We start from the raw sequence: 72,089 nt of genomic DNA, 5'->3' as shown, positions 1-72,089 counted from the left end.
GGCAATGGCTAGAGTAATCCAAGTTGCTTCCCTCTATCATACTTGGTCTTTTGGCATACTACACATTTTGAAGCATACTCTTGTATGTCCACTTTCATGGTAGGCCAATAGAAGTACATTTCTATTCCTTGGAGAGTAGGTTGAATGCCTCTATGCCCCGCATAGGGAGGTGCATGGGAATCATACATGATTTTCTCCTCACAAAGGGAGTGGGTAACACATAGCCTATTTCCGTGGAGAAGATAACCATCCTACGAGGTGAATGGTTCCTCTTTCTTCCTCAAAGCAAGGGCTGACATATGTCTCTAAAAGCAGGGTCAGTAGTATACTCATCTATCATAAAAGATAGATCATTGTGAGTTTCTATAGACACTGCATTAGCTTTTGGTCGTTGTGAAAGTGCATCGGCCACTTGATTGTGCTTACGAGCAATGTGAGCAATATGAAAATTAAATTGAAAAAGAAAATTTTCCCACCTCATTTGGTTTTCAAAAAGCTTGGTTTGTGTCATGAAGTACTTAAGACTTGGGTGGTCGGTTCGTAGAATAAATAGAGTTCCCAATAAGTAGTGCTTCCATGTGTCTAGGGCATGTAGAACAGCTAAAAGCTCTTTCTCATAAATTCCCAAGACTCATTCATCCATATTGAGCCTTCGGCTCTCATATGCTATGGCATGCCCTTCTTGAAGCAAGACTGCTCCAAGGCAATCACCACAAGCATCACATTGGAGCTCAAATGGCTTTGAGAGATTCGGAAGCATGAGAATTGGTTGGGAGGTAAGATTCTATTTGAGTATGTTAAAAGAATTTTGCTCCTTAGCAGTCCATGAATACTTAACATTCTTCTTTGTTAAGTCATGTAATGGTCTTGTTATTTAAGAAAATTTAGCTATGAAGCGTTTATAGTATGCACACATACAAATAAAACTTCTTAGCTCATGTAGATTCCTTGGATTAGGCCATGCTTTTATTACCTCTAACTTTGATGGATCCATACGGATACCATCTTGAGAGATAATATGACCTAAGCATTGAATCTCTTGAAGGAAAAATTCGCTTTTCTTTTGGTTGACAAAAAGCTTGTTCTCCCCAATGCTTGAAAAAACACTTAGAGATGTTGCTTATGTTCCTCCAAAGACTTGGAGTAGATGATGATATCATCAAAGAACAATGAATTTACGATAGGATCTAAATATTTTCTCCATTAGACGATTGAACGTAGCTGGTGCATTAGTCAAGCCAAAAGATATTCATAAAGGCCAAATGTTGTACGAAACATGGTCTTTAGGATATCTTCATCCACTATCCTGATTTGATGATAGCCACTTTTAATGTCAATCCTACTGAAGTAGGTGGAGCCTTGGAGATTATCAAACAGACCTTTACCCGAGGGACGAAAAAATTGTTTTTGAAAATGATATGGTTTAGTGCTCGATAGTCCATATACATACGGTATTTACCATCTTTCTTTTGCACTAAAAGGACAGGAGAAAAAAAGGGAGAGGATCTAAGCCTCACCATCCCTTTGTCAACCAATTCTTTTACTTGCCTCAGGATCTCCTCTTGTTGAGCTTGAGAAACTCGATAAGGAGGCTTGTTAGGCAGTGAGCTTCTTGGTAGGAGCTCAATTCGATGGTCATCATACCCCTAGTTTTGGAGGTAAGTCCATAGGGATATCATCGATGAACACATCTTAGGATCCTTTTAGAAAATTAGACAAGTCTAACTCTTCTTGATTCCTACCATTTATATTTGAGGAAACATTAGGATCTTTTAGGGACTCTTTGACAAAAATCATGGCGCAAAAACTGAGCTCTTCATTGATTTATCAAAAGCAGGAGGATTTACAAGTGTTATAGTACGACCAAACTCACTAGCATCTATACATGTTCTTTCCCCTATAGGCAAAGTAGATTCTCCTTTCAGAGAACTCCATGTTGGGAGCCATGCAGTTGAACCATGGTGCCCCTAGGATAGCATCCTCGTGTTGGAGAGGAGAGATGAAAAAGTCTTCTTTGTTGACATAGCTTTGGACATGGAGCCTCAACTTCCCAATCAAGGGAGTAATGGAGGCTCGTTGTCCCTTGAAAGCAGTGTCGGCCGTTACAACGTCTCCCATATCTCGTGTGTGAAACCTTAGCACAATTGTGCTTTGGAGGTGCCGCCAAGCTACTCCCAAAACTTGCTAAATTTAGGTTATTTATAACAAGTTAGAAATTTACCCTAAGGCTTCCCAAACTTCATAATTGGAGTCTAAAGATTTATTTTAATGACTTGAACTTAGCACAACTATTTTGTATTTTTAGACTCATACATTTTCTCTAGGTCATCTCCTTTGTCATGTACCTTTGATCAAGGCTTCTCAGGATATTGACTTATACGTATGACTAAGATAGCTACCTTGGTCTTCCATGGAATTCTCCTCTTTTGGTCCCAAGCCTTTGATCGAGTTGGTCCATAAGCACTTAAATCAACTTCACTTGTTCTCTTTTATTTGCCCCAAACTCAAATGGCCAATTTAAGATGGAAAATACTTTTAGAAGGTTAGAAATTAATTTTCATGACAATGGACTTCAAAGAACTTTGCTTTGCAAATCAGGAGATCTTTCCAAATTAAGTTTCTAAACACCAAAAACCAAGAAGAACTTGGAATTGTCTAACCTTGTCGCCCATATGTGGCTAGTTGTCTTGAAATCCAAAAACAAAGGCTTGCTTCACAGTGAATTTCAGAGTGCGTTTTTGTAGTCTTGTCTAGATCCGACTCACAACCATGGATCCTGATCTATTTAGAGTGTCCTATGTATTGTGTAAGCCCCATGGCTTAGTCCATGCCTACACCGATTGGATAACCGATCCCTGATACCCTGGCAAAGCCCTCTCGAGTTTGTATGCTAATAGCATATCTCAAACATTGGAAGCTACTATCCAAGATCCCAATACTAATAAGCTTTGCTTGCGACAACAGATAGTGGCATCTTAATTGGAATCGTTTAGGATACTTACTTAGGGCCTTGTCCCCCAATAACATTTGAAAACCTTAAAATCGTAAGCTTTGCTTGAGATAGTGACATTTCAATTGGAATCATCTAGGATTCTTACTTAGGGCCTTGCCCCCAAATAACATCCAACGACTACATAATAAAAGATAAAAATGAAGAAACTATGCGTACATATATGGTGACACCTTGTGGACATCGTCTCGTAGACATCATCATATAGATCAATCGAATCAATGTTGGAGCCATGCCATTGGCCCGAATTTGTTAAAAACCTTGGCATGGTCCATCCTCGCATGGTTCGTATGCCCTTGACAAGCCATACTTGCACCATAATGTGTTGGCAACATTGCTTGCACAAATCTTGCTTGATCGACTTAAAAAATCATGCTCTTTGTTGAGTGATTTGTTTGAAATTTGTTGCTTATCATGATTTTCACAAGCCTTGCTTGTGCCTTGATGCAGCATAGCTTGAATTGCATGGCTTGAGTTTTACAAGCATAAAAAAACTTTGATGGCATCGTGCATGGCCATCAAAACCAAAATCAAGTTTTATTGTGTACCTCATTAATTAGCTACCTTGCCAACCACATGGACAGTGTGTTTGAGCTTCTCATGTGGTCCTAATGTACTTCAAAATGAGCAACAAATGCAATTGATTTTGTGCTCCACCGTTATTATGCGTTCATGTTAGCTCATAGCCTTTGCATGATACAACTTAGAATAAGCTCCAAGTTTAAGCTTGAGGTTTCTGCCTGCTTAAATGGGACAAGATGTTGCTCAAATGCTTAACTGCACCGTGTGATTGTCAAGCTTTGAAAGCCTATGTGATGCATAAGCTTTTACATGGATTTCATATTGTTAGACATAATGTAACTTGAGTACCATCTTGCATATCAAACTTGTTGGGACTCTGCTTGAATACTTTGAGTTGGGTCAAATCTGGCAAGTTGAAAGCTCTTTTAAAAGGGGATGACCCCCTTGAAACCCTTATGTACTTCTTTCCTTGCGAGTCCCATGAGAAGGCACCCTGTGGTGCCCTAAGAGCACCTTTGGGCGCCCAAAAAAATAAAATACAATGTGAAAGAAAACCTGTATATGGCACAAGCAGTGTGAGAGGAGATTTGAGGAAGCAGATGAGCTTGCCTTGAGCTATAGAGTCCATTCCAGGCTTGAGCTTAGGAAACAAAAATTGATGCAAAGGAAGGGGCACTCTCATATAGAACAAGATAGTTGGATTCATGCGGGTTAAAATCATGATTTTGACTTACTTCATATGTGACTCTAGGAAGTCGATAAAAGGGATACTTTGTGTCTTAAGCATGTACTCCACAACCCTTTGCATGCCCAAGACCTCAATGGGAAGCGATCCGGACTCAAGAAGTAAGAGCATGTAGGGTGTTTGTGTCTTGACTTGCAGAAAGTTGGTGAAAAAACGCTTTTGGACATTCTCAAACTCTTTCCAAGTAGACTTCCCGATGCTTGCACCACACACCTCCACTCCATAAAGAAGCACCGATGTCACCAATGTGGCAAAGAGGTACTTTTTGAGATCCCAACACTTGATCTCTCCAACATTGCACATGTTCTCAAATGCATAATAAGCCCTCTTTCCGGCTTCCAAGCGACGCATTGCGCAATCCTTCCGTTTATGATTAGATGGAACCTCAAGTCCAAGGTACTTGAAGCGATCTACCACTTCAAGTTGCTGATTGTTGTATACAATGCATGGATTTTTGTCATTGAGGATCTTTACGAGAATAACCCTAGTTTTAGATCCATTCACGATCAGCCCGCTATGTAGGGAAAAGCATTTCAAGACACTCATAAGCTTTTGTGCATCTTCTAAGGTATGTGCCAAGAGCACTACATCATCGGCATAAAGCAAAAGCATGATCACCGCATTTCCGATCTTAACCTCTTCTATGCCTTCTTGCTGCATAAAATCAAGAACCGTGCATTCCAATTCATCAATGAGTAGCCCAAAGAGGGTTGGGGAAAGTGGGCATCCTTGTTTGACACCAATGGTGCTTGCAAAAAATTTTGAAATTCCATCTCCCATACGTAGTCGGCATATCACTTTTTGGTAGATGCGAAAGACTGCATGCATAAATCCTCTTGGCACTTGAAGGCTTTGCACACGTCTCCAAATATTTCCTCGCGGTACCATGTCAAAAGCTTTCTTGAAATCCACAAAGCAACAATCCAACTTTTTTCCTTTCAATTGAGACGCTTCCATAAGAACTCAAAGAGTGACAAGGTGATCGATAGTGCTATGATGCTTTCAAAAACCTACTTGGCCAAGCCCACATTTGCCATTCTTTTCAGCCCATTCATTTATGTTTATCTCCATGATATGCAGAAGTGCAAGGTTAAACACATCGCATATCCAATATCATGTTTTCTTGCTTGTCCATTTAATCATTTTAGCCTTGATAGCTTGAAGGTCCCCTGCCTTGTGAGTAGCAAGTTTCTCAAGCACGCGGCATACATCTTCAATGGTAAAGAAGGGAGGCATAAACGGAAGGGAGCTACAACACTCCATCTTATCAACATTGGGTTGCTCATAGAGGTTCTTAATGCATATAGCATAATGCATCGTGGAACTATGCAGCTCATTACGAGATACATGCAAGATATAAATGCACATTCTAGGGGAGATACACACTTGCGCACATCACTAGAGCCTATAAAATGGAATGCATGTAGTTTGAGAGAGCCAATTAGTGTAGGTTGATACAGTCTCCCACCTACCATTATATATTCTACTAAGTCCTATAGTGGATCCACTTATCAGCACACTCGCTTTTAAGTGGGAGATTGTGGGGGTAAAGGCAATGTGCTTTACTCCGACTTGAATTAGTGTTCGACCTTCCACTTACCTTCCTCTTATTTTTTGATCATATACAAAAATAAGGACTTCTCTTGATCTGCTGCTTGAGAGGTTAGCTCCACCCACGCATAGCCTCTATCTTCTTCTTCTTCTCTCTTGCATGTACCATCTGCACATGCTGTTGTGCCGCTTTGCAGGCATAGGGTGAAATACAAGGATTTGCCTGCATTTTCATGGTTTTTCCAAAATGATGATTTAGACCAGATTCTGTTATGACATCAGGAGATGATTGGAATATATGCGAATTGTGGTTTGAGGCCATCAAATGAGGTTGATGCCTTGCAGACTGGGAAGCAGTGATGATTGTCAAAAAGTGGTCTCATAGGCCAATATTGTGGTGCTTGAAGTGATTTACAAGTTGGTCCAAATGGCTCATCAAACAGAGCCCATGAGAAATTTATTGCAGTTTAAAGTTGGAAGTGGTTGCAAATCTTAGACGGATAGGGCAAATGGGGACAGATGGTCAAAGGCGGTTTGAAGTGACGGATGCATATGGCTCAAATTATGGAGCATGTCGGTATTTTCAGATCAACAGTCACAGTCTCAGAGGACAAGTTACAGAGCTATGAAGTTTTGATAGGGGCCCGTTATGAGCCGGTTTGATCTCTTTGAAAATGTGCCATCATGTTTTTGGAGCTTGACAAGGTTGTGGACAAAGTATACACTGTAGGAATTTAACAGGTAGTGGCAGTTCATGATTCGGATTCTCGATGGCCGACATATGTTAGCCTGAAGTCGGATGCAATTGTGGCGGTGGATTGAGGACAAATGCTTTTCTCTATTTTATTTGTAGCTTTGGTTTGTGGGTTTCGGAGTCTTGGAGAGTGGCAAAGAGCGGGGAATTCCAAGTCAAAGATGAAAGCTTTCATCGAGTTTTACGGCTCTAGGATCTGACCTATGAGCAGTAAATGGCAACCATGTGGAGTTGGTGGGGAAAAAGGGTGGTTTTTTTTGCCAATTGGGTAAAGTTTTTAGGGAGTTCAAATGATGGGCTGCTCTGAGAATGCCAACTGGTGATAACTGTCCCACATGTGAAAAAATGAGCCGGAGTTAAACCCTATATGGCCAGGAGCATGCCCTTTGGAGTATGAGAAGAGGGAAAGAGTGAGCTCCATGCTTTGACTGGCTATGGTATCCACGTGCTCGGGCGCTGTGCGGGTGCTCACGGTAGTGATAACGGGCAATTTTGGCCGCGCATTGTTGTAGTGTGGTGGCGCCCACAGCGGCGCTGAGCGCTGGTGGCGCCTGTGTGGTGGCTAGTGGGCAGGAAAACGCTGGTGTGGCAGCTCGAGTAGCGACCGTTCCCACACGCCCTAAAGGCCCAACTTTTTTGAATACAAATCCCCCCCCCCCCCCCCCAAACACTGAACTCGCTAGTGCTCGGGGCAAGGGAAGGGTCATGTAGCAGAGAGAGAGAGAGAGAGAGAGAGAGAGAGAGAGAGAGAGAGAGAGAGAGAGAGAGAGAGAGAGAGAGAGAGAGAGAGAGAGAGAGAGAGAGAGAGAGAGAGAGAGAGAGTTCAAAGGCCGGGGAAATTCCAATAGAGCAAATCTAAGGGGGATTCCCATGCAAAGAGGCGAGAGAAACTCGCCGAGGTGGCAAGGCATGCAAATTTTACTTGACAAATGTGAGAAGGGCATGGGAAATACTAAAAGGAGCTCAAAGTGAATGGCATGGCAGGAGGAAGCCATTTTCTTTCTTTTTTGGGGGTTAATACCTCCTATAAGAGGAGTTTTTTATGAGTTGAAAGGGTTCTTTTTTTGGGCCAATTTTGAGGGTTATTAAGAGGCCTTTTTGAGAACCGACAGCAGCAGCAGAAGGCAATTCTTGTTCTTGAGAGCAGTTGGAGAAGACAAGGGAAGGTGTGGAAGAGCATCAAGAGCACAAAAAGACTTGATAGTGGTTCAATTGTGGGGAGTTTTTTGGTTGAAGGGTTGAAATTGAGAAGTCGTACGGATGCGGTGTATGCAACCGGATTGTAAAAAGGGCAAACATAAAAGTTGAATTTGTATCACCTAACAGTTGAATAGATCTCTTGAGTCTCAAATCTATGTTCTTATCGTCGTATCAATTAATAATGTTTTTACTTGCAGTCTTCTCTCTTAAACTCTCTTTCACTATGGGTATTACATGTATTAAACCCTATATAAGTCTATCTCCACTCATTTATCTGAGTTTGAACATCTGCTCAGCTCCTCCTATCTACAGCCAGAGGCTTGGTGCTTCCTTGATTGACCCTAGAGAATCTCACACTCAGAAAAATTTAGTGAACCAGATGAAGGAGTACGAGCGGAAGTGTGACGCGAGAGAGAGTGCGAGAAGAAGAGCACGACGATATGGTGAACTCGCTCTACTGTAATGTGTAGAGCATAGTGAGTTCTTATTAGGTTTTTACAAAAGAATATGTGTATATACCTGGCGGCCCGCCCACTTACCTGGGCGACCACATTGGGCTTTATACCCCAACAACCTCCCACTTAAAGTCCAATGTGGTACTTTAAGTGTGAGAGAAGCTACTATACAAGCTAATATACAAGAGATGTAGAGAAGTGATGTACTACCCTACACCTAACTGCTTGCGAAAATGCGCAAACCTCTCTGAGGGAAGTCCTTTTGTAAGTAGATCAGCAGGATTTTCTGTGGTGTGAACTTTGACAAGCTGAAGTTGCTTATCCTCGAGCATTTCCCTGATGAAATGATACTTCACATCCACATGCTTTGTCTTTGAGTGATAAACAGGATTGCGAGCCAATTGTATAGCACTTTGACTATCACAATATAACACAGGCATCTCTTCTTTGATTCCCAAATCTGTTACTAGTCGATTAAGCCAAATTGATTCTTTGCATGCCTCTGATGCTGCAACATATTCAGCCTCTGTAGTAGACTGAGTAACACAATCTTGTAATCTAGAACGCCATGATACTGCTCCACCAGCCAATGTAAAGACATACCCTGACGTAGACCTTCGGTTGTCTAAGTCACTTGCATAATCTGAGTCTGTAAAACCCTTTACACTTAGCTCCTAACTCCCATAGCATATACGCATACTCTTTGTAGCTTTCAGGTATCTCAATATTCCTTTCACTGCCTCCCAATGTTTCTTGCCTGGGTTTGACATGTATTGACTTACTACTCCCACTGCAAATGCAATGTCTGGGCGAGTAGCAATCATTGCATACATTAAACTACCCACTGCAGACGCATATGGAATCTTATCCATTTCAGCCTGTTCTTCCTCAAACACAGGACAATCTTGTTTGCTAAGTTTCACATATGGTGGCAATGGAACACTCAATGCCTTTCCCTTCTCCATATTGAAACGTTGCAAAACCTTGTCAATATACTCTGTTTGAGATAACCAAATCAACTTCTTTGATCTGTCTCTCTCAATGCGCATACCAAGTATATGACTTGCCTCACCCATGTCTTTCATGTCAAACGATTTTGCCATCTTTGACTTCAAAGCTAAAATTTCTTCCAAGTGCTTGCCAGCAATCAACATGTCATCCACATACAAAATAAGGATCAGCCAACTGCCATCCTTAGACTTCTTTGTATATAGACAGTGATCAAACTCACTACGTTTGTAGCCTTGAGAAAGCATAAACTTGTGGAACTTATGGTACCATGCCCTCGGTGATTGTTTTAAGCCATAAAGACTCTTTAACAACTGGCATACCAAATCTTCCTTGCCTTTCTCAACAAACCCTTCTGGCTGCTGCATGTAAATTTCCACCTCTAAATCACCATGCAAGAACGTTGTCTTTGTTATGTAGGTCATGAGGGCAACAACTTCCCGGGAGGTCACCCATCCCAGTATTGTTCCCGCGCATATGCGCTTAACTGTGACGTTCCACAAATTGGTCTAGCCATCCAGACCCCAAAACCTTAAGGTGTTAGGGACCTCCGGTCTAACTAATTTATGCAAGCCTCATAGATAGACACCACTTTGTCACCACAAGTTGGCTTACCCCAACAATCGCCCCTTTAAGCCAAACTTGGGACTTTCTCGTCCCCTTGAGTACCAACGTGTTCCGCCTTTTTCTAGGCTCAGAGGTTGAGAGCTTCAACATGGCCGGGAGCTAGCTCAGAGGTTGAAGTCAACATCAACATGTCCTGTTCCACGGACTCAGAGGTTGGACTTTGAACCATGGCTCTGATACCAGTTGTAGGTCATGAGGGCAACAACTTCCCGGGAGGTCACCCATCCCAGTACTGTTCCCGCGCATATGCGCTTAGCTGTGACGTTCCACAAATTGGTCTAGCCATAGTTGTAGGTCATGAGGGCAACAACTTCCCGAGAGGTCACCCATCCCAGTACTGTTCCCGCGCATATGCGCTTAACTGTGACGTTCCACAAATTGGTCTAGCCATCCAGACCCCAAAACCTTAAGGTGTTAGGGACCTCCGGTCTAACCAATTTATGCAAGCCTCATAGATAGACACCACTTTGTCACCACAAGTTGGGCTTACCCCTTGTTGATGCATTTTGTGGCACAGTTTGCCTAGGCCGGTTGAGTTACAGGTGTCACGGGTTTATGCATTTGTTTGTGGATTTCTACGTACGTTTTTTGACCATATTATGGGCTGATTTATACTCTATGCGTTTGCTCTTTGATTGAGCAGCAGGTGTTGTCAGATTTGCAACACTACTTTGTTGTGGCAGTTTGTTGGTTGGTTACAGGTTTCTCATTGTTGCATTCTTGTTGTAATGGGCACTAAAGAGGACACGGTTTTCAATATTGAGAAGTTGGATGGTGCTAACTTCTCATATTGGAAAGATCAGATTTGGGATGTCTTGGTGCAGAAGAAACAGATTCGACCTCTAAAGTTGCAGGGAGTTAAGCCAGAGAACATGGAGAGGGATGATTGGGAGGAGTTGGATGAGATGTGCAGGTCTACCATTAGGCTTTCCCTTTCAAAGTCTGTTTATTACAATGTGAAAGATGCACAGGGTGGAGCTTATGAGCTATGGCAGCGGATTTGCGATATGTATGATAAGCATTCGGCTGCTTCTATGGTGTATTGGATTAAAAAGCTTATTGATTTGCGAATGGAGGAAGGTGCTTCCATGAATGCGCATTTGAATGAGTTCAATACAATTTTCAGCCAACTTGCTACGCAGGAAATTACGTTTGAGGAAAATGTAAAAGCTATGTTTTTACTTGTCACGTTGCCTGAGTCATGGGACACATTTAGGACAGCCATAAGTAACTCGGTTCCTGCGAATGAGTTGACAAGTACTAATGTGGAGTCTAGTCTTCTCACGGAAGAGATTAATCGAAAGAATAATGCAGGTAGTAAGTCTTCTAGTGCAATGGTTGTCAGAGGCAGGACTATGGACAAGTATAAGTCCAACAGGGGTAAATCTAGAAGCAAGTCCCGTGCAGGCACAAGTAAAAAGGATGTGGAATGTTTTCATTGTGGTAGAAAAGGCCATTTCAAAAAGGATTGTTACAAGTGGAAAAGGGAAAATGGAGATGGTAAGAAGAAAGACCATGATGCTAAGGACAAGCCTAAATCCAATGTCAAGATTGAGGAGTTAAATGCAACACAGGGAGAGTGTAGCTCTCAAGATGACCATGTATGTGCTCCGACTAGTGCTACTAGTGAAGAGCTTGGTGATGTGTTGCTTGCATCCTATTTTGATGACGCTTTTCTTCTCACTCATGAGCGTAGTATGCCTATGGATTGGGTCATTGACAGTGGTGCTTCTTTTCACGTTACGCCTCATAGGTCGTGGTTTCATGACTATGATGCTTCGAGCACGGGTACTGTCAGGATTGCCGATGGGCGTTCTATGCAGATTCATGGCATTGGGGATATTCATTTGGCTATGCCAAACTCTACTACGTTTGTCTTGCAGCGTGTGCGTCATGTGCCGGCTCTTGCAAAAAGCTTGATTAGTGTGGGTCAGTTGGATTCACTTGGTTTCAATGTATCTTTTGGTGATGGAGGTTGGAAGATCACTAAGGGCAGCCTTGTTTTGGTTAAAGGTGCTAAGAGGAATACGTTGTATTCCCTTTGTGTAGCTAGTGTGGCTGATCACATTGTGGGGATCACTGAGCAACCTCCTACTTCTTTATGGCATCAGCGTTTGGGGCATATGTCACTAAAAGGTATGAAGTTGTTGGCACGTGCGGATTACATTCCCGTTTCAGATTTTGGTGGTTTTGAGTTTTGTGAGCATTGCCTTTATGGTCGACATGCTCGGTCTTCTCATAAGAAAAGTGTTCCACACAGATCTTTGGAAAAGCTAGCTTTGGTGCATAGTGATGTATGTGGGCCGATGCCCAATGCTTCTCTTGGAGGTGCTATGTACTTTGTTACGTTCATTGATGATGCTAGCAGGAAGGTATGGGCATACCCCATTCGTAAGAAGGATATGGTGTTTGATATATTTAAGCAATGGTTGGCTCTTGTTGAGAACCAATCAGGTTGTAAGTTGAAGTGCTTACGTACGGACAATGGGGGTGAATTTATGTCTCATGCTTTCACAACATTATGTGTTGAGAAGGGTATACGGCGCGAGCTTAGTGCTCCCTATACACCTCCTCAAAATGGTGTGGCAGAGCGCATGAACAGGACTATACAGGAAAAAGTCCGTAGTATGCTTTCTATGGCTGGTTTGTCAAATGGATTTTGGGCTGAAGCTGTTGCCACTTCTGTGCATTTGATAAATCGTTCACCTAGTGTTCCTTTGGGCTTCAAAGTGCCTGAAGAGGTATGGACAGGTTTGACACCTTCGTATGGTCACCTTCGTGTTTTTGGCTGTGAAGCTTATGTACATGTACCTAAGGCAAAACGCAGCAAATTGGATCCAAAGAGCAAGAGATGTATCTTCTTGGGTTATGGTAGCTCTGGTGAGATGGGTTATCGATTGTGGGATCCTATTGACAGGAAGATTGTGCGCAGCCATGATGTTGTTTTTCATGAGGACTCTATGTATAGAGCATCACCGCGAACGGTTGAGGTTCGGCGTGTGATATTTGAGGAGGATGGACATCGGTATGATGGTCCCATGGCTGCTCGTGGGCAGCCCATTGACCCTCAAGTGGAAGATCAGCCCTTGTTGGGAGATCATGTAGATGTGGGACAGCCAGATCAGCCCTTGTTGGGAGATCATGTAGATGTGGGACAGCCAGATGCACCTCCTGCACAGTCTTTGAGGCGTTCAGAGCGGCGTGCAAGACAGCCTCAGCGTTTTGTGCCTTCTATGGATTATGTATTGTTGACTGATTGCGGGGAGCCATCATGTTATGATGAGGCCATGTCTAGTGTTGACAAGCTCAAGTGGGAGCAGGCTATGCAGTCAGAGATGGATTCGTTGATCCAAAATGAAACGTGGGAGCTTACTCCTTTGCCAAAGGGTAAGAAGGCACTACCATGCAAGTGGGTTTACAAGATAAAACTGTGTTCAATGGATGCAAAGCCTAGGTACAAAGCAAGGCTTGTGGCTAAAGGATTCAAGCAACAGAAGGGCATTGATTTTAACGAGATCTTCTCCCCAGTGGTGAAGATGTCTACTTTGCGTATGTTGTTTGCTTTGGTAGCTACAGAAGACATGGAGTTGAAGCAAATGGATGTAAAAACAGCTTTCTTACATCCGGACTTGCACGAGGATTTGTACATGGAGCAACCAAGTGGGTTTGTTATTCATGGTTCAAAGAAGATGGTATGCCGGCTTCTTAAGACCTTGTATGGGCTGAAGCAATCATCTCGTGAATGGTATCGTAAGTTTGATGCATTCATGAGTTCATTGGGCTATGTACGCAGTTATGAGGACCCATGCCTCTATACTAGCAAGGCTGCAGATGGTAGTCTTATTGTTTTGGTTTTGTATGTGGATGACATGCTGATCGCAGGGAAGTGTATTTCTGATGTGGATGCCTTGAAACATAGGCTACATGAGACCTTTTCTATGAAGGATCTTGGGGATGCCAGTCATATTTTGGGTATGCGGATCACTCGTGATCGTTCTCGCAAGATGCTTTTTCTTAGTCAGAAAGAGTACATTGACAGGGTGCTTGAGCGTTTTCATATGGAAGGGGGGAAGGCCATTAGTACCCCGTTGCCTCCATATGTAAAACTCAGCCATGATGACTGCCCTCAGACAGATTTGGAGACTACAGAGATGTCTCAGATTCCCTATGCGTCAGCTGTTGGTTCCTTGATGTATGCCATGGTGGCTACGCGTCCAGATCTTGCTCATGCAGTTGGTGTGGTTAGCAGGTACATGTCTAACCCGGGCAAGCGTCATTGGGATGCAGTGAGAGGTATTCTTAGATACTTGAGAGGGACTTCAGAGTTGTCCCTATGTTATGGTGAGAAGGATATGTCTGTTTGCGGATATACAGATTCAGACTATGCAGGGTCAGTGGACTCGAGGAAGTCTACTAGCGGCTATGTGTTCACAGTTGCAGGTGGACCGGTTTCGTGGGCATCACGTTTACAGCCATGCGTTGCTTTGAGCACTACAGAGGCTGAATATATGGCTGCCACTGAGGCTGCCAAGGAGGCCGTATGGCTCTCACGACTAGTGGGAGATCTTGGTATGGCTTGTGATGCTCCGATTCTACATTGTGATAGCCAGAGTGCCATAGCGTTGGCACGGAATCCTGTCTTCCATGCGAAGACAAAGCACATTGAGGTGAGGTATCACTTCATACGAGAGGTGCTAGAGGATAAGCGCATAGAGCTTGTCAAGGTACACACTGACGATAACCCTGCTGATCTACTCACGAAGTCGTTAGCCTCACAGCGGTTTGCACACTGTAGATCGCTGATGGGTATGGCTTGACTTCTTTTGCTGTACTTTGGCCACTTTAAAGGCACACTGCCTTTAAGTGGGAGATTGTTGGGTTAAAGGCCCGTGTGCCCGGCTGCCCGTTGTTCAGCCGCCCATGTACAGCCATTCATTTACTCATTCATAATAACTATACTCATATCTACACATTGTAGTGTGAGTACCGCCCCGCCACACACTGTGTCTATCTCCTTCTTCGTGCTGGCTCTCTGTGTGTGTGCTCTCCGATCCCAACATGTTAAGTATGGAGCCTGATTTACCCTTGTAATTTTTTGTGGTAAAAGTGCACATTTGTAAGGCCCCCATTATGAGGAGAAGCCATCATGCGTGAAGGAAAATCACTCACCGGAAACCAAAATTTTCATGGACAAGAATCAGGGGCAACTTTAGGGGCCCCGTCCCCGAGACTTTTTTTCTCTCGCCGGAATATTATGGCCGGACGACGGCCGGAAAGTGGTTGGAAAACAACCGATCAGTTGGCCGGTGGCCGGTAGTCAATGGCCGGTGGCCGGTGGTCGGAAGTCAATGGCCAGTGGCCGGTGGCCGAATTCAAAAGCGGATTTGTCTACACAAGGACGGCCACACATGGGCGGATTGGAGGGTTCGATTTGGACTTATTCACACAAGGGCGGCTACACATGGCTGCCTCTCATAAGAGAGGGCAGCCCTTTTGGCCTATAAAAGGAGGCCATTTCTACACACATTTCATAGTGTGAAGTTGATGCAACAAGGTGAGTGTGAGGTGGTGAGAGTGAAGCAAGGCGGGAGCTCTATTAAGGGTTTAATCCCTTTGTAAACTACTTCTTCTTTTGAAGTTCCAAAGCCATTGAGTGGCTGCTTTCCCGTGGACGTAGCCCACATTGGGTGAACCACGTATATCGTGTGTACTCTCTCTCTCTCTCTCTCTCTCTCTCTCTACTCTATAATCTCTTGTGTGTGAAATCTATCTCTCTCCATTAAGTAATCTACTCAAATATCTATTTAGCTACGTCTTATTTCCTAACAACTGGTATCAGAGCAAGGTTTGCTCGTAGCTAAATTATCTCAAGGAAAGGATTCCTTGAATTGAGTGGGAGTTATGGCAGAGGAAGGGAAGCTCAAGATTGAGAAGTTCAACGGTAAAAACTACCAACATTGGAAGATGCAGATTGAAGACTATCTCTACCAGAAGGACCTCTATTTGCCACTAGGCGGTCTTGCAAAGAAGCCCGCAACGATGGCAGATGAAGCATGGATTGTCCTTGATCGAAAGGCACTGGGAACAATCCGGTTAAGCTTGGCGTCAACGGTGGCCTTCAATGTTTCGGAGATGAAGAGCACGGAGGACTTGATGAAGTCACTTGACGACTTCTACGAGAAACCATCGGCATCCAATAAGGTATTTCTTATGAAGCGCTTGTTCAATCTAAATGTGGCAGAGAATGGTTCAGTTGCAGAACACCTAAATGACTTTAACACAAACATAAGTCAACTTCGATCGGTGAAAATCAATTTCGATGACGAAGTGCGAGCTCTCCTTATACTATCATCTCTACCGGATAGTTGGGATAGCCTTGTGATGGCTGTAAGTAATTCTATCTCTGGTACAAATACTCTTAAGTTTGATGATGTTGTGGGTGTTCTCCTAAGCGAGGAAATACGAAGGAGAAGCACAGGAGAATCATCAAGTGCTGCATTGTCACTGGAAACAAGAGGAAGGCCTAAGGAGAGGTTCAAAAGCCAAAAGGGTCGTGATCACTCAAGACGGAGCAAGTCACGCACAAAGTCAGTTCTTGAATGTTGGAACTGCAGCAAGAAGAGCCACGTCAAGAAGGATTGCTGGTCCAAGAAGAAGAAGGAGACTGCGTCTCAAGACAACAAGCCAACATCGGAGGCCAATGTGGCAAGTAAAGTAGAGCAAGATGCTCTAATTCTCTCATTAGACAATGTGTCTAATTCCTGGATAGTAGATTCCGGGGCTTCATTCCATGCGACACTACACAAGCAACATTTCCAAGATTACACCAAAGGTAATTTTGGGTATGTATACTTGGGAGATGATGAAGCTTGTGAGATTGTCGGCAAAGGTACAGTTTCTATCAAAACCGCTAACGGAAATGAATGGAAGCTTAAAGATGTTAGGCATGTTCCTTCTCTTCGCAAAAATTTGATCTCTACAGGACAATTGGACGATGAAGGTCACAACATTGCATTCGGAAACAAACGGTGGAAGATCTCAAAGGGATCTTTGGTGGTTGCCAAGGGAGAAAAGGTCGGTACACTTTACTTGTGTACTGTTAGCACGCAACCTTCAGCTTGTGCAACAACTACAGAAGTTGATAGTGCGGTGTGGCACTATCGACTTGGGCATATGAGTGCCAAAGGAATGCAAATCCTTCAAACAAAGAAGCTTCTACCAGGTTTGAAAGAAGTGGGCTTAGAGTTCTGTGAAGATTGTGTTTATGGTAAACAAAAGAGGGTAAAATTTCAAAAATCAGGAAATGAAAGAAAAAATAAAAAACTTGAGTTGGTTCATTCTGATGTTTGGGGTCCTGCAAGTACACCATCACTTGGTGGCTCATTGTACTATGTAACATTCATAGACGATGCGACTAGAAAAACATGGGTTTATGTCATGAAGAATAAATCCGATGTATTTTCCATATTTCAAAGGTGGAAAGCCTTTGTGGAGAATGAAACAGGTACTAAGGTTAAATGCCTCAGATCCGACAATGGAGAATGAAACAGGTACTAAGGTTAAATGCCTCAGATCCGACAATGGAGGTGAATATTGCAGCCATGCTTTTGAAAGCTTTTGTGCTAGCAATGGCATTCGGAGGCAAAGGACAACTCCAAGGACACCTCAACAAAATGGGATTTCGGAAAGGATGAACAGGACAATCATGGAGCGAGCACAAAGCATGCGGCTACATGCAGGCCTACCGCTTGAGCTTTGGGCGGAAGCTGTAAGTACGTTTGTGTACTTAATCAACCGGTCACCCTCAACATCATTGGATGGGGGAGTTCCAGAAGAGGCATGGACAGGTAAACCGGTGAATTATGCATTTCTCAAAGTGTTTGGGTGTGAGGCTTTCATGCACATAGATAGAAGCCTAAGATCAAAGCTAGATGCAAAGTCCAAAAAGTGTTTCTTCATTGGCTATGGAGAAGGTGACTTTGGGTATCGCCTATGGAATCCTGAAGATGGTAAAATCTTAAGGAGTAGGGATGTAATTTTTAACGAACAAAATATGTACAAAGATTACTTGGAAAGAAAACAAACAAAAGAAACAGGTGATGAGTACATGGAGCTTGAGGACGGCGAAGACTCAAGGACTGCAAACGGTGACAATGTGCAACAACATCAACCAAATGAGGAGCCTCAACCTATTCCCCGAAGATCTACAAGAGCAAGTAGACCTCCAGAAAGGTTTGTTCCTTCCTTCAACCATCTCTTGATCTCAGATTCTGGAGAGCCGGAATCATACGAAGAAGCTATGCAACATGAATCCAAAGAAGAATGGGCGAAGAGCATGCAAGTGGAGATGGACTCACTACATCGCAACCAAACATGGGAGTTGGTTGAGTTGCCTAAAGGTAAGCGGGCACTTCAAAACAAATGGGTGTACAAGTTGAAGGAAGAAGAAGGTGGGAAGAAAAGGTACAAGTCTAGGCTTGTGGTAAAAGGGTTTTCTCAAAAGAAAGGTATTGACTTCAATGAAATATTTTCTCCTGTTGTAAAAATGAACTCAATTGGGCTTGTCTTAAGCCTTGTGGCTGCTCATGATTTAAATCTCGAGCAAATGGATGTAAATACGGCATTCCCTCATGGTGACTTAGAGGAGGAAATCTACATGCTTCAACCAAAGGGGTATGAAGTAAAAGGTAAGGAGAAAATGGTTTGCAGATTAAAGAAGAACTTGTATGGTTTAAAGCAAGCATCAAGACAATGGTACTTGAAGTTTGATCGATGGATGTTGAATCATGGATTCACAAGATGCAACTCGGATCACTGCGTCTACACAAAGAATTTGGGAGATGGGAAATTCATCATCCTAATGTTGTATGTTGATGACATGTTGATTGCAAGTGCTAACATGCAGGACATCAAAGACCTAAAAGAGGAGCTGTCTAAATCTTTTTCAATGAAAGATTTAGGTGTTGTGAAGAGGATAATATGAAAATATCAAGGGACAGGACGAAGAAGACAATAAAGCTATCTCAAGAAGATTACATCAAGAAGGTACTAGAAAGGTTTGCAATGCAAAATGCAAAACCAGTTTCTACACCTTTGGCTGGTCATTTTAAACTAATGAAGGATATGTGTCCAAAGACACAAGAGGAGATAGCCTATATGTCTAAAGTTCCATATGCTGCAGCGGTAGGTTCTCTAATGTATGCTATGGTCTGGACAAGGCCAGACATTGCACATGCAGTGGGAGTTGTGAGTAGGTTCATGGACAACCCAAGTAAAGAGCATTGGCAAGCTGTGAAGTGGATACTTAGGTATCTAAAAGGGACAACAACAAATGCTTTGTATTTTGGAGGAACTGATATTTTTCTAGAAGGGTATGCTGATGCAGATATGGCAGGTGACAAAGATACTCGAAGGAGCACTACTGGCTATGTGTTCACGGTTGGAGGCACAGCAATAAGCTGGGCTTCAAAGCTGCAGAAAGTGGTTTCACTTTCTACCACGGAAGCAGAGTATGTAGCAATGACGGAGGCAAGCAAAGAAATTCTATGGCTTCGCAGATTCTTAGAAGAGCTTGGATTCAAACAAGACAATTATGTCTTGTACAATGATAGCCAAAGCGCTATCCATCTTGCGAAGAACTCAGCCTTTCATTCAAGGACAAAGCACATTGAGGTGAGATATCACTTTATACGCACTCTTTTGGAAGAGGGACAGCTAAAGCTAGGAAAGGTGCATACAAGTGAAAATCCTGCAGACATGTTTACAAAGGTGGTCAACAAGGAGAAGTTGAGCTTTTGCTCATCTTCAATCGGCATTGAAGGATAAGAAGCCAGAATGGAAAGCAGTCACAGGTTTGGTTTGGAGATCAGTCTCCAAGTGGGAGATTGTTAAGTATGGAGCCTGATTTACCCTTGTAATTTTCTGTGGTAAAAGCGTACATTTGTAAGGCCCCCATTATGAGGAGAAGCCATCGTGCGTGAAGGAAAATCACTCATCGGAAACCAAAATTTTCATGGACAAGAATCAAGGGCAACTTTAGGGGCCTCGGGGGCGGAGGCCCCCGAGACTTTTTTTTTCCCTCGCTAGAATATTCCTTTTTGCCGGAATATTATGGCCGGACGGCGGCCGGAAAGTGGTCGGAAAACAACCGGTCGGTTGGCCGGTAGTCAATGGCCGGTGGCCGGTGGTCGGAAGTCAATGGCCGGTGGCCGGTGGCCAAATCCAATGGCCGGTGGCCGAATTCAAAAGTGGATTTGTCTACACAAGGACGGCCACACATGGGCGGATTGGAGGGTTCGATTTGGACTTATTCACACAAGGGCGGCTACACATGACTGCCTCTCATAAGAGAGGGCAGCCCTTTTGGCCTATAAAAGGAGGCCATTTCTACACACATTTCATAGTGTGAAGTTGATGCAACAAGGTGAGTGTGAGGTGGTGAGAGTGAAGCAAGGCGGGAGCTCTATTAAGGGTTTAATCCCTTTGTAAACTACTTCTTCTTTTGAAGTGCCAAAGCCATTGAGTGGTTGCTTTCCCGTGGACGTAGCCCACATTGGGTGAACCACGTATATCGTGTGTACTCTCTCTCTCTCTCTCTCTCTACTCTATAATCTCTTGTGTGTGAAATCTATCTCTCTCCATTAAGTAATCTACTCAAATATCTATTTAGCTACGTCTTATTTCCTAACAGTGTTGACATCCATTTGGTGCAACACCAAATCTAATATGGCAACCAATGCAAGAAAGCATCTCAATGTAGTCATCTTGACCACCGGAGAGAAGACTTCATCAAAGTCAATGCCTTGTTCTTTAAAGCCCTTGGCAACAAGCCTTGCTTTGTACTTTGGTTGACTATCATGAGTGGTGATCTTATACCTGTAAACCCATTTACAAGGTAGAGCCTTTTTGCCCCGTGGTAATTTAACTAGCTTCCATGTCTGGTTTTTATGCAGAGCTGTCATCTCTGACTGCATGGCCAATTTCCAATTCCCGGAGTCCTTCATTTGCATTGCTTCCTTGTAACATAAAGGCTCATTGCAATCAGTCAACATGACATATTTCATAGATGGAACAAACCTATCAGGAGGTCGCGTGATACGTCTAGATCTACGCACAATAGGTGGCTCAGGCTCAGCCACACCCTGTGGTTCCAATCTATCCTATCCTTGCTCCTCTTGAGCCCTGACATTTTGTCTTGCACGTGCAGGTCCATCTTCTTGGAAGACAACTCTTCTAATCTCCTCAACCCTCTCTGCTTTAGAATGATATTTGGATTCATTAAAGTGAACATCATTGCTGCGGATAACCTTTCTGGATTCGGGATCCCAAAGTCTGTACCCCATCTCACCAGAATTACCATAGCCTAGAAAGATGCACTTTCTACTCTTTGGCTCAAGTTTGTTCCTAAAGTCCTTTGGAACGTGAGTATATGCCTCACAGCCAAAGACTCTGAGATGCTTGTATGAGGGCATTTTGCCTGACCATACCATCTCTGGCACTGAATCCTTCTGCAAAACCTTGCTAGGAGATCTATTTACAAGATGAACAGCTGTTGATACAGCTTCACCCCAAAACCCATTTGGCAGCTGTGCATTAGACAACATCCTTCTGACCTTCTCTTGTATGGTCCTATTCATCCTCTCAGCAACACCATTTTGAGGAGGATTGTAAGGAGCAGTAAGTTCACGTTTTATACCTTTTGACTCACAAAAGTCCTGAAAGGCCTTTGAAACATACTCTCCACCATTGTCATTGCGTAAGCATTTAAGCTTCTTGCCACTCTGATTCTCCACAAGTGTCACAAACGTTTTGAAAACACTAAACGCTTCATCCTTGTGCTTGAGAAAGTAAACCCATACTTTCCTCGAGTAATCATCTATAAATGTCATAAAGTAAGAAGCTCCCCCTAGAGATAGGTTAGGCATAGGTCCACACAAATCACTATGAACAAGTGCCAACTGTGTATCTCTTCTACTGCTTCTATTCTTATGTGACTGCTGTGTTTTCTTACCATACAGACAATGTTCACAGAATTCAAAATCATTAAATGACAAGCCAGGCAAATAACCAGAACGAGACAAGATTTCCATTCCCTTCTTTGACATATGTCCTAACCGGATATGCCACAAAGAAACGTTCGGCTACTCGGTTACATTGATTACATTTTTAGAGACATTTGATACATAAATCATGTAAAGTCCGCCAGACTTTACTCCATGTGCTACTGTCATAGAACCCTTGGATATCTTCCACATGTTCTGTCCAAAAGTGGTGATGTAGCCATCATCATAAGGTAAACCTGTGCTGATCAAGCTCTTTGTAATTGCAGGAACATGTCTCACATTCTTCAGCGTGAAAGAAGAGCCATTCTGAAACTTCAATTGAACATCTCCAACACCTAAGATCTCACATGTCTGCCCATTGCCTAGCCGAACATGATCTTTAGTGGTCACATAAGAGGTAAACCACTCCTTGTTTGGAGACACATGAAGTGATGCCCCTGAGTCTATAATCCAGTCACTCAGTGCATTTCCATCAGATGCTGTAAGAAGAGTTGAGTCCATTGTATTCTTCAACAAGTAGATGTCTCCTGACACTAGACTGTCATCCTCTGCAACAGTGTTTGTCACATTTATTTCTTGAATCTTCACTGAGGACTTGTTCTTCTCACCATGGTCTTTAGCTTTCTCTTTGCCTTTTTCTGCTTTCCATTCTCTGCAGTCTCTTTTCATGTGACCCTTCTTGCCACAATGATAGCATTCTATGTCACTCTTGCCTTTAGCACTACGGGACTTGCTACGAGATTGATTCCTCTTTCCACCTTCGTACTTTTCTTTGGTCCTTCCCCTGACAACTAAGGCTGTTCCTTTGCCTTTTTCCATTGTCTTTCTATTGGTTTCTTCAGTAAGCAGACTTCCTTCTACACCTGCTATGTTCAAACCATCTAGAGGTGCAGAATTACTCAAAGCTGTGCGAAAAGTGTCCCAACTTTCCGGCAATGTGATCAACAGAAACATAGCTCTAACAGGTTCATCAAACTTGACACCTTGAGCTGACAACTGACTGTAGATGGTGTTGAATTCATTCAGATGATTGGACATAGGTGTCCCTTCTTTCATCTTCAAGTCAACAAGCTTCTTAAGCCAGTAAACCTGTGAAGCTGCACTCTGCTTCTCATAAAGATCACTCAGCTTTAACCATGCTTGATAAGCCGACATCTCATCTGCTACATTGAAGTAAACGCTTTCTGCCAAAGTCAGCATAATGGTAGAAAGTGCCAATTCATCCATTTCACTCCATTCATCTTCGTCCATATCTTCTGGTTTTATCCCCTTGAGCTTTATAGGTTTTATCTGCTTCTTTTGTACCAACACGTGCCAAATCTGCTTCTTCCACAATGGGAAATTGGTTCCATCCAGTTTCTTGATATTGTAAAGAGCAGTGTCCTGTGATCCAGCCATAGCTACGCTTCATAGTAGTTTACTTTCCTGGGAAAAATTCGACAGAGTTTCCCCTGTAAACTGACCTCTGAACCAATATCAACCTGTCAAATGAACCAAGAAAGCTTTAGATTCTGCATAAATTTCACCAGAGTCTCCTTTGTAAAATGGCTCTGGTGTACTAAAAAACAGACCAAAAAACAGCTCAAAAAACCACTGTCTCTCTGACACTGTAAGCTGTGGGTAAACCTGTCCTGCACCTGTACTGTCTCTCACTGTCCTGTAAGCATAGAATGCAACAATGCCTCAACGGCAGTAAAGCAAAGATGCAATCCCCACTGTCTAACTCACAGTCAATACATCCTAGCTGCCTATCTGAGGGTGCTCGAGGGATCGCTCCAAGACATGTATCACCGAAAGGATCTCAACATTCGAGAATCCCCCAGCTCAATAAAACCTCACTCGACCCTCAACAAAGACTGCAATAAATCTGACAGTACATAGACTTCCCACAAAGTCATACATCCACAAATTTCCCATTGTATGTTGTAACCGCTGCGGCGGTTGTTTGCTGCGTGACTCACAGCCAGCAAACCCTCAACAGACATACATCATCTCTGACAATACATCCCATGTGGAAGTACCTGCAATGTCAGGATGAAATCTGGAATATCAAGCAACAAACACAAGCTACCTGATGAACTAGTAGATGTCACCTACAATCTGTGTGTAGGTGCGCCCGTGTCGTATGTGACACGCCTCCAAGAACTGTGAGCCGTCCTTCGTTGTGTAGACAGCCACAAATCAGCACTTTGGGAGTGCCGATATCCTCAGCACCTGCAGTTGTAGACCGAAACCCCAAATTTGCAGAGTCGGATCTGCACCCGCCGAGACCACGTAGTCGAAAATGGCTTGCGCAAAACTTTGTCGGAGCCGAACGGTGGCCAAGATGACCTCAGAATGAAATTCTGAGAACACCAAGCCCTTCGGACTTACCCACAAGATTTGGGGCCGTATCTTCACCTGTCGAAGCTCACTCCAATTTGAGCAAGTGACTCTGGCTACCTGCAAATGCTGCCCCGAGCCTCGATCTGAGCTCTGATACCAGTTGAAGGAGTACGAGCGGAAGTGTGACGCGAGAGAGAGTGCGAGAAGAAGAGCACGACGATATGGTGAACTCACTCTACTGTAATGTGTAGAGCATAGTGAGTTCTTATTAGGTTTTTACAAAAGAATATGTGTACATACTTGGCGGCCCGCCCACTTACCTGGGCGACCACATTGGGCTTTATACCCCAACACCAGACGTGGAATTGACTGGGATAGATGGAGCCAGCCATGGTGACAAACTAAGAAGAGAGAGATGGAGTAAATTATAGGGCTAATGGCTGCTATTTTGCAGCAACAATATTCTGCAATTTATGAACCAAAATTTGGGTACCGGTTTGAAAATCGAGAACTGGCAATTGCAGCAATCTACAAAAGGTGAGCTAGGTGGATTTCAAGATCAAAGCAACTGATAAAATTTTCAAGTATCAATGTCAGCAATAACAAAAAGGGAATTTAATGAGAAAGAAAGCTAGAAGCGGGAGATGGTGGAGCAATTGGCACTTGAAAATGCCAAATGCTCAGTTTTTTATTAGTAGAGCATTTTTTATGGCTACGATCCAGCAGGTTACTTCCAATGCTATGAAGAGGAACTATAGCTGCATGGGGTACCAAAAGAGAACCGGATTCTAAAGTTTGACAAGTTTGTGATTCCAAATTTTATTAAGCGAGTCCAAGAGCTTGAGCAACAAAATTTGCATAGCTAGAGCAAGTTTAAAGCCACTGTCATCCGTGAATGATGGGATCCAAGCATGTATGAAGAGGAACATGATTGTGGTAATGTGCCTACTTATGCAGAGGTTTGCAATCAAATTCAGGCTAAGCTTGACACTGCTATCGATGAATGTTTGCTTGAGGATGGAAGGCTATCACAGGATAAAGATGATGAAGAAGTTGTTCGGGCAGTCTATGCAAAGCTTGGGATTGTAGATTTCATGATGAAGGTTGAAGCTAAAGACTTACAAGGTCAAGAAATGCATAAGGGTTTATAGGGTGTGGATGTGCACGAGCATCGACAAGGTTTGGTTACACTAGATTTTGAGGGCTTGACTATGCAAGAGAATGTGCTTGAAGATCCACTAGAGGGGGTGCAGACTCCTTCTTTATCAAGCTTCGGTGATGGAAGGGTCACAATGTGGCAGATTGATCCTCAATTTGATGGTGCGGTACAAGATCAAGTACAAACTCTTGGTGTTGACTATGATTGCGTTCACTATGCTAATCATATGGATAAGATGGTGGATTCTACTCTCCATAAGCACTACGAAAGCTTAAAGATATTTGGATGAGGAAGAGAAGATTCAAGATCGGTATATAGCAGGTGTGGCTAATATTGTGCATGCCATATGTGAAAAGCCTAGTTTGCTGCCTGAGATGTGTAGGGTAGAGAATTCTTTTGAAACGGTGGACCCATAGCTTATGAGTTTATTGGACAAAGCTTTGGAAGGATTCTAGTTATGGAAGCTAAGCATACTGAGCAATCTGATTTCATGCTTAAGCAAGTTTATCTAGACGCAGTTGATGAGGACCTTATGCAATTGTTGGATGAGGTTTTACTAGACTTTGGGTATGTACCAAAAAGGGAAACTTTTCTTGATGATTATCTAGAACCACGTGAAGAGAGCTTTTCCAGGGCACTCATGGACTCATATGAGCAGGACCAAAATTTTACTTCTCGAGGGGATGAAGGTGCACTACCAATGCTCCTACCCATAATTGATAATCAACAATTGGTGGAGCAGGTGGCACAAGGGATATGGCAGTATCTAACGATGCCTAATGATTTATGGGATTTGGTGTTACCTTATGATATAGGGAAATTTCTACTAACTTTGCTCTAGACGAAGAGGGTTATATGCATGGTCCAAGACAATTGATGGATATGCCATTTGATTCGGGTGGAGCTGGATATGTTCGTGGTATGGAGTTGTTGACTTATATGCCATATGATCGAGGTGGGGTTCATTATGGTTTAAGGGTCAATTCCTACTTATGTTCTACTATTTAGGAAATTCTTATGTTTTCCCTATGATCCTGCAGGAGGGTATATTATAATAAAGCCACATGTTGGAAATTTTTTCCAAGTATGCACACAGTGCGGTAGTAGTTATGTGTTAACAGGTTCATGCTTCAAAGTTAAATAAAGATTGGCACATACCGGAGGATGTGCAGGTTTAGAGGGGGTGGATGTCGTGCCGCTTTGGGGGCACAGGGTGAAAGACAAGGATCTGCTTGCATTTTCATGGTTTTGCCAAACTGATGATTTAGACCAGATTCTGCTATGACATCAGGAGATGGATCAAATGAGGTTGTTGCCTGCAGACTGAGAAGCAGTCATGATTGTCAAAAAGTGGTAATATTGTGGTGCTTGAAGTGATTTACAAGCTGGTCCAGAAGGCTCATCAAACGGAGCCCTGATGATATATTTATTGCAGTTTAAAGCTGGAAGTGGTTGTAGATCTTAGATGGATAGGGCAAATGGGGCTAGATGGTCAAAGACGGTTTGAAGTGACAGATGCATAGGGCTTGAATTATGGAGCTTGTTTGTCTTTTCATATCAACAATCCAAGTCTCATAGGCCAAGTTATAGAGCTATGAAGTTTTTATAGGGGCCGGTTTGATCACTTTGGAAAGTGTGCCAGCATATGTTTTTGAAGCTCGACAAGGTTGTGGACAAAGTATGCACTGTAGGAATTTAACAGGTAGTGGCAGTTCGTGATTCGGATTCTCGATGGTCGAGATATGTTAACCTGAAGCCGGATGCAATTGATGATGGATTGAGGACAAATGCTTTTCTCTGTTCTGTTTTGCGGCTTTGGTTTGTGGGTTTCGGAGTCTTAGAGAGCGGCAAAGAGTGGGGAATTTCAAGTCAAAGACGACAGCTTTCATCGAGTTTTACACTCTAGGATCTGATCGGTGAGCAGTAAATGGCAAGCATGCGGAGTTGGTGGGGAAAAAGGGTGTTTTTTTTTGGCCAATTGAATGAAGTTTTTAGGGAGTTCAAATGATGGGCTACTCTGAGAATGCCAAGTGGTGATAATTGTCCCACATGCGCAGAAATGAGCCGGAGTTAAAGCCTATATGACCAGGAGCATGCCCCTTTGGAGTATAAGAAGAGGGAGAGAGTGAGCTCTCCACTCTGTGTGGTTATGGTATCCACGTGCTCGAGCGCTGCGGGCGCTCACGACAATGATGATGGGCAATTTTGGCCGCGCATTGTTGTAGTGTGGTGGCGCCCCAGGGTGGCGTGTGTGTGGCAGCCAGCGGGGGTGGCAAAACGTTGGTGTGGCAGCTCGGGTAGTGACCGTTCCCACATGCCCTAAGGGCCCAACCTTTTTGAATACAAACCCCCCCCCCCCTCCACACACACACACTAGCAACCTCGCTAGTGCTTGGGGCAGGGGAAGGGTCATGTGGTAGAGAGAGAGAGAGAGAGAGAGAGAGAGAGAGAGAGAGAGAGAGAGAGAGAGAGAGTTCAAAGACCGGGAAAATTCCAATAGAACCAATCTAAGGGGGATTCCCATGCAGAGAGGTGAGAGAAACTCGCCGAGGTGGCAAGGCATGCAAAGTTTACTCGACAAATGTGTGAATGGCATGGGAAATACTAAAAGGAGCTCAAAGTGAATGGCACGGTAGGAGGAAGCCATTTTCTTTCTTATTTGAGGGTTAATACCTCCTATAAGAGGAGTTTTTAATGAGTTGAAAGGGTTCTTTTTTTTTGGGCCAATTTTGAGGGTTATTGGGAGGACTTTTTGAGAACTGACTGCAACAGAAGGCAATTCTTGTTCTTGAGAGCAGTTGGAGAAGACAAGGGAAGGTCGGGAAGAGCATCAAGAGCACGGAAAGACTTAACAATGGTTCAATTGTCGGGAGTTTTTTGGTTGAAGTGTTGCAATTCAGAAGGCGTAACAATGCGGCATATGCAACCGGATTGTAAAAAGGGTAATCAGAAAAATTGAGGTTGTGTCACCTATTAGTTGAATAGATCTCTTGAGTCTCGAATCTATGTTCTTATCGTCGTATCAATTACTAATGTTCTTACTTGTAGTCTTCTCTCTTAAAATCTCTTTCGTTATGAGTATTACATGTATTAAAACCTATTGTATTACATGTATTAAAACCTATTTAAATCTATCTGCACTCGTTTATTCGAGTTTGAATGTCTGCTAGTCTCCTGTCTACAATCAAAGGCCCGGTGCTTTCTTGATCGATCCTGGAGAACCGTGCACTCCGACAACACGCTCTTTCACACATCACTACTATAAAGTATTGTTTTGAATGTATAGCGAATATCAAAATTTCACCCATGTTAGTATACATTGTACAAACTTTGCTTCAAACAAGTGTACGTGTGATCTTTGACTTGCTTGAGTAAAGATTAAAAACAGCATCTCAATATGATAGCAAAAGAGTAAGTAACAATCTTACACATGAAACTCTTTGAACCTAAATATGATGATTGGCTACTACTTTAACAAATAAATATGTACATAGTTTTAAAAAAATTATTGAAGAGAACTGTCACAAGATAAACTCTATAGTGAAAGAACCAAATCTCAACTAAAGCATTTTAATTCTCTTGAGTTCATGGTCATTGCAAAAAGTATGTGTGTGATCTTTTAAATATTATTTTGAAAATAAAACCACACCATACTATATGGTATCAAAGACAAAATCTTTGGTTAATGCATCAAAGATCTTTTGAAATGCATTCAACAAATGGTTGTTATGCCATGTCAAATAAAGCTTGTAAATGATTAAACACCATCAAGGATTAAAAGGGAGAGATATCACCAATCTCATGCAAAGTTACCCAAAAATAAATAAATGCTTTTTAACATGAAAGAGAATCAAAATTAGATGGAGGATTTGAAAAGCTTGGGTGATGGTTCATGTATGGTGTTTTTCTCTTTATGTAACTTTTGCCATCTTTATGATTAGGCTTGTAAACTCATTTATCCTCATTCTAATTTAATTTTGCACATTACAGTAGGTTTACTCTAAACTAACATAATATGACGGAAGGGAGAGCCCTTTACACGTGTCAAAATTTGCGACATGAAAGATAAACTCCAAAACTGAAAGAAGCCCCTGTGGACGCGATAAAGAGGGAGAGAGAAAGAGAGAGGGGTCGCCGAAGGCGGCCGACCGTAGTAGCAAATCAAATGTTCAAGAGTATTTACTGTACTTTTTTTTTGGCAAGCCTGCATACGGTCATAAGCAACTCATCGCGCTAGTAGATGATACCCATTTTTGAAAAATAAAAATGACGACGAATCTTGTCAGATGCAGAAAAAAGCGAGAGTGGAGGTCCCGATTGTAGCGCGGGGGGAGAGAGATAGAGAGGAGGAAGGGGGGGAGATGCAAGGTGCATAGGGGATCTGGTAGCTCTAGGAAATGGAAACAAACTGCTAGACTGGGAGAGTATGGGGGCAGGTAGCGCAACATACGAGCACTGGCAGGCGTGGGAGGGGCGGAAGCTATGCGTGTTAGCAAGGAATAGGAGGGCTGATCTTCAGAGGAAGCCACAGGGCAGAACGAGCGCACAAGGGCAAGGGGAGCCGTGGTAGATTTGCTGTCGTTGCCTTCGTTTTTTGATAATAATAAGGAAACAGTGATCAATAGCCTCGTGTGGGCTACACCAGTACAAAATTGCGAATATCCAAGCAGTGTGTGTGAGTTCGAAACCTTCGACAAACCTTTTGGTTGAGGGAGCTCTCTCGATAAATATAGGCGTGAAAAATACTAAGGTTCACTTAGTGATTGGTTGGAGGAATCTTACTAATGAATGAATATATGTAGAGTACAGCCAGCTAGTTATAATATAACTGGGTCAGTCGATGGGTGCTTAATTTGTGAATCAACGTTTAAAGCTTTTACCTTTAGCTACTTAAAAGTGCAAAAAATGTCGCAAGCGAAAAGACTTTCGTACATTTTTCTCGCTCATCGATTCTTCTGTGTCGCCTGTCCCGTGCAGCGGATGTAACACAGACTTGCAGAAGGTCCCCACTCTTTGAGATGCGTTTCAATTTGTTCTTTCCGCGCAATACGTAGGCGACCCACTGGTAAGTTTTGCAAATGAAGCAGTAGACCATCAATGCAGGGACACCTGGGTGCATGGTGTTGATGGTTCATTGTAGGGATCTGTGTGTGGGCAAAGAAATCAGAGTTTTTCATTGCAGGAAATCGAAGCCTCCCCGATTAATTTGGGTTTGCAAATTACAGCAGAGAATCCCTGACGGATCTGATTGATTTTCCTGGATCTTGGCTTTAGATATGCAGATTGTGACTGAGATCTAAAATTGACCACTTATTAGGAAAGAACTTACTGATCTATGGTCATTTTTGAGATTTTCTTTGTCAATGGGCTTGGTGGTTTGATCTCAGAGCTTAGTGATTCAAAGAAGAGCAGATTATTTGACATGCATGGTTTTGCCCCTGGAGATTTCTTGCACCAGACTCTTGAATATGTGCGATCATTTTGTCATGCTGGGCAAGAGAGACTTTTTTTTTAAAACTTAAGAAATGCTGTTTTGGCATTTTCAGGTACAAATTCATGGACTGAACTCACAGAATAGTAGTTTAGTAGATTTCGTTCGCAATGGCGGGCGCAGCATCGGCTTTGTTTTTGTTGGATATGAAGGGACGAGTTTTAATTTGGAGAGACTATAGAGGGGATGTGTCGGCTGGGCAGGTGGAGAAGTTCTTCTCCAAACTTATCGAGAGAGAGGTATGTAGCATTGCACATTTGTACTTGTACTTTTTTTGACGTCCTTTGATTTTGAGCATCTGACATTGATGAAGGTGGCCATTTGACTATGTCATGCATTTAAATTATGTGCTTCGAGATGAAGAAATGAACAAGCCATGTAGTAGCCCGACTCAAAGGACTTGTAACATAGAAATTGTTAGTACGAGTTTTGCTATTACATCAAGATGAACATACATAGCTTCGATAATAAATATGACCTTACTATACAATGATTCTTATGAAAAACATGGAGTGGGCCATGAAAAGCCTAATTTGTCTTCTATCTTAAATGTATATCCAAGTGAATCGACTGAAGTGATCCACCACAAGAATAAAATAAAGAGCTTCGCAAAGGGATGAAGTTTGCATAAGGCCACATAGATGCAGAAGCTTGGTGCTTAGAGTGCTTTGGAATATCCTCTCTAGGTTGCTTCCCACAAATGCATGAATGCAAGAATTGCACTATATTTGCAACATTGAGTAAGCCATCAATCATTGGCTTGCAGATGGCGCCAGAAAGAGCATTAACATTGAAGTGACCAAACCGGTAGTCCCAAAGACCACTTCTACGAGAGCTGTAAATGAAGAAAATGGTCAATGCTTAGAGCTTGTAAAGTCCTCGGTCTATTGTGCCCCCTCTGACCTCCTTGCCTATGCTAAGGTCTTAAGTAGAGACTGAATCCGTTGTGAAGATCACCTCCTTCCCAAGTTTGTGCTGACATAAAATGGAAACCGAGTTGTGAAACATAAGTACCTTGGGGGGATGCATCTCCCCTCTGTGTTTGGAATAAGCTCCGATGTGCCCTCATTTTGAATAGGTATTACCGATTTGTCGCCAGTAGAGACGCAGCCACAATGCTTCTGCAAATTGGATAGAACATTCTTGAAGGTGTCATGTATGATGTGCCTCTAGATACGACTATTTGGAATTCAATCCGGAGAATCCAATATAGCAAGCAATGTCTCAACCTCCAATGCCAATGAAGAAGCATCTAAAGGAGCATCTGCTGGTGGACAAAGGCCGATGAATCCATTGGAGATGAGGATTCTCCCATGCGTTTTGGACTCTTTTGCCAATATTGGCCCTTTTTGCCAGAAATGTTCTCTATTGCAAAGCGTTTCAGTTGTTGCCTTCTTTCTAGCCATATGATATTCTTTTGTAGAGGAACTCTCAAAGCTTTGGAGCCTAACTTCTTTGCTACATTGTACGATAAATAGAAGTCAGTGTATTGTTAAAATTATGCATCTCAAGTGAATGGCTCAATCTGATCCGAGTATTTATTTTGGCTTTAGGTATTTATTCTACTTATTTGTTAAATCTTGGGTAGGGCAATTTGCTAAGGTACTCGTATATAAGCACCGCCTTACCCCCATTGTAAATCACTAATTTATTGCCCAGTTGGTTGGTTCAAGAGTCTCTCTCTCGCGTATTCTCCCCATTGCTTTATGCTTCCACATCGTCGCCTTTGACATGGTATCAGAGCTTTGGTGGGAGGACTAGCACGCAAAGAAGAGGAAAGGAACAATCGTATAGAAGGAGTTGTGGTGCGACGGCATTTTCTTCATTGGGATTCGCATCCTCAAGCCCTACCACTGGTAATTGCGCTTTTCAAAACACTATGGCTCGGGGGCGTTCACGACCTTGGAATCTTGGATGTGATGGTAGCTGAAGGACTTTCTTTGCGTAGCATTTTGAAATGCTGAGGTAGAAAAATCTTCACGGCGGTAGTTTTGCATGTGTTTGGAAAGGCATTGTCTACACGGTTTGGCAAGTGAGAAGCGGTCTTGAGCCTGCGTTTTTAGATATAGTTGGAAACGGTGGCTGCGCCCTTGTGCCTTTTGCTTACGTATATTGAAACGTTGTTTGCAATGTGATGGGTCCTTAGCAGGTGTAGAGACGTTCGAGCATGCCACTAGCATGGCGTTTTGAAACGCTGGACAAAGAAGGCTCTAAGTTGGGCGAGCTTGACGGTGTTCTTGAGGACGCTGTGTCGTGCGTTTTGAAACGCAGCCCTACAAGAAGAAAACCCAATAATGGCATTTTGAGAAGCTATTGTGTGAGGCAAGCTTATGTTGCCTATTTTTGCAAGCATTTTGAGATGCAACAAGCTGCACTCCGAAGAAAAATGTCGAATGTCATGTAACTTCGAGCAATTTTTTTTCTTGAAAGCGTTCCAAGTCCTTGGAGTGTGCGGCTTGGTAGCTATAGACTTCCACCACTTTATGGTGGCTCGCAAAAATCTTTGATCCTTCTCTTGCAAGTGATCTTTAATTCCTTATGGCTTATGCCCTGTAAGACAGAGTGATGAAGATGGGAGCACGCCCGATTGCGCGATGGAGCAAGGGTGGGAGTGGCTAATAACTCCGAGGTTGGCACACGAAGATTCTTCAATAAAATTCTTGGAAAACTTGGAAGCGCCATCTTGCTTTGTCTTCTATTTGGTAGGACTGGTATGCTTTCAGAAAGGACACGCCTGAAGCTCTGATGTTGTTAGAACTAGTATCTCGCTTGATCTTGCTGACATTGTGTGGTCTACTTTGAGGATTATTGCAGATAGACTGAACAGCTTTAAGCACTTTAAATAACAAACTGAACTGTAAGAGATGCACGACACAAGATAGGGAGTGGCTGAGCTCCACCCCAAGAGAGCATTGCCCTAAACGTTGGCGCCCCTTTTGGTATTTCTTTATATTGCTTGAACTCAGTACAAGCCGGTACTCCACGCTTTGCACCTTCACCCGGAAGCGTGCCAAAGAATGAGCCCTTGGCTCATATTTAAAGGCTCTTGGCCTCTCAAAAGCAGTCACATGAAAAGGTTCAAGTTTTAAAAGCATCTGGTCCAAAAAGCAACTAGTCAAATGTTAGGTGCAGCGGAATGAATGTTTATGCTTTGCTCAAGATGAGTGCTCCGAACTGTGCTCAAGGTTCCTTTTGTTCTGGGAGAGCCTTCCGTTCTTAATGAGAGAATGCTATGATCACAAACAAAGTGAATGGACACTGTGCGTGCAAGTGTATGAGACTGAGAGATAGAGAGAGAAGAGAGATATTACACCAGAGACGTAAAACCCTTCTCCAAAGGCCCCACTTTGGTCGGTGAGAGTGGTCTACTTATGATTGCACAAACTGGTACAATGCGGATGCATGTGACTGATGCAAGTCTAGGCTATGTCGACGATGACGACGAGGATGACGACACCGACTTAAGGGCAGAAATCTGCAATCTTTTATTTGCTGTCCAAAATGCTAATGGGCTGAAATCGGAGGTCCTTCTACTGCTGTCCCAAAACGCTAATGGCTGAATTCTGCTGCGGCGGAAAAACGCTGATTCGGCTTGTCGAAGATGCTGATTTCCTGCACTTCTTGTAGGCTGAAAACTGCACTTCTTGTAGGCTGAAAACTGATGGTCTTTAGGCTGAATCTGAGACTGCTCCCTTGCTGAAAAATGCTGCCAGAAGGGAGGGCGATCTGGGCTTTTTACTAACTCTAGGGCTGAGGGGTCCTTGCGGTGAATCTGCAAAACGATGGGGGTGTTGATGCAGATGCAAAAACGCTAGGGCTGAAAATCTGCAATCTGTCGCCGGTTGTTCTGCAAATGCAAAACGCTAGGCTTCTTGTTGAGTCTTTTGTCGCTAGGGATATGCAAGAGCAAAAACGCTGGCTGATCTGGTCCAAAAAACGCTAGGTGGTTGCTGTGGAGCAAAAACGCTACGGCTTGGGGTTATGCTGAGAAGTTACCTGTTGAGCGAGTGCTCCTGCTCCTGCTCCTGCTCCTGCTGCCTCTGCTGCCAATTAGTGCTAGTCTAGGTTTGCTTATATACAAACTTACTTAATTTGCCCTACCTACTTTCCAACAAAAGTCACTTAAAAATAATAAGTGAAAAATGTCAAAAATAGTGAAAATAGGCTAAATTCATTGGAAAATTTCCCTAAAGAATTCTGATGGGAATGCTTATGATCATGTTGTGTGCAGCCAGAGGATATGTATCTACATTAAGTGTCTGGACATGCACGATCTGCGAACAGACTCACAAAAGTGCCAAATCACTTCCTATTCTAGACTGACTTGACTGACTGAACCCTGGTCATGCTGTAGCTTGTCCACGGACACATAGGGTTGGATGTGTCACGTGACATCCCCTCGTTTTTTTAAGTGAGGTACTGGTACCGAACTGTATGGCGTCGAGGGAGATCGCCAATAGCATCCGGAACCCTCTCCACCTTCTTCAAGAATCTTCGAGGCTGAAAATTCCTGAAACCACTTTCAACACAAAAACATGAACATACCTACCATGTAAAGTGATTGGAAAAATACTATTCCTTCGAAAAAACTGTCCATGCAATGCAGATGAACATAGAGATGGAGTGCCAAACCATTCATCAAACACACGCAAACAATGAGATCGAATCTTTCTTTTCTGATCTAAATCAATCAACTTTGGCAAAACACAATGGAAATGCCCATGCTTGGTGCTCATACTTTCATGTGCTCTTTCTACAAATGTGTCATGCCAAGGAAGAGACATGGAATGTGACTTCTTTGAATGCATACTTTTCAGCTTTTCATGAATAATTCGCAAACATACGTGCTCATTCATGAATTAAATGTGCTCAACATACAATATGTCATGCCTAGGAAAAGGGATCACATAAAGATGCTGACGAAAATACAGGAAACGATCACGAATGAAACACTCGTACAATGCATGCTGACAAATCATACGAACACATAGTACTTCCTGTAAGGGTTCTTTGGACCTAGGCTCGAGAGCCAAGATCGATCCTTCGTGATTGATCGAATCTGCAACGAGGTTAGCTGCGCTAGAAAAAGCATCCACTAACTCATCATCCTTGTGAACAATCACGTCATCTTCATGCAACTCATCATGCTTGTGAGAAATCACATCTTGATCATGCAAATCATCATGCTTGTGAGAAATCACAAGCATGATCATGCAAATCATCATGCTTGTGAGAAATCACATCTTGATCATGCAAATCATCATGCTTGTCATTGTCATTTAAATCATCATGCTTATCATTATCATCAAATCATCATGCTTATCAGCATGCAAATCCTGTGTATCATGCTTTGGAGAAGAAGAGACCGAGAGAGTCTCCTTTTCCCGAAGCTCTTGCATTTGTGCCTGCACTTGAGAAAAGAGTCGCAACAACTCTTGCATGTGTCGCGCTTGCTCATGCTCACGCTCTTTGGCTGCCTTTCTTTCTGCTTCTCTTTCTGCGTGTATGCGTTCCATTTCTGCCATTCTTTTTGCATTTCTTGCTTTGCGTTCTAACTTCCTTTTCATAAACATCTGCTCCAACTCCTCCATAGGAGTTTGTGCAATCCTTGGCGTAGATGGGGAAGGGGGAGGGTCGGAAAAACCTCCTGGTGGGGAAAATTCTTCTTCGCCTCTCTCATGCTCATCACCTCCAAGCGAAGTACCCATTCCACTTCGAGTGATGACCATCCATTGAAGCCTTGGGTTCTTGTGGGTTCTTGTGGTCTTGGGTTCTTAAGTTCACGAGGAACTTGGGTTCTTAGGGGTCTTGGTTCTTGGGGTTCTTGAGGTTCTTCTTTCGCTTGCTGTGTTAGAGAAGGATCTTCTCTTCACCCGAGTTCTACTCTTTTTCGTGGGCGTGCGCACCCCTTGGCGGCCTTGCGCTCACACCAAGGTTGCTTTTTCCCACCTCACGTTGATTGGCCGGCTGCTAAGTGCACGGTCCGCTCTCAATGAGTCAAAAGAGGCACAAGGGGAGGCTGGACAAGCCCTTCTTTCTTGGGTTTTCTGTCACTCTTCAAAAACACGATTAGGAATCGACACGCCCAAGTGAACTTGGGTTCATGCGACCTCAACAAGCAAAAAAAATTATGTGGTTCTTGTGGTTCTTTCCTTGAGTAATACAGAACACTGTCAAAGCTCTGATACCAATGTTAGGTGCAACGGAATGAATGTTTGCGCTTTGCTCAAGATGAGTGCTCCGAACTGTGCTCAAGGTTCCTTTTGTTCTTATGGAAGGGAGAGCCTTCCGTTTTTAATGAGAGAATGCTATGATCACAAACAAAGTGAATGGACACTGTGCGTGCAAGTGTATGAGACTGAGAGATAGAGAGAGAAGAGAGATATTACACTAGAGACGTAAAACCCTTCTCCAAAGGCCCCACTCTCGTCAGTGAGAGTGGTCTACTTATGATTGCACAAACCGGTACAATGCGGATGCATGTGACTGATGCAAGTCTAGACTATGTCGACGATGACGACGGGGATGGCGACACCGACCTAAGGGCTGAAATCTGCAATCTTTTATCTGCTGTCCAAAATGCTAATGGGCTGAAATCGGGGGTTGTCACAAGGCGGGCACCACGTGCCAATAGAAAAGACACTTCAATAACAACTGAACTGAGAGAGAGAGACGACACGCGACACGGAGTGGCGGAATTCCACCCCAGAGAGTATTGGCCCCAAACCTTGGCGCCCCTTTCGGCATTTCTTTATATTACTGCTGATTCGCAAAGTACAGCAGTCGGGGAGCACCTGCTCTGCAATGTGCGCGCTAAAAAGTGCTAGAGAGGGCCCCCAAGGCTCATATTTAAAGGCCCAAAGCCTAAAAGCATCAAATATGAAAAGTTGACCCCAAAAAATCTCTTTCCTAAAATTTCGGGATTTCTCTAAAAATCCGCCGCGAATTTCGGAACGTCCGTACAGGTGCCACATCGTCATATTTTGATGTGCAAAGTCTTTTGAGCGTGTTCTGCTTTATTTTTAATGCCTGTATGTCACTTGGGGCCCCATTGGACGGGGTCCCCATAAGTTGGTAGGACATCTTCTTCTGTTACTTGTTCTTCTTAGGGTTTTAAGAATTAGGGTTTGCAGGTTTTAGGGTTAGGGTTTCCAAAATTAGGGTTTGCAAGTTTTAGGGTTAGGGTTTTCAGAATTAGGGTTTTAGCAGTTAGGGTTTTTGGTAGAAATTAGGGTTAGGGTTTTTGCTCTCGGGCACATCTGTAAGTTGGCTCCGTTCTTCTGGCTTTGACACGTCAGCAGTTTGTTACATCTCCCCTTTTTGAAAGGGAGTAATCGTCCGTGATTACAGCATATCTGCAAAACAACTCAAGTTAGCTCACAAATTTTCGAGGGTCATTCCGAGGGACATTCAGTTTGCTCTTTTTATTAAGGAGTTAGCTTTTTCTCTCTGCTCTTTTGATCAAGGAGTTAGCTTCTCCTTTTTGCTCTTTTGATCAAGGAGTTAGCTTCTCCTTTCTGCTCTTTTGGTCAAGGAGTTAGCTTCTCCTTTCGTCCAAAGCGGAACTCTTGATATTCCGGCGTAGTAAAATTAGCCATCACACCCAGACCGTACTGATCTTCCACGGGTGTCTTGATGCACTAAAATTACATACCCAAGCAATCTCATCCAATTAGGAATATTCAGTAATTGGCACATCACAATGCAACACAAATGCTTACATATGCATGTTACAAGACACAACAAACAGCGTCGCTGAGCGCTCCCCCTAGACAAACGGTTTGCGGTATGAAGCTACTCAACGACTACCTCGTCACTCCCCCCGCAAATAACCTAAAAAGGTCCGGGCCATGAACTCAGAGGACTGTACAACCAAACGCTCCCCAGACCGCAGTCTGCGTCGCTCGGAGGTTCAAGCATACAACCAAACGCTCCCCAGGCATCGACCTGCGTCATTCGGAGGTTTTCTAGCATACAACAAAACGCTCCCCAGGCATCGGCCTGCGTCGTTCCGAGGTTCAAACAATACAAAAACAGTATTTCTCACTTCTCCACCCGAGAGTAAAATCACCAATCATTGAAACCAGTATCAAACCAGAGTCAAACAATTCAAATCGGCACCAAAACAGGTTCAAAACAGACACCATCCATTTCAAAGAAATTTCAAACAGGATCACTAAACAAGTTCTCAAACAAATTTCAAACTTAAAAAGCAATCTCGACATCAGTCGAGCTCGAAAAGTCGACTGACTTTCCATCTTGAAACCTGCACCAAAAATTAGGGTTAAGTTCCTTCCATGAGGTCGTAGCCGAGCACAGCATGGTCCATCAGCTCTTGGACAGACAGTGTTTCTTTGGCGGCGATGGTAGTCCCAAGAGATAGCAATCCCACCGAACCTCCAAGGTTATCAACTCGAGAAGAGACATCTAGTGAGAGATGTCGAGAAATTTCAAGATATAATCTGCTAGGGTTTCCATGGCAAGCATTTCAGGATACCCCACTCTGCCAGAAGTTGCACTCCAAAGGAAGACGTCAGAAACCATATAACTTCGGGCAAAATTTTTCTTGAAAGCTTGCCAAGTACTTGGAGTATGCTGCTTGGTAGCTATCAACATCTGCATGGTACTGTCTCTGAGGGAAAAAACAATAGCTCGAAACAAATCTTGGATCCTTCTCTTGTAAGTGATCTTAATGGCTTATGCCCTGTAAGACATGAGCGGTTAAGACGGAAGCGCGCCCGATGCGCGATGAAGGTAGGGTGGGAGTAGCTCACAAGTCTGGGGTCGAAGCACGAAGCTAAAATTTCCAATGAACTTTTGAAAGCGCAATCTTGCTCTGTCTGCTCCTTGGTAGGACCGGTATGCTTTCAGAAAAGCACACGCCTGATGCTCTGATACCACTGTCACAAGGCTGGCACCACGTGCCAATAGAAAAGACACTTCAATAACAACTGAACTGAGAGAGAGAGACGACACGCGACACGGAGTGGCGGAATTCCACCCCAGAGAGTATTGGCCCCAAACCTTGGCGCCCCTTTCGGTATTTTTTTATATTATTGCTTATTCGCAAAGTACAACAGCCGGGGAGCACCTGCTCTGCAATCTGCGCGCTAAAAAGTGCCAGAGAGGGCCCCCAAGGCTCATATTTAAAGGCCCAAAGCCTAAAAGCATCAAATATGAAAAGTTGACCCCAAAAAATCTCTTTCCTAAAATTTCGGGATTTCTCTAAAAATCCGCCGCGAATTTCGGAACGTCCGTACAGGTGCCACATCATCATATTTTGATGTGCAAAGTCTTTTGAGCGTGTTCTGCTTTATTTTTAATGCCTGTATGTCACTTGGGGCCCCATCGGACGGGGTCCCCATAAGTTGGTAGGACATCTTCTGTTACTTGTTCTTCTTAGGGTTTCTAGAATTAGGGTTTGCAGGTTTTAGAGTTAGGGTTTCCAAAATTAGGGTTTTAGCAGTTAGGGTTTTTGGCAGAAATTAGGGTTAGGGTTTTTGCTCTCGGGCACATTTGTAAGTTGGCTCCATTCTTTAGGCTTTGACACGTCAGCAGTTTGTTACAAAGGTCCTTCTACTGCTGTCCCAAAATGCTAATGGCTGAATTCTGCTGCGGCGGAAAAGCGTTGATTCGGCTTGTCGAAAACGCTGATTTCCTGCGGGTCTTTATGGCTGAAAACTGCACTTCTTGTAGGCTGAAAACTGATGGTCTTTAGGCTGAATCTGAGACTGCTTCCTTGCTGAAAAACATTGCCAGAAGGGAGGGCGATCTGGGCTTTTTACTAACGCTAGGGCTGAGGGGTCCTTGCGGTGAATCTGCAAAACGCTTGGGGTGATGATGCAGATGCAAAAACGCTAGGGCTGAGGGGTCCTTGCGGTGAATCTGCAAAACGCTGGGGGGTGATGATGCAGATGCAAAAACGCTAGGGCTGAAAATCTGCAATCTGTCGTCGATTGTTCTGCAAATGCAAAACCCTAGGCTTCTTGTTGAGTTTTCTGTCGCCAGGGATCTACAAGAGCAAAAACGCTGGCTGATCTGGTTAAAAAACGCTAGGTGGTTGCTGTGGAGCAAAAACGCTAGGGCTAGGGGTTCTGCTGAGAAGTTGCCTGTTGAGCGAGTGCTCCTGCTGCCTCTTCTGCCAATTAGTGCTAGTCTAGGTTTGCTTATATACAAACTTACTCAATTTGCCCTACCTACTTTCCAACAAAAGTCACTTAAAAATAATAAGTGAAAAATGTCAAAAATAGGGAAAATAGGCTAAATTCACTGGAAAATTCACGTAAAGATTTCTGATGGATTCTGATGGGAATGCTTATGATCATACTGTGTGCAACCAGAGGATATGCATCTACACTAAGTGTCTGGACATCCACGGTCTGCGAACAGACTCACAAAAGTGCCAGATCACTTCCTATTCTAGACTGACTTGACTGACTGAACCCTGGTCATACTGTAGCTTGTCCACGGACACATAGGGTTGGATGTGTCACGTGACATCAAATTTGCAAAATCCGTACAATATGCCACTTCAGCACCTGCAACATAAGATGTGGAAGTCCGTACAGGCTTCCACGTGGCACTGTCAGCGCAAGTAATTGGTTGGTCCTGATTTATTTTAATCCCTGTAGGTAACTTGGACCCCATCGAATGGGGGTCCCATAAGTTGGTGGGAACTCCTCTTTAGAAATAGGCCTCTCGGCAAGGCTCTGTAAGTCGGTGAAAACTCTTTTTGCTATTGCTTCTTCTGTTGCTGCTGTTGTGTCACGTGCGCACTTCACTTGTGCTACGTGGACATGCTTTTGCTACAGTCTAACATCAGTCATAGCTAGCTTAGGACCTAGCCTGGCACTTTGTGAGCCTCTAGCAGGACGTGCATGTCCAAGCCAATCATAGTTACGTACCCTCTCTTGCACAGTATAGCATTTTCAGCATGTAGGTGTTTTGCCGCGTGTGAACCACCTCTAACTTGGTATTTATTAATAAGTCATTTTGCAGTCTATTTGCTTACAAGGTCGTGGGGCTGCATTTGTGTTTCTCTGTTAGGTGCAGCGGAATGAATGTTTGCGCTTTGCTCAAGATGAGTGCTCCGAACTGTGCTCAAGGTTCCTTTTGTTCTTAGGGAAGGTAGAGCCTTCCGTTCTTAATGGGAGAATGCTATGATCACAAACAAAATGAATGGACACTGTGCGTGCAAGTGTATGAGACTGAGAGATAGAGAGAGAAGAGAGATACGACACCAGAGATTGTTGTAAAACCCTCCTCCGAAGGCCCCACTCTCGTTGGCAAGAGTGGTCTACTTATGATTGCACAAACTGGTACAAATTGAATGCATGTGACTGATGCAAGTCTAGGCTATGTCGGCGATGACGACGGGGATGACGAAGTCGACCTAAGGGCTGAAATCTGCAATCTTCCTACTGCTGTCCAAAAACGCCATGGGCTGAAATCTGCGACTAGTCCAAAAACGCTGATTTGGGGCTGTTTTCTGTGGGTCTTTGTCGCTGAAAATCTGCAGGTTTAGGGCTGAAAACATAGGTTCTTAAGGCTGAAATCTGAGGGTCTTTCCGACTGAATCTGCTGCTTCTTTAGGGGGCTGAATCCTCATGAAAACGCCAGGCTGCTTTTGTCAAAAACGCTAGGCTGATGGTAATAAAAAACGCTAGGTAGGCTGGGGTCTTTTGCTGGCGATCCTTGTTGATGCAAAAACGCTAGACACTGGAACTTGCTGGCGATGACAAGGCTGATGCAAAATGCTAGGAGGTATCTGTTGCTTGGAGGGAAGGTCCACCAAGGCTTGGTCTTGCTGAGAAGTTGCCTGCTGAGCTTGGCTCCTGTTGCCTCTTCTGCCAAATAGTGCTAGCTCTAGTTTGCTTATATACAAACTTAGCAAAATTGCCCTACCTACTTTTGTTGGAAAGTCACTTAAATTAATAAGTGAAAAATGCCAAAAATAGGTAAAATAGGCTAAATACACTGGAAAATTATCCTAAGTGATTCTGATGGGAATGCTTATGATAATGCTGTGTGCAACCAAAGGATATGCATCTACACTAAGTGACTGGGCATGCACGGTCTACGAATAGACTCACAAAAGTGTCAGATCACTTCTAATCTAGACTGACTGGACTGACCAAACCCTGATCATGCTGTAGCTTGTCCACGGACACATAGGGCTGGATGTGTCACGTGACATACTCGACCTAGCCTCATGCATCTATATATGCAGGCCATTGGGCGCTAGCACTTGGCAGAGGAGGAAGCAGGAGAAGAAGGCCAGAAGCCTCAGCATTTGTAGGGCCAGATCAGCCAGCGTTTTAGCCTCCTCTCCATCAACGTTCTCATGACCAGCGTTTTTCAGCCTTTTCATCTTGGAAGCATCAATAGACTCCAACCTAGCCTTGTCATGGTTGCAGGCCTTAGCCATCGACATTGGTAGCAGATTCCGGCATTCAGCCATAGCGGCGTCGTCGTCGTCGACACAGTACCCCGGCACCTAGTACCCCTTGTGCCTTGGCTTGGCCCTTGCCTAGCTCAGCATAAGGATCCACAGAACCGATCAGAACCTCGTCATCGTCGTCGACATAGACCCATCAATACCTCGTCGTCGTCGTCCTTGTCGTCGACGTAGAACCCATCAGTACCTCGTCGTCGACATCATCGTCATTGATATAGAACTCCTCAGTACCTCGTCGTCGTCGTCGTCGTCGTCGTCGACACAGAACCCATCAGTACCTCAACACCCCTTAGTACCCTGCAGTACCCCTAAATACCCATTAGCATCAGCATCTCAACATTTAGCATCATTGTATGAACGTTGTGCAAGAATAAAGAAAGTACTTGTTCTGGCAACAAATCAAGGGAGCCCTTGAGGGTTTGGGACCCGACATTCGGTGTCGTCTCTTTTCTCTCTCTCTCTCTCTCTCTCTCTCTCTCTCTCTCTCTCTCTCTCTCTCTCTCTCTCTCTCTCTCATTCAGTTCTTTCAAGTAAAGTAAAGTGTCCCTTGTGTTTGTGCGGAGTACTAGATCCGAGCTAAATGAACACTTCCGTTGCACCTGATATTGGTATCAGAGCTCTGTGCGTGCTCCGGCTTCACGAACTCAAGGGAAGTACCAAGAACTTGAAGTACCCAAGAAAAACCAAGAACCATCAAGAACCGAAGCAGAACCAAGAACCCAAAAGAACCTCTCTCAAATTTTTTTTTTCCTGAAAGAATCTTCAAGTCCCGATCATGGGCTTCTTAGCTCCCATCTTCATTGCCATGTCTTTGAAGGAAGATCGACATTGGATACACAAGAACCCAGATCTTGAGTACCAAGATCTACTTGCCTCTTATGTGGATATGGTAGGAGTTGGAGACATGATCTCTAACCCTCTTCTGCATTCGGAGTCGCATGTAGCATGCATCCACTTCCGTCGACAAGAAACCCTGGAAATACCTCCGACCACTCTTACCTTTCAGCTTCACCTGCAGTGTTTTCAGGACAGGACTATTCGAGTGGTAGTACTTGCTCGCAAGGCAGAGTCAGCATGAAGGCTGGTATTTGCGACAATAGTAAGGCTACCTATCAACTCGGTTGGTCGGTGTCTACATCGCAACAGGACCTACATCCACATTCATCGTTGACATAGACCCATCAGTACCTCGTCGTCGTCGTCGTTGTCGTCGACATAGAATCCATCAGTACCTCGTCGTCGACATAGAACCCATCAGTACCTTGTCGTCATTGTCTTTGTCGTTGACATAGAACCCATCAGTACGTCGTCGTCGTCGTCATCGTCATCGACATAGAACCCATCAGTACCCCGCAGTACCTCAGTACCTAGCATCGTTAGCATCAGCATCTCAGCATTTAGCATCATTGTATCAGCATTGTGCAAGAATAAAGAAAGTACTTGCTCTGGCAATAGAGCAAGGGGGCCCTTTGAGGGTTTGGGACCCGATATTCGATGTCGTCTCTTCTCTCTCTCTCTCTCTCTCTCGTGTCTCTTTCATTCAATTCTTTCAAGCGAAGTAAAGTGTCCCTTGTGTTTGTTCGGAGTACTAGATCTAAGCTAAATCCTTAAACTCTTCTGCTACACCTGACATGCTGCTTCTTAGGGTTTAGGTCCCTTGGCAAGGGATCTGCAGGTTGGCTTTGTTCTTCAGTGGCTTGACACGTCAGTAGTTTGTGACAAATAACAACACTTGGAAGTTGGTTCCGTGGCCTGCCAAGTGGAAAGTGATTGGTGTCAAATGGGTCTACAGGACCAAGTACAAATTTGATGGTTCTTTGGACAAGCATAATTTCCAAGGGCTTCTCTCAGAAACCCTGTTGTGGTTTATGACGAGACTTTTGCGCCATTTGCGAGGATGGCGACCATTCGGATAGTTTTTACCCTTGTTGCCTTTTTTGGTTGGCCCATGTTTCAGATGGATGTTGTTTCTGCATTTCTCAATGTTGACTTAGAGAAGGAGGTGTATGTGGAGCAACCTCAAGGGTTCGAGGATCCAAACTTTGTAGACATGGTTTGTAGGTTGCTAAAGGCTCTCTATGGCGTGAAGCAAGCTCCTTGAGCGTGGTATTAGAAGATAGACTCTTTCTTCCTACGACACTTCTTTCAACGATCTTCTGCAGACCCAAATTTATACATTTACCGTGAGGGAGGATTGGTGATGCTTGCTATCCTATATGTGGCCGATCTTGTGATTACAGGTAGCCATGTTGAGCACATTCGCAGTACAATGGAGACCTTGGCTAAGGAGTTTGAGATGTGTCACGTGACACATCCCAACCCTATGTGTCCGTGGACAAGCTACACCACAGTAGGGTTCAGTCAGTTCAGTCAAGTCTAGATTAGCAGTGATTTGACACTCTTGTGAGTCTATTTGTAGACCGTGCATGCCCAGTCACTTAGCAATAGATGCATATCCTACGGTTGCACACAGCATGATCACGGAATTCCCATCCGAATCCATTAGCATCAGTTAGGGGAATTTTCCAGTGCATTTAGTCTATTTCCCTATTTTTGGTTATTTTCACTTATTATTTTTAAGTGACTTTCCAACAAAAGTAGGTAGGGCAATTTTGCTAAGTTAATATATAAGCAAACCCAAGTTAGCACTTTCTGGCAGAGGAGGCAGCAGGAGCTTCCCGCTCAACAGGCGACTTCTCAGCAGTACCCCCCCCCCTCAGCATCCCCTAGCGCTTTTTTAAGCAGAAACCATCGCCATCCTTCCCTCATCCTGGCGTTTTTCTCCCACAGCATTAGCATTGCCATAAGTTTCTTCTCTGGCGTTTTTTCCGCGACCTACAAGCCTCAGCCCCAGCGTTTTCCATGCAAAAACGCTAGCATCTTCAGTCAGCGTTTCCTTGCAAAAACGCCAGCAGTACTTGCAGATCTCAGCGTTTTTCAGCCTTGATAAAACGGAGATTTCCAGCAGATGAACAGTAGCAGATACATCCCAGATTAGTTGCAGAAGTTCCCCCATCATTAGCCAAAGGAAACGCAGCCAAAACAGTCATTTTCAGCCACCGAAACAGTCCCGAAATTCAGCGATTAGAAGATCTTAGATTTCAGCCATCAAGTTGTCGTCGTCACCACCGTCGTCATCATCGGCATAGTCCCATTGCATCAATCCATTGCATATGCATTGTACACCTTTGTGCAATCAAAGTAGACCACTCTCGCCGACGAGAGTGGGGCCTTCGGAGGAGGGTTTTACAACCTCTCGGGTGTCGTATCTCTTCTCTTAGTCTCATTCACTTGCACGCACAATATCCACTCACTTTGTTCGTGATCATAGCACTCTCCATAAGACGGAAGCTCTCTCTTTCCCTAGGAACTGAAAGGAACCTTGAGCAAATAAAGATCACTAATCTTGAGAAAATACAACATTCATTCTGTAACTAAGTCAGACTTGTAAATAATTAATTTATTTACGAGAAAAGAGTTATCTGATTAGTTGTGTGCACATTAGAATAGATTTAGCAGTTCTGGGGCCTCAGGTGCGCCCAAGTTTGGGCCAGTGCACCTCAGGGAGACCCTAGCAGAAAAATACACTGAAGCCCTAGCGATTGGGAAATCGGGACTTCAATAAAGGGGTAGATAGCAGCCTCAGATTACAGGCTCAGAAAGATACGCGCGCTAGTGCAAGCACATGAATGAGATGGGGTTCTTAGAATAATAATCCTAAGGCCTAAATCATTTTACGGCCTTAGGATAAGTCAATTAATGTATTTTTAAATTGTCTATGCCGGACCAAATGGCCAGACAAGTGCGAGTAGGTAATGCCAGAGCAGTGTCGGTACGGCATTGCGTTGGGGAGGAGCGAACAATTTCATTAGTAGCATCTGTGTGTGCAATTGTGAGTTAATGTGCACATCTCATTAATAGCCTAGGGATTTTTAAAAGTGAAAGTTGAGGGGTTTTTAAAGTTATTAAGTAAGTGTGCCAAGTGGCACACTTATCAATGCAAACTAACTCTCTCACTCTCACTCTCACCCTCTCTCTCTTCCTAGCACCCCCTCTCCATGATGGCTATTTAGGAGCCCCCCCTCCCCCATTTTTAAGGCTGGCAGTGCACCTACCCCCCCTAATGTGAGCATGCTCTACGCGGTGGAGCCCTCCATTGAAGCTTGAGAGCAGCCCCTTGCGACATATGTGGTAGCCTTGTGCTCCCATTGTCAAGAACAAGGGATCTCACAGTCATAGACACCTTCTGGTGAAGTTTCATCGCGAGAAGCTGCCGTAGACGCTCTCTTAGTAGAGTGCGGCTGCTGTAATTCTCTGTTTTCAGCCTCTAATCACCTCGATTAGGGCTGTTTTCAGCAAATCAACCATAGAAATTCTCTTCTCTCTCCTTATCCTAAGCCTACATCAAGTTTGGTGTGATTCCATCGTGAAGAAGACCTCTGTTTCGGCGTAGGGGTGTGCACAGGTAAGAATTTCAGGTTATGTGCAGAAAATTACAGCAAGCATGTGCGTGTGCATTTTGCTTGTTTCTCTTTTGTGTTCGATGCATGAATGAATGAGCATGAAGGCAACACATAACGGAAGATGGACTCTCCTCTGTGAGAGCTTCCGAGGAGCTGTTTTGGAAGATAGACTCTCTTTTCGAGAGCTTCCAACGGTCTCGCAGAAGAGGGGAAATCCCCTAAGCAGAAAGAAAGTGGAAACACTTTCTCAGTCAGTAGTCAAAACAGAACAGAAGAAAGAATAGAGGACGGGTGTATGCCCCGTTCCTGTGCTTGTAAAGATTCTCCCTTAGTAATAAAGATATTCTCTTTATGGGGGGGGACCAGCCCATCTTCTGGTCCCCAATGAAGTGTCAAGTTTTCTCTCTCCCTCTAATTCTCTTGAGTATTTGAAGTGCAATTAAACGTCAGTTTACGCTTCCGTATTTTTGTGACACATTCCGTTGCACCTTACAAGATGACAGATCTTGTCTTGCTTCACTACTTTCTTGGATTGGAGGTATGGCAGACAGAGGGGGGCATCTTTTTCAACCCCTATGGATCGGAGTCGATCCTAATCAGAAGTTGTCACAAAATGATTCCCCAGATGTGGCAGATGCTACTAAGTATCGGAAATTGGTCGGTTCTCTTATTTGGGTTCTCAAGACATGGTTTGATGTGAGTTTCCTGGTGGGACTTCTCAGTTCTTTCATATAGAAACCCGTCAAGTCACATTAAGTTCTTGAATAGCTTTGGTTCTTTTACTTTCAATTCTTATTGAGCTCGTGAGAGCATTCCCTTATGGCTAAGGTATAGCATTAGGCGGGAATAAGCACTTGGAGCTTGAGGTGTTGCCAGTGGGTAGTGGGAATGGGCTTGGAGCTTGAGACTTGCGGGATCAGAGGCTTTCAAGAGCGGGGTTTGTTGATGAGCTTGTCGGGTAGCAGCCGACCATGGTAAAAACGTTTAAGCGCCTTGGGCAGCTCGTCGTCGGTCGGCCGCATCAGAGCGCTCACTTAATGTGAGCCGGTCGCGGTCGATCGCCAGTCCGCAGTCAAACAAAGCCGTCGGATGGCGCAGTCAAACATAGCTGGAACTGCCGATCGGCGGACCCGCCTCACGCATACAATGCGGTTCAATGCTTGTTTGGAATCCGCCCAATGGGCGCCCTTGCTAGTTGGCCTTTTGTGGTATGGTCCCTCAAAAAGATGGTCAACTCTTATAAAATAGGAGGTTGACACGGTGTTGAATCATAGATTTGCCTTCCCAAGACAAAAAGGAGAAGAATTTCCTCTTTGGCATTAAATGCACCACACACACTAAACAAAACTTCTGGAAATTGTTTTGCAAAAAATCCAGAGTGGGAGTGTGCACGAGGGAAAAATCAGTCAATCTCTAGAATGTGCAAATGAAGGGCATTTGAGCATGGATCGGCTTGATGGGAAGCACTCGAATGGGGCTACGCACACACACCAAATTGCAAATGCCAATTTGCTAAATAATGAGCAGCTATTGAATGCAAGATGCAAGTTCTTGATGGCAAATAAATGCATATTAACGCTAATTAGGCTTTTAATTGGCCAATGAGTAGTGGCCCAAGAGTCTTTAACTCAAGAACATGCTCATGCTAGCCAATGGAGTACTAATTAGGTATGATATTGAATAGAGGAGAAAACCTAATGAATCTAACTAATGATGATTAAGGAATGCTAATTTTGCAATCATGCAAATGCATAATAGCAAACCTAGCTAGCATACCTGTGGCTTTGATACCACTTGTTGGGAAATGGGATCGTGCTAGCTAGGGTGGATGAAAGACAGACATAGTGCAAGTGTGTGAGTGTGTGTGTAAGCAAGATTATCACTCAAGTGAATTATGTTCCAAGATAGAATTAGCTTGGACTCATAAATACAATCTTGAGTATGTGACTTAGCTTAGCACAGGCTCACCATAGGCAAGGATGTAGTGCAAAATAGAGTTGTGTTTATTCATTTATTGAATGAGCTTTAAGTAGCTCTACAGCTTTGCTCCATAGCATGTGGGATAATTCCACTCTTCTCTCCTTGATTCACACTATAGGATAAAGCTCACACTTCACATGGACAATGCATATGCTGGGTGGTACTGGGTGTGTAATCAGAGGACATGCAACTACTCTAAGTGCCTGGACATGCACGGCGCGCTCACAGGCTCACAAAGGTGCCAGAATACTTCCTAAGCTGACCTGAATCCTAGACCTGAGATAGCTTGTCCACAGGCACACAGGGTTAGATGTGCATGTGACATCCCCTCCTTTTCAAAATGAGGTACCATCGTCGTCATCGATATCGTCATCGCAGTCCCTATCTTGACGACGACACCTTCGTCATTGTCATTGCAGATCCCTATATTGACGACGACACCATCGCTGCAGATCCCGGACTTTACGACGACACCTTCGTCGTCATCGTCATAGTCTCCAACATCAGTATCATCAATACCCAGTAGCATCAGCATCATTGTAGTAGCATTTGTGCAAGAATAAAGAAAGTACTTCCTCTAGCAACAGAGCAAGGGGGCCCTTCAGGGTTGGGACTCGACATTCTCGTGTCGTCTCTTTTCTCTGTCTCGTCTCTCTCTTTCTTTCAGTTCAGCATCGGTATCATTGTAGTAGCATTTGTGCAAGCATGTCATCGTCAAGATAGGGATGTGCTCTAAAAAATGCTCATGCTAATTGACTGTGCAAGAGAGGGTATGCAATTGTGACCGGACTGGGCATGCCAGTTCTGCTAGAGGCTCACAAAGTGCCAGGCTCAGTCCTAAGCTAGGCTATGATTGATGCTAAACCATGGTAGAAGCGTGTTCATGTGGCGCAAGTGAAGTGCGCATGTGACATCCCCCTGTTAAAAGTGAGGCACACCTGTCGAACTTCTATCTGTACTTCTGGTGCTGACTAATGAATGCTTTTGATACTGTGATGCACAAACCAATGCAAATTCCTCCAAAACCAGGGACTGATGGTATTGCAGGTGCTGTGGGTACTGTTGGCGATGCAAACAACGCGTAAGGGTCATTGTCCAGCCTTACTACGATTGCCGAATATTAGCGTGGGCTCTATACCAGATAGTGCTACTGTGCCTGCTGTAGCAAGAGCTATTCCCCGAACATTGATTGTGGTGAAAACATTACCGGTGCTGATGGGCTGAGGTTTGGTTACGAAGTCCTTTCCAAAGGTTCAACGACGAGGGAAATGGATGCACGCTACATGCGAATGCGAATGTAGAAGAGGTTAGGGATCCTGTCTCCAACTCCTTCCATATCCGTATACAAGGCTAGGAGATCTGGTACTCAAGATTTGGGTTCTCGTGTATCCTATGTCGATTTTCCTTAAAAGACATGGCAATGAAGATGGGATCGGGTAAGTCCATGGTCGGGACTCAAAGATTCTTCAGAAAAAAAATTAAGAGAGGTTCCTTTGGTTCTTGGTGGTTCTTGGTTCTTGGTTCTTGATGGTTCTTCCCTTGAGTTCGCGAAGCCGAAGCACGCACAGAGCTCTGATACCAATGTCATGTGCAACGGAAGAGAATAAGGTTTTGCTCGGATCTAGTACTCCGCACACAAACACAAGGGACACTTTACTTAACTTGAAAGAACTGAACTGAATTGAAAGAAAGAGAGAGACGAGAGAGAGAAAAGAGACGACACAGGGATGTCGTGTCCCAACCCTCAAGGGTCCCCTTGCTTTGTTGCCAGAGCAAGTACTTTCTTTATTCTTGCACAATGCTAACTACAATGATGTTGATGCTAATGGGTGCTGATGCTACTGATACTGGGGAGTGGGTAATGAGGTACTGATACTGTGGACCGGGTACTGAGGTACTGAAGGGGTACTAAGGTACTGAGGTTCTATGTCGATAACGATGATGTTGATGACGAGGTACTGATGGGTCTCTATCGATGACGATGATATCGACAACGGGTATGCTGGTTCTATATCGAAGGTGGGGAGGTCCACGATGAGGTCTATGTCGAAGAAGACGAAGTCGACGATGAGGTACTAAGGGTCTTTGTCGATGACGATGAAGTCGAGACGGTATTGTGTCGAAGACGATGAAGTCAATGACGGTTGTGCGTCGAAGACGGTGATGTCAACGATGGGTACTGTTCGTCTATTTCGACGACGATGGTGACTGTGACGATGACGACGATGGTGTCGTCGTCAAGTCCGGGACTGTGATGACGATGATGATGACGAAGGTATTGTCGTCAAGATAAGGATCTACTCTGAAAAATGCTCATGCTAACTGACTATGCAAGAGAGGGTATGCAATTGTGACCGGCCTGGGCATGCACGTCCTGCTAGAGGCTCACAAAGTGCCAGGCTCAGTCCTAAGCTAGGCTATGATTGATGCTAAACCATGGCAGAAGTGTGTCCACGTGGTGCAAGTGAAGTGCGCACGTGATGTAACAGACTTGGACACTCCAAGTCAAGAATCTACCGCGACAGCACAAATAACCACTTCAAAACAGTTCACAGTTCACAATTGATTCGACACTGTTCCGGGCGGAGTTTCGTGCCTAGAGTTATTGGCCCCAAAGACTGGTGCCCTTTCAGTATTTCTTTTTGTATTAATCCGAGTTCAAAGTACAAGAGTGCGGGTAGGCGCTCACACTCAGAGTCTGCATCCAGATGCTGTGAGTTGTGAGAGGCCCGCTCACATATCTAAAGTTACAAGGGATGCCAAAAGCAAAGCCCAAAAGCTGAAAATCAAAAGCTCTATGGAACAATAAAGCAAAAGTTCTCTCTCTCTCTCTCTCTCTCTCTCTCTCTCTCTCTCTCTCTCTCTTTTATGCTTTATTAAAATAAAGCAAAAGAAGTATCTTCAACTTGCGTAAAAAAGGCGAACGTCCAAAAATTGCCCCAACTGTCGCAAATTGCACCGCTTTTTGCGGGCGTCTGTACAGATTTCCACGTGGCAGCCTTTCCGCATTTTACGCTGCAGCTAGCCAGTCAGCAAATTTGATTTTTTATGCAGTTAGGGTTAGGGTTAGGGTTTCAGCAAATTAGGGTTTGCGGGCAGCCACGTCATCGCTTTGTGACACGTGACACGACATTATCCTCTTATGCCAGCTCACTTGGACTTGTTTCTCGTCCAGGAGCTGAGAGGGGGTATTAGAGTTTAGATTCGTGTTCAGTGGTGGCTCAAGTATCTCCCAGGAGCAGATTAGGGAGTGAGGGCTGTTTTGTGGCTGTGCCCGGCCGTATCTGAGGTAGATATACTTGTTCTCGGCGATGCACTCTACGGTGTTGCTCACCCGGTAGGTTGGCGTGAGGTGGGACCCCCATTCCTATGGTTTCCCGAGGTTAGAGTCTCAAGTCTTTTGCATTCTGCTACTAAATATGCGTCTTAGGTTACTTTTAGTGAGTTTACATATTTATTAGCATTTTAGGGCCACTTATGAAGATCGTGGGTTTTCTCTAGTAGGTAGGGCAAATTTCCTATTTGCCTTTATATGCAACAAACCCCCTTGTAAACTTTTGGCATTCCAGTCCAGTGCAGAGTTCCAACGTTTGGGCACACTCTCTGTCTAGCGTTTTGCAAGTTGCTAGCATTTTGCAGTGTGTGCCACATTCTCTCTCTAGCATGTTCTCTCTCCGCCATCGTCTCTCTCTCTCTCTCTCTCTCTCTCTCTCTCTCTCTCTCTCTCTCTCTCTCTCTCTCCGTGGTGTTTTTCTCCAGCGATCTCTCCACCTCTCTCTAGCGCTCCCTTTTCCCTGTGTTGAGCCCCTACACGCGTGGTCTCATGTGTCCTTGGCTGCCCGTACCCGTTCAGTGGGTGGTACGTGCCAAGAGCTTCTGTCGGAGGAGATTTGTCGCGATAGATCCGAGATCGTCCCGAGAGGAGGTTTGCTCGCGGTTGCAGACAAGTTCATCACCCGATTCACCCTTTTCCACTGCACCTTTGACATCCGTCTCTCTCTCTCTCTCTCTCTCCCCCCCCCCCCCCCGGCGCCCCCCCAGGCAGACCAGTTTCCCCTTTGCTTGCTACCTCCTTGGAACGATCAGGATTCTCAACCACTTGCAGCACATTTGCAGGGAAATTAAAGACCAATGGATTTTATGTAAATTATCGACCAAACAGTCAGGGAATTAAAAGGGAAGTTAACAAAACCATCCTTAAAGTTCCGGAGATTGACGTGAAGGTAGGTTTACTGTGCAGGCTTTGTGACCTTCTGCAGTAGTTCTATGCGAGCTCACTTGTAGACTTGCGCGTTGCTCAACAGACCCCGCGCGCTGTGCGTGTTTGTGAACCCTAATCTTTGGGCGCCTTGTTGAGCAAGAGAGTGTGTCGAGTTGAAGACCCTGTTACTCCCTGCGCCTTTTTTCACCTTCCAGGTTACCCTGCGTGCACCCTACTGCCTCTCATACACAAGGTTGCTGCTCACTGCCTACGAGACAAGACAGGCTGCTCAGTGCTTTTGCTGCTCACGCAACACACTATTCTCCACGTCTGTACGTTCTCGCGGCATGTCTCGAAGAAGTGCAGATTCCAACAAACTCGTGGAGAGAGAACCTAAGCTTTTGGTCCTCGCAATAGTTCCACTACAGTGGCATGCTTCTGCTCTTCCTTGAGTGCTTTTAGCCTTTACTTTGGAACACTTGCCCTTGCTCGACTATGACTAGTGTGGCTGTCAGTAACCCCAAGCTCCAAATTCTCTGCTCGGTTCTGGATCGCGTATGTTACCGAATTTAACCTAGTCATTGGCTCTGCTGCCTTTGCAAGAGCTGCCCCAACCCGTGTCAACATAGCTTGTCTTGCTTAGTCACATTACCTAGGTCGTGTTAGAGTTTTGGCATCTCAAGTGAACTGCCCAATGTGATCCCGTTATTTAGTTTGGCTTTTAGGTATTTATTTTACTTATTTGTCGAAGTCTGGGCAGGGCAATTTACTGAGCTTGCTATAAGCAACCCCTTGCCTCCATTGTATACACATCCAGCTATTCATTGCCAAGGTTGATTGGTTCAGGAGACTCTCTCTCTCTCTCTCTCTCTCTCTCTCTCTCTCTCTCTCTCTCTCTCTCTCTCGCGTTGCCTTGCAATCCCGCCCCCCCCCCCCCCCCCCCCCCCCCCCCCCCCTCTCGGGCCTCCAATATTCTACCCTCGGGCCACTCCTCTCTCTCTCTCTCTCTCTCTCTCTCTCTCTCTCTCTCTCTCTCTCTCACTGCCCTGCAATCCTGTCCCCACCCTCACGCTGCCCCTACAGCCCCACGCCCTCCCCCCCCCCCCCCCCCCCCCCCCCCCCCCCGGTACAGCAGGCAGTCAAAAATTTACAGAAATTCGCAGAATTTTTTTCAGTGCAGATTTTCAGAAAATAGCAGATTTCAGAAACAGCAGAATTCAAAAAGTGCAGAATTTCAGAAAATTGCAGAGCTGGTAGAAATTGCAGAAATTGAATAAAGCGGGGCTTGATTGTAATTTGCAGAAATTGCAGATATATACGCCATGTATGCTTAATGTGGGAACATGTATGCATAATGTGGAAGCTGAGGTGCGTGTAGGTCTCCTTCCGCCACAAAATTTCGTCTCGTTTGTCAGCAACGACCAAACATGAGGAAGCAGAATGACAAGCCCGACCCCTTAGAAGATGCAGTCCAAAAGTGCAAAGAAGAAATGGTCGAGACCATTAACAAGATCAACCGCCACCTATTAAACTGCTCGAAGATCGCGTTTTGGCCCAAGAAAGCAAGATCCCTGCAATGGGAGATCGTGTGACGGCCCAAGACGAAGAGATTGTGTCACTCAAGAAGGAGCTCGTTGAGGCACGATCACGAAACACGCTTGAAGAGGGAGAATTGCAACCCTCTGTAATAGAAGAACTTAACACAATTAAAGAGCAAGTGCGAATCATCAAAGAGGGGGAAGAACAACATAAAGAAATGACGACCTACGTTATCACAAAGAGATGAGGCTCAGAAATAAATTGAGGTTGCCAAGAAAGGGAAAAGTAAGGAAACAACATCCACACCCACTATTATCAACCTCACACTAGAAGAGGAGCAAAGAAGACGTGTACGCTCTCTACATGTGAGCGGTGCACTCAAGAGCTTGGAGAGTGGACAACAAAAAGTGGGAACAAGGGGGAACCTCGAAAGAAAGGGCACTTGTCCTTCGTTTTCTGTCACGTGCACATGGTTCTGTGTGCCACGTGAACATACTTCATCGACCTCTAGATCCAGTATTCCCCTTCTTTCTAGATAGGCCTAGGAGGATTAGTACCGGCAATTTTGTGAGACTGTTTGCATGACCTGCATGTTCGGACAAGTCCATTAGATTAGGTTTTCTAGTTTGGAACCCTCTCGTATAAATGGTTTGAATACGCGTTTTGACAGATGTGATTACACTATGGTGGGCATCTGGCATGACGAGCATATATATAAGCCATAAAGATCACTTACAAGAGAAGGATCCAAGATTTGTTTCGAGGTAGTGCTTTTTTCAGAGGCTGTGCTATGTTGATGTTGATAGCTACGAAGCAGCATACTCCAAGTACTTGGCAAGCTTTCAAGAAAATTTTGCCCGAAGTTATATGGTTTCTGACATCTTCCTTCGGAGTGCAACTTCTGGTAGAGTGGGGTATCTTGAAATGCTTGCCATGGAAACCCTAGCAGATTATAACTTGAAATTTCTCAACATCTCTCATTAGATGTCTCTTCACGAGCAGATGAATTTGGAGATCCAGTGCGATTGTTATCTTGGGACTACCATCGCCGCCAACAAAAACACTCTGTCCAAGAGCTGATGGACCATGTTGTGCTCGGCTAGGACCTCATGGAAGGAACCTAACCCTAATTTTTGGTGCAGGTTTCGGGATGGAAAGTCAGCCGACTGTTCGAGCTCGGTTGATGTCGACATTGCTTTTTAAGTTTGAATTTTGTTTGAGTTCTGTTTGAGAACTTATTTGTTGATCCTGTTTGAAATTTGTTTGAAATGGATGGTATCTGTTTTGAACTTGTTTTGGTGCCGTTTTGAAATGTTTGACTTTGGTTTTAATACTGGTTTCATTGATTGGTGATTTTACTCCCGGGTGGAGGGTGAGAAATTATGTTTGAGAATGCTTGTTCATACTCGTGGCCCGGACCCTTGTGGTTATTTGCGGGGGGAGTATTGAATGATTGAAAAGTGTTGTTTTTACTCATGGCCCGGACCCTTGTGGTTATTTACGGGGGGGAGTATTGTTGTTGTTACTCATGGCTCGGACCTGCATGGTTATTTACGGGGGGAGTATTAAGAAGTCTGAGTAGTGGTTACTCTCAGCACCTCCAAACGACGCAGGTTGCGGTCTGGGGGGCGTTTGGTTGTAAAAGGCCTCTATATCTCATGGCCTAGATCTTTTTAGGTTATTTGCGGGAGGAGTGATGAGGGGTTCGTTGAACAGCTCATGGCCCGGACCTGGATGGTTATTTGCGGGGGAGTGTTCATCGGCGGCTTTATTTTTCTGTCTTCTTGTAACATGCATATGTGAGCATTTGTGTTGCATTGTGATGTGCCAACTAGTGAATATTCCTAATTGGATGAGATTGCCTTGGTATGTGATTTTAGTGCATCAAGACACCCGTGGCAGATCAGTACGGTTTGGGTTTGATGGCTAATTTTCCTATGTCGGAATATCAAGAGTTCCGATTTGGACGAGAGGAGAAGCTAACTCCTTGATCAAAAGAGTCGAAAGGAGAAGCTAACTCCTTAACAAAAAGAGCAAATTGAATGTCCCTCGAAATGTCCCTCTGATTTTTTTTGGAGCTAACTTGAGTTGTTTTGCACATATGCTGTAATCGCGGACGATTACTCTCTTTCAAGAAGGGGAGATGCAACAAACTGCTGACGTGTCGACCTACTGAAGAACGGAGCTAACGACCGAGGGGCTTAAACCCTAGAAGAAGTAGAAGCAGCAACAGATTTCTGAAAATTGCGTAGCTGTTGATGAAGTGGTAGATTTTCGAAAATTGCGATGGCATGATGATGTGACAGGCTGTATGGATTTCTTCGTTTTGCGCTGGCTGATGACGTGGCAGGCTGTACGGATTTTCGTAAATTACGCTGACAGCTTTTTGGCTTTGCTTTTGGAACAGATGCTTTTGAGTTTGAAGGCTTTTTATTGTAAACTGCTTTTGGGGCCTAGGGCCTTTAAATATGAGGTTGATGCAATATAAAGAAATACCGAAAGGGGTGCCAAAGTTTGGGGCCAATACTCTCTGGGGTGGAATTCCGCCACTCCGTGTCGCGTGTCGTCTCTCTCTCTCTCTCTCTCTCTCTCTCTCTCTCTCTCTCTCTCTTCAATTGTTAATGAAGTGCTAAAAGTCTGTTCAGTCTGTTCTTTTCTATTGGCACGTGGTGCCCGTCTTGTGACGTACGTTTGCCTATGCACTGAGGAGCCAGGGCGACCTCTGGAGGAGCTTACTACTATACTGACACATACATTACATGAGGTAGCAGTAGAGGCATACCCACACACCCAGCCTGAGCATAGACGCCGTTCTGGGAGCATGCCTTAGAATAGCTGGTATGATGAGGAATGCCGCCAGACTAGAGCTGTGCTTTTGGGGAACACCACTCACAGACAGTCATAGATTGACTTCCGAGCCTAATGCGGCGGAAGAAGAGGGCATTTTTGGCCCGACTAGAGCAGGATCTCTACGAGCTATTCTTGAGTCAGGACTCATGTGAGGCATGGCGGCTCTTTCATGAGCTCCCCTCTCCCCCCCCGCCCCCTCTCGGCCATTACCTCTACAGAGACTTGGGGTCAGTACGCATCATCTTTGTACACAGTTTCTGGACAGCCTCCCCTTCCTGACCCCCCCGATCCATGCCCACACACATGTGCTTTTTTCACCGCTGAGATGGTGAAGAAGAGAGATCTACTAGCAGAGCTTCTAGCAGTCATGTTTAACCGTGCTATGTGTGAGGGCTAGCTTGATACTTGGAGCCTATCTACGATTGTACCTATCTTCAACTCAGGAGACCCTATGGAGCCTAGGAAATATCGCACTATCATGATTGGACACACATTGGCACGGTTGTACGCATCCATTTTTGAGCAACAGCTGAGTAGATGGGAAGAGAGAGAGGGAATGCCTGCAGCTGGGCAGGCAGGGTTCATGAGAGGCTTTTCTACTCTACCATATCTTGACACTCAGGGCCATCATCGAGGAGGGTAGATCCCGTGGGAGACGGATCTATTGTAGCTTTGTGGACTTCCGCAAAGCATTTGACAGAGTACCTAGAGCTAGATTGATGCGACGATTACAGGAGATGGGAGTACCCACAAAGCTCGTTTGGGGGATCATGGCATTGTACAGATCAGTAGTAGGGCATGTACGCACCTCAGAGGGTCTATCCACTCCACTATGGGTGAAGCAGGGCTGCCCGCTCTCTCCTACTCTATTTGGTATGTATGTGGATGAGGTTTCTGACTACATTGAGAGAGATGGGGATAGAGGTGCACCGATGGCAGGGACATGGATTCCGCTGTTGTTATATGCTGATGATATTGTATTGATCTCCGACTCTCCAGAGGGGATGCAACGTCATTTGGATGCTTTGCATTGGTTTGCCCATGAAAGTGGTTTGTCTGTCAACCTTGGTAAAACCAAGGTCATGGTATTTAATACCACCCCACAATGAATCAGGAGGTCAGCGCCCGCATTCACATACGGCGAGGAGACGGTGGAGTATACAGATGCTTACACTTACCTTGGAGTGGTTTTTAGTGGACCAACATTTTCATTGAGGAGAGCAGCAGAGACTAGATTGATCAGAGCCCGTTCGGCATTGGGAAGATTGGAGAGGATGTGTCTACAGGTTCAATTTCAGGAGCCTCGGACGAAGCACTAGCTCTTTGACACTTTGGTGGCTTCTGCACTGCTCTATGGAGCTGAGATCTGGGGGCCTTCATTGGATCGTCACAGGAGGACAGGTCGCATTGATGGATGGGGGGACATGGAGAAGCCCCTAGTCTCTATGATCTCATGGCTTATTAGAGCCAAGGCTTCAGTACCACATGGCATTATCCGAGCAGAGCTAGCTGACCCCCCACTAGTGGTTGAGGCACTCACCAGATCTGTTTCCTTCATACACCGCATGTGGGAACTTCCGAGAGACAGATACGCTCGCCTTGCACTTGAGTCCTCTCGACAGTTAGCCATGTAGGGAGATACATCATGTTTGTATGGGGAGATGACATCATGGTTCCAGGCGCATGGGTTCAGTATAGACAGATTGCCCCCCTTCTAGTACTCACTGGATGCACCCTCCCTGACTCTTACATAGTCCGAGATCACCAAGCTCATCCGCCAGGACTTGACTTAGCTAGACGCCAGAAGGACATGGATACAACCAGCACAGGAGCTGGCCACGAAGATGGCTTTCTACAGAGAGCATCTTCTCCAGCTTACGGACGGTTTTGTGATGAGGCCCAGATACATGGACACCCACTTGTCTCATGGGATACGGTGTGCTATTGGCCAGATATGCACATCTTCACACCAGCTGCGGATCGAGATTGGGAGCGGAGTACCAGCAGAGGCCAGGACATGCCCCTTGTGTGACACGGAGCCTGAGACAGAGTTACACTACACATGCCACTGCCCCGTCTACTACGAGATACGAGGCCGCTTCCACTGCTTGTTCAAAGAGGGCTTTGGACCTCTCTCCAAAGTCATGAGGTACGAGGATCAGAGATGCTTGGGTTTGTTTCTGCTCGAGCTGCACAGACAGCCCGATGAGAGGAGAGGCCAGCCAGTCTCAGAGACACATCATAGACTTCTTTAAAGCAGACACTGGACACCCGGAGGAGCTACTACCAGAGCAGATCTTGTTGCCTCACACCAAAGGCACATTGATCGACCAAGCGACTGAGTTGGGGAGATCTAGACGCCCACGACTGTGGAGGTCTACATAGCATCGATGGAGGCTACATCAGAGGTTTCGGATCACTTTGGCCCAACATGCACGAAGCCCGGTCAGACTGCTGACCATGGAGGAGATTGATGAGATCCGCCAACAACCAATGCTAGATCTCTTGTGAATTGTTATTTAGCTATCCCGGCTAGCTGCTTAGTTCACACCTACCAGCTTAGGATTTCATAGTATTTATATTTTATCATTTTGTCATTTCATTTTTGTTACTCTGACTTTGTCCACCACACTGTAACGCTCTGGTCTCATAGGCCATTTTGGCCTTTTGAAGACGTTAATATAATATTTCATTTCATCTCTCTCTCTCTCTCTCTCTCTCTCTCTCTTTGTGTGTGTGTGTGTGTGTGTGTGTGTGTGTGTGTGTGTATATATATATATATATATTTGTTTAGTTGTTTTGAGTGCGTTCTTTTCAATTGTCACGAGGTGACCTCCCCTTACAAGTATCTATCAAGTCCTCCTCCGATCAAGGGCAGGATAGTTCCCGAACGTGACCATGTGTTTCTGGACCAGCTTTCCTTTCAGTTTCCTTGCTTTGTGTGCGAGGATTTGCTCAGGTTTAAGAATCTCGCTTTAAACAAGCCAAATTCCTGCGATTCCTATGCGCCTGGACTTAGACTTGTGTCCTCTGATTCAGCTGGCACTTCATCTCCTCCGGTCCGGTACAGTAATGCCACATCATCACTTTGTACATGCAGTGTGAGGATATTGAATGACTAGATTCAAGCATTGGCACCCTCCCACTGCCCCAACCGCGGTCTGCATTAGCCAGCCTCTTGAACTTCTTGGTAACAGAGCCTCCAAGCTCGTATGAGAGGAAGAGTGTCGTCATAATTGCAGGCCAAATAGCATAGTGATTGCCCTCCAATCCCCCCCCCCCCGGCGCGCGTGAAATCTGCAAAAAGCAATCTCTGAGCACGACAAGCTCAGATCACAGCTGGGGAGGGGGGCAGGGAAGGAAAGCAAATCCTCTCTTCCCATACCTTCAGTCAAGAAAGAGACTGCTCTCTGTTTCAGACACAATCTTCCAGAATTTTAGAGAGAGAAAAACAGCAGATTCTAGGAAGAAAATTCTGCCAGGAGAGAGAAAACAGTCTCTGGCTGTATTTGAGAGAAAATTGCTCTTTTAGAACTATTTTAGAAAGAGAAAACAGAAATCCAGGTTTAGTGAGAGAAAATCAGCACGCTTAGACAGAGGACGTGAGTTGCCATGACATAGAGATTGGCATGGGCCACCTTTCTAGGGAGAGAGTTAGTGACTTGTCGGACGTTTGTAGTGATCTGTTGCGTCTTAGGTCTAGACGTCGAAGCCCTTAGCTTAAAACCCGCCACGCTTTGTCCTTCTTATGTCACAAACTGTTGACGTGTCAAAGCCTAAAGAATGGAGCCAACTTACAGATGCCGGCCGAGGGGCCTAAACCCTAAGAATAACAAGTAGCAGAAGAAGAAGAAGTCCTACCAACTTCTGGGGATCCTGTCCAATGGGGCCCCAAGTGACATAAAGAATTAAAATAACGCAGGACTCACACACACACACAAGAAATCGCGAAGCTGGCTGATGATGTGGCAGATTTTCGAAAATCACGCTGGCTAATGATGTGGCATGCTGTACGGATTTCTGCGTTTTGCGCTGGCTGATGACGTGGTAGGCTGTACGGATTTCCATAAATTATGCTGGCAGCTTTTGGCATTGCTTTTGGGACCAGAAGCTTTTGAGTTTTGAAGGCTTTTCACTGTAATTGCTTTTTAGGCCAAGGGCCTTTAAATATGAGGTTAGGGCTCATTCTCTGGCATGCTTCCTGGCGAAGGTGCAGAGTCTCGAGTACCGGCTTGTAGTGTGTTGATGCAATATAAAGAAATACCGAAAGGGGCGCCAAGGTTTGGGGCCAATACTCTTTGGGATGGAATTCCGCCACTCCGTGTCGCGTGTCGTCTCTCTCTCTCTCAGTTCAGTTGTTAATGAAGTGCTAAAAGTCTGTACAGTCTGTTCTTTTCTATTGGCACGTGGTGCCCTCCTTGTGATAGTGGTATCAGAGTATCAAGCGTATGCTTTTTTGAAAGCATACTGGTCCTACAAAAGAGCAGACAGAGCTTTTGGAAATTTATTCGAGGTATCTTCGTCCTCCAATTCGGACTTATTAGCCACTCCCACCCTTACTTCATCGCGCATCGGGCGCGCTCCCGTCTTCATTGCTGTGTCTTACAGGGCATACGCCATAAAGAACCCAAGACTTGGAATTCATGGATTCAGCTGAATATTTGCAGTTTTTGCTCAACGAGCTTCGCGACATTCTTTCGCGGCATCCTCAACAGAATCTTTCGATGCTGCAAAGTTTTCAACAATTTTTGAGCTACATGTTACCCCCTTTGATGCCCCAGGTGGTACCTCCTCCTTCGACACCAGAAAGTAGGAGAGCTTCCAACCGGCAACCTTCTCAGCTGTCTGTTCCGATCGGGGGAGTCTTCAGGAATATGGTGTAGCCATCTGACCCTGATCCAGTGCAATTGCCTTTGCCATTGCCATTGCCCCCACCTCCACCACCACCGCCACCAGGCTACAATGGTTGGAGCCCATATGGATACCCTTATTATCCATACTCGGGATATGCGCCTAACCAACCCAAAGATTTCAAAGATGGTGGCACGACAGTCAAATTTTTCACTTTTTCCGAGGTGAAAGATCGCAAGAAAGCATTGCAGTTCTTACAGCAATTCGACAACATCTATGCTTTGGGGAACTATACAGAAGAATCCAAGATTTCTCGAGCAGCGGGATTTCTTAAAGATAATGCTATGCAATGGTGGAGTTCAATCGCGACACAACCGCAAGCTCCAAGGACCTGGCAAGCTTTCAAGACAGTTTCTGCACGTTGTTACATGACTTCGATGTTTGAAGTTCGGATTTTGGCAGAGTAATGCAACTTGAAAATGCTTGCCACCGAAACCATGGACGACTACAACCAAATGTTTCTCGACGTGTACCTTCAGGTGTCCTTCTTTAAGTTCATTCCCTTGGAGGACCAGTGTGAGCGCTACACCATTGGACTACCATCACCATTGCAGGAATATTGTCTCTCCAAGCAAGTCTCTACCATGCAGGAGCTTATGGACCATGCCGCGGTCGGCTACAAGCTTATGAAAGGAAAGTTGGAGTTTACCACAGAAGAACCTCTGGCCACTAACCACAACTCCCGGCAATAACGAACAAATTCTCGGGAATCCCGTGAAAACCAACCTCAACGGCCTCGTCTGACACAACGTCAACGAGACGCCTTGTTACAAGAAGGCTGATGCTTTGAATGTTTCCAAACAGGGCATACGTTCAATACATGTCCTGAGCGAGCCTTGACGTCCTCAATGCAACCTTCTGCTCCCACGACAGACAGATCCCAGGGCCACCTCCGGCCAAGAATGCTAGACCTGCTGTTGGACTAGTACCCGATATTTATGGTATACACCTTGAGAGTTTTAATGAATTATGCAGAGGTTATGAAAAAGTCACCGGAGCTATGGAGAACTTCATCCATCCAGAATTCTTAAAGCAGATGCACTTTGATTATGATGCAGAGGGTTGAGAAATTGAAGCTGAGCTAGCCACGGGGCAAACTCAGAAAGTGATACCGCTCATTGGTGCACTTCCAGTGACTACAAGATTATCATGGAAAAGCCGATTTCCACATTATGAAGTTGGTCAATTGCGATGTTCTCTTGGGCATGCCTTGGCACGACAAGAATGATGCAACTCTCCAGGTCCGGAACCGAACCATCACCGTGATGCAGAAGGGCAAACCCGTTGTCCTCAAAGTTCGGTTGTCCGAACAAAACCCTGAATGACCTCTCTACTTGTTTTCTAGTTAGATACTTTTGAACATTGTTTGAGAAAGTATAGTTTGAAATTTGTTTGAAATGGATGCTATCTGTTTTAAACTTGTCTTGGTGCCGATTTGGATTGTTTGACTCTGGTTTTAATATTGGTTTCAATAATTGGTGATTTTACTCCCGGGTGAAGAAGTGAGAAATACTGTTTTGGTATTGTTTGAACCTCGGAACGACGCAGGCCGATGCCAGCGGAGCGTTCTGTTGTATGCTAGAAAACCTCCGAACGACGCAGGCCGATGCTTGGGGAGCGTTTGGTTGTATGCTTGAACCTCCAAGCGACACAGACTGCGGTCTGGGGAGCGTTTGGTTGTACAGTCCTCTGAGCTCATGGCCCGGATCTTTTTAGGTTATTTGTGAGGGGAGTGACGAGGTAGTCGTTGAGTAGCTTCATACCGCAGACCGTTTGTCGCAGGGGAGTGCTCAGCGGCGCTGCTTGTTGTGTCTTGTAACATGCATATGTAAGCATTTGTGTTGCATTGTGATGTGCCAATTATTGAATATTCCTAATTGGATGAGATTGCGGGTATGTAATTTTAGTGCATCAAGACACCCGTGGACGATCAGTACGGTTTGGGTGTGATGGCTAATTTTACTACGCCGGAATATCAAAAGTTCCGATCTGGACGAAAGGAGAAGCTAACTTCTTGATAAAAAGAGCCAAAAGGAGAAGCTAGCTCCTTAACAAAAAGAGAAAACTGATTGTCCCTCGAAATGTCCCTCGGATTTTTTCTTTTTTTGAGCTAACTTGAGTTGTTTTGCAGATATGCTGTAATCGCGGACGATTACTCTCTTTCAAGAAGGGGAGATGTCACAAACTGTTGACGTGTCAAAGCCTAAAGAATGGAGCCAACTTACAGATGCCAGCCGAGGGGCCTAAACCTTAAGAATAACAAGTAACAGAAGAAGAAGAAGTCCTACCAACTTATGGGGACCCCGTCCGATGGGGCTCCAAGTGACAAAGAATTAAAATAAAGCGGGACTCACGTTGGCTGATGACGTGGCATGCTGTACGGATTTTCGCGTTTTGCGCTGGCTGACGACGTGGCAGGCTGTACGGATTTTCATAAATTACGCTGGCAGCTTTTGGCATTGCTTTTGGAACCAGAAGCTTTTGAGTTTTGAAGGCTTTTCTTTGTAATTGCTTTTTAGGCCAAGGGCCTTCAAATATGAGGTTAGGGCTCATTCTCTGGCATGCTTCCTGGCGAAGGTGCAGAGTCTCGAGTACCGGCTTGTACTTGTTGATGCAATATAAAGAAATACCGAAATGGGCGCCAAGGTTTGGGGCCAATATTCTCTGGGGTGGAATCCCGCCACTCCGTGTCGTCTCTCTCTCTCTCTCTCAGTTCAGTTGTTAATGAAGTGCTAAAAGTCTGTTCAGTCTGTTCTTTTCTATTGGCACGTGGTGCATGTCTTGTGACATCTTATGGCGTATCTCTTTGTAAAGAAGGAAAGCTTTGTTCCTGCTTTGTCCTACTTTAGGCTATTAGTTACATGATGAGGTTTGGTGCTTCATTAATGTGGGTTCCATATTAAAGAATTGGCATCGAGCTAAGAGCGATGTATAAACAACCAGATCCCCGGAACTTGTTTTCATAAAAGGGATCTCTTCATTCTAGATTCATTGTTTTCTTGATTGAATTTTTGAGCAAGGCTTGCATCAAAATAGTGGGTGATTCATCTGATGACAGCATCTGTCTGGCATATTATTACAAATGTGGTGAAGATGCAACGGCATGGTGTTTCAGTCAATTCAGTCCATGTTTATGTTTATGAGCGGAATCATGTGGGGCACCATTCTATTGGGGTCAGCTGGCAACAAAAAATGGCATTCACAGTTCTCTTTCTTAGCAAATAGTTAAAAAAAAAAGAAAGTAATTGAGATATGGCCATTGTAGCAAAGCCCATTTATTGTAGGGTGGTAGCATAATGCTGCATAGATTTTCGTGCAAAAGTTCTCTAAGAGGAGTTGTGGAGCTCCCGGTGGCATTTATTGCAAAGAAGCCTGTACGGTTTATGTAGGAAACTTATGCAAGGATAAGAAACAATTCATATGTTCCATATTGGTCGTGCAAAATTGGATTTCATGAAAATCCTTTCAAAGACTTGCCTTTAAACAGTTTCCTCTTTACCATGTTTACTTTTTACCAGGTTTCTGTTTTTCTTTGGTTTAAGATGGAACAATTATCTTATGGATCAATGTTTTCTTCAGGGTGATCCAAGCTCCCACGATCCAGTGGTCTTTGATGATGGTGTGACATTTATGTTTGTTCAATACAACAATGTCTATGTATTGACTGCGGCAAGGCAGAATTGCAATGCGGCAAGCATGTTACTCTTTCTGCACCGAGTAATTGATGTAAGTTTTTAAGTCACCAAGTACCAGTGGTTGTATGTGCAGTTAGTGACATCGTTTTACAATGCAGGTTTTCAAGCATTATTTTGAGGAGCTTGAAGAAGAGTCTTTACGGGACAACTTCGTTGTTGTGGTGAGGCTTCACTTACCCCAGCACATTTTTCGTTGTACCGTTTCCTTGGTGTTGGTGCACTCAACTTGATAGTCAATAAGGTTCTCATAGAAATATTATATTGTACAGTATGAACTGCTTGATGAAATAATGGATTTTGGTTATCCGCAATATACGGAAGCCAAGATTTTGAGTGAATTCATCAAGACAGATGCGTACAGAATGGAAGTCACACAGCGGCCTCCTATGGCTGTTACAAATGCTGTCTCTTGGAGAAGTGAAGGAATCCGATACAAGAAGAACGAGGTACCAATGGCAGCCTGTTGTTTGTGATCACTGTTATGGTGCAAATGATGGGCAATGGTCTTTTTTTTGTTCCAGGTTTTCTTAGATGTGGTTGAAAGTGTGAACATTTTGGTAAATAGCAATGGTCAAGTTGTTAGGTCTGATGTAGTGGGTGCTCTGAAGATGCGGACTTACCTCAGGTAAATAAGAAATTTCTTGATTTCAATGGCTAACACCCTTAATTTAGTTCTCTTTTCTGTGCTCTACCAGTGGGATGCCCGAGTGTAAGCTAGGTCTTAATGATAGAGTGCTACTGGAGGCACAAGGCCGAGCCACGAAAGGGAAAGCAATTGACCTTGATGACATCAAGTTTCACCAGTATGTTTAGAGCCTGATAGCTAATTATGAGGCTACTACTGTGTTCACATCTGGCAAACAATTAGTCCTTTTATGCTCCTTACAGGTGTGTGAGGCTGGCTCGCTTTGAAAATGATCGAACAATTTCGTTTATCCCTCCAGATGGAGCGTTTGATTTGATGACATATCGATTGAGCACTCAGGTAATTTGTACATTTGAAACCTTGAGGCATACAGGGTCAGATGAGTGAATTTAACAATGCCAAGTGGTAATATGTTCTCCATGTCATGGAGCACAGGTTAAGCCGCTTATCTGGGTGGAGGCTCAAGTTGAACGCCACTCAAGGAGTCGTGTGGAGTATACAGTGAAGGCTCGCAGCCAGTTTAAAGAACGCAGGTGAAGGTCTTCTAATTTTGACGTTTTCTGTTGGGGTTAAAAAGGGTAGTTTTTCCCCATCTTTGAACTTGATTTTGGATAGTTCTTGTTGCAATAGTGTTGGTGCATGGTTTTGAAATTGTAAGCTTAGAAGGTGCAGGATCATGCCATCATAAATCTAATAATGATGTTCTTTGGCCTTCAGTACAGCTACTAATGTGGAAATCGAACTTCCGGTATCTTCAGATGCGACAACTCCCACTGTTCGTACCTCCATGGGTTCAGCTGTGTATGCTCCAGAAAGGGAGGCATTGTTGTGGAAGATCAAGTCTTTTCCTGGAGGGAAGGTAGGCTTGAGGAGGGATTTGGACCTTGCAATCTACGCTCTGCATAGGGCAAAATGAATAATCTCATGGAGAATTTGATAGAGGTGAACCTTTTGTTGTGGGTGCAGGATTATATGTTGAGAGCTCAATTCCACCTTCCTAGCATTACTGCGGAAGAATCAACTCCAGAAAAGCATCCACCTATCCGTGTCAAGTTTGAGATTCCTTACTTTACAGTATCAGGCATCCAGGTAAACCCAACTTCTATTGGGAATTTTACAGATAGTAAAACGTATTGTTTGCCAGTGCTTTATGGTAAAATCTTGATATATTCACAAATGCACTTATATTGGGTGACAAATACCAGTCATTTCAGTAAGAGAAACAAGAGTAGTGCTCAAGGGTGCGATTATTGTGGTGCAAAGGTACTAAGGGTGCTTAGAGAGCATCATTAGTCCCAGTATGTTGTGACAAAACTGGGGATGTTTTTAGGGGTTCCGATTGCACTAAGGGAAATAAGAGCAGTGCTTCATGGACATGTTGATATTGGAGCTTAAGGGTATGAGTGTCGTGGTGCTAATGGTATGACGGGTGCGTAGAGAGCATCGTTAACGTTAGTATGCTGTGAGAAAAGAAGGGAGTGGATAGGAAGCATGCCAGTTTTCAAAGTCAAGGAGGTAACATCGTTGCCACGGTTACTACAATTGTCAGACTAAGATTCATGAACACAACATCTTGTTCATGCCTTTTGAGCTGACTTTCTAAAGATTCTCTCTCCTGACTACTGCTTTCACAGCATGGAAAAGTCCAGTGTCAAGAATTCATACGGGTGCACGGCATGTTTCAAGAGCGTACCTGTATGAAGAGCAAGTTTTGGGCCTGGACGCGAGCAAGCTAGAGATTGTGTGAGACCATTGAGACCAATTCTATAGTTTGATGCTGTCGGGACTTTGGGCGTCAATCTCAACATGGCAAGGCATGTTGCTTCTATTGAAGCATGAAAATTTTCACCTCATGAAACATTTCATGGTGAACATGGGATGTCTCACTACACACATACATTTTAGCGCATAGAAAATAGCCATTTTGGTTGTTAACTTGATCAAGGGTGAAACATTTTAGTTTTCAAGGGTGGAATTCGTAGCCTCATTGCAAAGGAATGGCAAGGACTATGCCTAAGTCAACTGTCAGTCACGTCGAGGGATTCGTGGGGGGAGAAGAAGGCAGGATTTCCGGCTCGATGTGTTCTTGCCACCGCGTATCAGTTCTCTGCAGAGATCTCTCACTTTTTCTTTTGCACTTGCTCTCTGCCCCTTTATATAAGAGGTGTGTTATTTTTGGCGCATGTTTTTTGGCTCTCTGCCTCGCGCATTGCTAATTTCGGCTCCATGTCTCCCGCGCCTCTCTTCTTTTCGTGCAGTCAACTTCAGCTGCCCTCGGCTTTTATGGGTTTGCATTGGCCTCTCTTTTTGTTCTAACCGAGATGGTTATCTGTCTTGTGGGTGACTACCATGGGTCTATACCTTGCACTTTTCTTTAAGGGTGAATCTTTGCTTATCCTGGATTCATCTAGGTATATTCTTTTCTCTCGGTTATCGGGAGATTGAAACGTTTTGCTGTGATTAGGATTTTTAAGGTCTGCCAAAGATTGACCAACTCCAAATTGGTACTCTTCTCCTAAAAGCCATCAGGATGAGGCCTCCAACATTTCAATATTCCTGCCTATATAAGATATGTCTATACGCCAATGCATGTCAAAGCTATACTTTTTTAACAGGCTCCATATCTTTGCAGGTTCGCTATCTGAAGATTATTGAGAAGAGTGGTTACCAGGCTTTGCCATGGGTACGATATATTACAACAGCTGGGGAATATGAACTGAGGATGATCTGATGGAGTAGTTCACCGAACATGCCATTTAGAATGGTAAGAATGAAGTAATTTAATCTCGCACCCAGGAGCGAGCACTGGAGCTTACTCTTGTGATTTGTATTTGCAGCTGTGGGGAAGGGCAGGTCTCAGAGAGTGCAAGCCCACTCATGGGTAAGAAATTGTTGAGAATGCTCTCTCATAAACTGGCACAAAAAGGGACATCTTGTGTAATTTAAAGAGGAAAAGCAAGCCAAAAAGGAGCCAATGCAACGCACATCAATTTTTTCTGTGCAAGTTTGTTTGCGCACATTTGGTAGAGGGGGACAAATTTTGTAAGAGTTCCGTGGTTTCTAATATTCGTGCTCGTCGCAATCAGATTCATGTACATCAGGAGCCCTCTATCTCATGCTTATCCAAGGGACCTCTCTCCTTTGCTACCGGCAGGTGTCGATGATGATTGTGTTTTTGTGTAATATCTGAGGGTTTGTACAATCGAATGTCATCCGCCCTTTGTTTTTATCTGGACACATCACACTCGCATAAAGCTATTGTTTTTGTCAACTTATTGAGGGCCCATTATAGTTCATATTCCCTTCCATTCCAATTTGTTGCATATCAGACTCCAGTCCTTATGGGATGTATTGTTGAGTTTAGTATTATGGTTGTAGCGTTTTGGATGATGTGTGATCTACGGCATAATAGGCTTACCTTGTTGAGACAAAGGTCGAAAGTCCTCTTTCAATCTCTCCAGGAACTTTGGAGGCAAGAAGCACGTCTTGAGATCCTCTTGGAACTAATGGTGGCTCATGATGTTTTGCCTGCAAGAAGGTTTCTGTTGCTTGATGAAAGTCATGTAAATGCTGCTATGAGTTGTAAGTGCACAAGCTGCTCACTTGGCTTTCTCAATAGCTAGCTGGTTGCTCTTGTTTTGAAGTAATTGAGCTCTTCTGTCTGCTTTTCCTAGGCCTCTGATCTTTGTGAGAGTAGATGATTTTGGTCTTTTGGTTTTATAAAGCTCTTGTGTATGAGATTAATGGGTTATCAAAGGGCCTAGTCATACATGCAAACCTAGGAACACGTGTAAAGGTCGAGAATTGGTTTCGAAATATAAAAGGCAATTGCACATTTGGTTCCATCGGTGGTGGATGTATTTTTCAAGTATTTTGTGTTGTCAGGAAGATTTGTACAACTGCAAGAGCACCTCCAATTGATCACTCAAGCTCAAAGTATGCTAGACTTCAGTTCAAAGTTGAAAATTGTAGAGTTTTTGACGCGCTTTGCAAGATTGATATCTGTTTTAGATTAGCTTTTCAAAAACAAGACTCAACTGAATTTCCTCGGGACACTTTTCAAGGACAGAACTGCTTTGATAGTAGTCTTCAATAAAGGCTCCAGATTTGAGGAGAGATATACTAGGCTATCTCAAACAACTTATGTCTTTGCAACTTTGAGAGCATAACTTCTTGCTTCTGACTAAAGCTGCATGACCTTTTGTAGCTGATACGGAACTTGATTTGAGGTCATAATGAACAAAAGGATAAAACGTTACTGATTACAAGCAGTTAATAAGTTTTGGAAGCTGATGAGAGTCTAACCATGTGAAGGCAAGGTTCCTACCAATGCCAAACTTATGTTCTTTTTTGTGGGACCATGATTTCGCGGAAAAGCAAAGCCTCATGCTTGAAAAGATGTGACTTACAGGAACGTCAAACAAAATATAGCCAGCGG

The 72,089-nt window shown here is 44.3% G+C and overlaps 1 protein-coding gene across 1 annotated transcript; it reads left to right on the top strand.

Annotated features, from left to right (window-relative positions):
• The first annotated feature begins 30,293 nt into the window (after positions 1 to 30,293).
• On the top strand, positions 30,294 to 70,952 carry LOC147446527 (AP-1 complex subunit mu-2). The gene is made up of 13 exons (XM_086525748.1): positions 30,294 to 30,483; positions 30,965 to 31,148; positions 66,890 to 67,036; positions 67,104 to 67,166; positions 67,275 to 67,451; positions 67,527 to 67,630; positions 67,701 to 67,808; positions 67,894 to 67,990; positions 68,087 to 68,184; positions 68,369 to 68,510; positions 68,618 to 68,740; positions 70,284 to 70,415; positions 70,489 to 70,952. The coding sequence occupies exons 2-12, from the start codon at positions 31,020 to 31,022 to the stop codon at positions 70,380 to 70,382; spliced, it is 1,287 nt and encodes a 428-aa protein (XP_086381874.1). The 5' UTR covers positions 30,294 to 30,483; positions 30,965 to 31,019; the 3' UTR covers positions 70,383 to 70,415; positions 70,489 to 70,952.
• Positions 70,953 to 72,089: the final 1,137 nt, after the last annotated feature.

Source organism: Adiantum capillus-veneris, chromosome 12, assembly GCF_014529385.1.
Source record: "Adiantum capillus-veneris isolate H3 chromosome 12, ASM1452938v2, whole genome shotgun sequence".
NCBI lineage: Eukaryota > Viridiplantae > Streptophyta > Polypodiopsida > Polypodiales > Pteridaceae > Adiantum > Adiantum capillus-veneris.
Note: the sequence above shows the minus strand (reverse complement) of the source record. Positions and strands in the feature narration are given on the sequence as shown.

Excerpts from the sequence above, each read along its gene's own strand:
- LOC147446527 (XM_086525748.1), top strand. The coding sequence starts at position 31,020 with ATGGCGGGCGCAGCATCGGCTTTGTTTTTGTTGGATATGAAGGGACGA. Across the intron at positions 67,991-68,086 it reads CATATCGATTGAGCACTCAG|GTTAAGCCGCTTATCTGGGT; the intron begins GTAATTTGTACA and ends CATGGAGCACAG. Across the intron at positions 68,185-68,368 it reads AGCCAGTTTAAAGAACGCAG|TACAGCTACTAATGTGGAAA; the intron begins GTGAAGGTCTTC and ends TTTGGCCTTCAG.